Source organism: Myotis daubentonii, chromosome 18, assembly GCF_963259705.1.
Source record: "Myotis daubentonii chromosome 18, mMyoDau2.1, whole genome shotgun sequence".
Lineage (NCBI taxonomy): Eukaryota > Metazoa > Chordata > Mammalia > Chiroptera > Vespertilionidae > Myotis > Myotis daubentonii.
In genome coordinates, this window is record NC_081857.1 from 9,642,824 (window position 1) to 9,704,928 (window position 62,105).

Below are 62,105 nucleotides of genomic sequence, written 5' to 3' on the forward strand. Positions count from 1 at the left end.
TTTTTTAGGGAGAGTAGAAGGGAGCAAACACTTCTAGTGTGTGGTGGGAGGGGGAGAGAAACATCCATCTGAGAGGGACACATCGATTGGTAGCCTCCTGTACACACCCCAACCGAGGCCGGGGATCAACCCTGCAACCAAGGTACGTGTGCCCTAGACCAGGAATGGAACCTGCATCCCTTTGGCTGATGCTCTAACCACTGAGCAACGCGGGCCAGGGCCAAGGTTATGTCTTCCTAATTGAATGGTAACCACAGGGTGCCCAGCTAGGGCTAGAGATTTGAATACAAGGCACAAAGGAAATATAGGGCAGCCTCTGCCCTTGGAAACTTGCTTTCATTGGCAAATAAGATATGTCAATAAAGCACTAAGAACAATTGTAAAGATGTTGTGCAAATAGTTCACTTCCCCAGCTGTTTATCCAGCACTCTATGTGCAGGTATTTTGTGAGACACCTGGGCAGGGTCGGGGAAGTGTTGGGAATACAGGTAAACATAGTCCCAGCTCTTCAGGACTTACTGGCGTCAGGGGAGGCAGGGTAGTGGGAAGAGGCAGCTAACAGTTGGTGGAATACTGGGTGAGGCAAAGTATGTTTACACTTGTGAGCACACAAAACACAGTTTATTCTTGTATTATTATTTATTAATCACTGGAGGCCCGGTGTGTGGATTCTCACACATTGAAAGCAAATTAATTAGAAGGTAGCCAGTGGGGTGGGACTGGGCGAGATGGGCCAGACACGCCCTGGAGCCAACTCCCGCGGTCCCTCCCTGGCCGGCCACACCTGGGGCAGCGCCAGGGTTCGAAGGGCGTAGTGAGCGGGGTCCCTCCAGCAGGTGGGGACCCTCTGCCTGGCCTGCGGGCATCGGGCTGAAACCCGCAGCCTGACATCCCCTGAGGGATCCCGGAGTGCGAGAGGGCACTCTGCAAAGTTGCTGTCGCTCAGCAGCTCCTGCGTTGAGCATCTGCCCCCTGTTGATCAGTGTGCGTCATAGCTACCGGCCGGTCGGCCATTGGCCGGTGGCTTAGCCTTTTATATAGAGAGATTGTATTATTTTCCATATGAACCACTGTAAGCCTGCTTCTGCCCCGCCCTGTATGATAGCTGACACTGTGAAGACAGTAGGGGGGCAAGAGGTAAGTCTGGAGCGCCTTGGAATTTGGGGTTTGGGAAGAATTTTTCTGGGAAAAGTTCCTGGAGGAGGTGGACAATGGGATGATGCTGGAAAATAGTGACACAGGGAAGGAGAAGGAAAGAGAAGAAGCAAGACTTTTTACGTACTTATCCTTCAGATCCAGTTCAGCAATCACCTCCTCCATGAAGCCTTCCCAGGCAAAATGGGACCCTTCTCCAGGAACTCAGAGCACCCCTAGTGTAGAATGTATCTCATTGCTGTCCTTGCTTCCTTATGGCTTGTCTCAACTCAAAGCCCCCCCCCCCCCCCAAAGAAAGAAAAAGAACAAAGGAAAGAAAAAAGGAAGGCCTTTGATTGCAGTGGGGCTGGGTATTGCACCCACCATAGTCTGTTTACAATTTCATTGAAATATAATTCACCTACAGGAAAGGGCACCAATCATAAGCTTACAGCCCAGCGAGCAATGCAATATGCTTACCTGTGTGAAACCACCACCCAGATCAAGTCACAGGATGTTTTTAGTGGCCCAGACCCCGCAGGCTGCCCTTCCGTTCACAGGTCGCTGCCGCTGTGGCCCGAGGAGCTGAGCCAGTAGACAGCCGTAGGAAATTAGGAAAGGATTTCAGGAGTTTGGGCTGCAGGAGCCAAGAGCTGGGGGAGGTCATTACTCGTGAGAAGGACTAACAGGGCAAGAGCCACTAGACGTCCTGTAGGTGGCAGTGGGGAGCCACAGGGAGGCGCGTTTCAGTTAAGCATGAAACCCTTCCTACCACAGTGCCCACCCCCAGGAAACGATAAGGTTCCCATTAATAAAAGGTACCGGTCTGGAATAGGGCTGACAAACCTTTATCAGTGATGATGGGGAGGGGCGGGGGGAGAAAGGGGGTGGGTGGGAGACTTCACTGGAGATGGCTCCCTCCAACTCTGCGCTGCTGAGTCCGGAATTCTGCGACAGTAGCTCAGAGGACTCAATCAAACGCTGTGGTTATGAATTGTTCGTTGTTGTTTTTTCCAGAGACGTTTTTAAGCACAAGTACTTCGAGGCCCTCCATTATCAGGGCTGATAAGTAACTACCATCACCTACAAGCCAGCTGAGCCAGAGACCTCAGGGCTCCCCTCCCTGGTGCTCACAGTCTGGGGGTGAGGGTGGGGAGTGGTGGGGGGGAGCAGATGCTGGGGGCGGGGGGCAAACTGGGGCATGGGGGCAGCACCTGCAAGAGAAGCAGGTTGTCCCTATTTCATTCCAAGTTGTCACGGGGGCACCACAACCTCCTCAGTCCTTTTAGCCCTGGTCCCCCCGGGGCGGGGGGGGGCGGGGGGAGGGCGAGTGGGCATGAATAATGGCTCCCACAACCACCAGAACTCCAGGGCAGGGGTGGCCGTGCAGGGCCTCACTGCTCGGCCTCCTGGGAACAATGCAGGGCCAGTGTCCGGGCTCAGGGGCAGGACCACACCAGCACCACCAGCCCTGGGACCACCTGGGGTGAGGGACCGCCTGTGTCCCAGGACTCCCACCTGGAGGCTAACATTCCTTCCGGCTTTTCCCAGCAAAACGGGAATTTCCCCCAGAACCCTCTTCTCCCCTAGAGGGTTGTTTCCAGATTTCTCCTGGGATTCCCCAGGTCCCCACCCTCCCCTTTCTGACCCCCTGCTCCCCCAGATAGGAAGGAGACAGTCCGGACCAGCATCCACCTCTTCCCCTCCCGCACCTGCCCAAGGAGCAAGGGGCGCCGGCAGGTGAGGTGGCTGCAGGCCCCTGCTCTGAGCTCGGGGCGAGGATGGATACTTCTAGGGCTTTCTGTCTGAAGGGTTCCACTGACAACCGTGAATACCCGCCCAAGAAAAAAACATAGGTAGGAGCCTGTGCCTCCTGCTCAGAAGATGGGGGGCGCTGGCGGACTCTGAATCCCGTCGGTGAGGCCTCTAGGAGGGAGGCTGGAGGCTGGGGGCTGCTCCACCGCCGAAGCCCAGGCCCTGGTGGATGCGGGGCGCGCTCTCCCAGCCGCTCGGCAGCACAGGACCCCTCGGGCCTCGGTGTGCCCGGCTCTCAAATGGGCGCTCGGGCCCCTCCAGCCCTGGGGGCTGCGGAGCGGGTGGGAGGAGGGCGGGGTGGAGAGCGGCTCCTGGTTGGTCCCCGACGCGGGGGAGGGAGACTGCGGGTGCGGGAAGGCTCGGGAGGCTGCACCGGACACGGAGCCCGCGGCCGCAGACCCGCCCCCGCCCCCCCACCCCCGGCCCAGGGGCGGGGCCCTCCCGGCCGGCCCTCCCGGCCCCTCCCCGGCGCTAGCCTCCCGGCCGGCCGGCCCTCCGCGGGCGGCACTCGGCACCGCGCTCCGCGCCGCAGCCGCCAGCCGGGGCCATGGGCTGCGACGGCCGCTTGTCGGGGCTGCTGCGCCGCCACCTGCTGCCCACGCTCACCTACTGGAGCGTCTTCTTCAGCTTCGGCCTGTGCATCGCCTTCCTGGGGCCCACGCTGCTGGACCTGCGCTGCCAGACGCACAGCTCGCTCGCCCAGATCTCCTGGGTCTTCTTCTCACAGCAGCTCTGCCTCCTGCTGGGCAGCGTCCTCGGGGGCGTCTTCAAGCGGACGTGAGTGCGACCCGGCCCGGCCCGGCCCTGCCCACCGCCTGGCGCTGCGACCACCCCTCCCACCCTGCCCGCTGCGTGCCCCCCGCGCCTCCCACCCCCCGCCAGCTCTCCCGGAAAACTCTCCCCCGAGACTGGATTGTTTATCGGCCTCCACTCACCCCCGGAGGGGTGCACCCAGCTCTCCCCGCTGCCCCCACCCACACCCCGGGGGGAGAGGGGTGATGGAGTTTGCAGGGAGGGCCCTCCCGCGCGGGCCCGAGGTTTGTCAGGGGGTTGGAAGTGAGGTGGAAGGAGAATGGGAGTGTCCCCTCCGGCGGCGAGGGGCCAGAGCGGGGCTGAGGCTCACCAAACCCCTGGGGCGCGCTCCCGCCCACCATCAGCTCAGACCGGCTGCCACAGGCTCCAGGGTCCCGTGTGTTCCTGCTCCTGAGGGGCCGGGGGCCTGCATGGAGGAGGAGGGCACCTGGAGGCAGAGCCCTTTCACCTGCGGGACCTCCCTCCAGGGCCTGTAGGGCAGGCGCAGGTGTCTTACCTAGAGCGGCGTAAGGTGACCCTGTCCCTGTGCCAGGTCCCTTCCACTCCCTCTCCTTCCTGGCCTCTGCCCAGGGCTGGCCCTGGAGTGCCTGGCGTGGCCCCAGAGACTTCTTTTTGGATTTCATAGCAGAGCGTCCATCTCCTGCTGGAATTGGACGGGCCGCCTCCAGGGCGCCCTGTGGGGAGATAGCAGAATCACGCTCCCGGTGCACCTGGGAGAGCAGAGCCAAAGCTGGGGGTGGATGACTTGCAAGCCAGAAGCTGCTGGGAGATTTTTCTAGTCTCCGCGAGGGGCCGGCGGTTTCCTGGGTTGCATGGGCTGGAGCAGGCCCACAGCCTGGGAGCAAAACCACAGGAGGGGTCTCCCAGAGAAAGCTCTGGGGGGGCCGCTCTGGGCCAAGGGCTACCCCTTTGGGCTCATTCCCAGAGGTATCCATGAGGGTAGGTTTTCCTGTCCACCTCACTTCCAGAGCCGATGGAGAGGGGCACAGGTGTCGTACTTTAAGCCACTCAAGTGACAAAACAGGATCAGTTAGGGAGCAATTATCCCCACTATGAAATTCTCTTGTAAACGGAAGAATTCTCCTCTTAATAAGCACCTCTCCTTGTGTATACTAATGTTTCTGTGGGTTTTGGACAGGATTGGGTGTATATGAGATTCAGAAAGTCTTTAAAAGCATAAGATCCATTCCGATTCTGCCTAGGGGTGTTTTTTAATTTATTTTTAAAATTACATTGGACATCCAATATTATATTCGTGTGAGGTGTACAACATAGTGGTTAGGCATTTATATACCTTGTCAACTGACCACCCTGATAGGTCTCGTACCCATCTGGCACCATACACAGTCGTTAAAATATTCTTGACTATATTCCCTAGGCTGTATTTTACAGCCTGGGCCCATTTTTATAACTGCAAATTTGGACTTCTTAGTCCTTTCACCCTTTTCACCCATCCTCCTCAGCCTCCTTCCCATGTGGCAACCATCAGTTTGTTCTCTGTCTCTGTGAGTTTATTTCTGTTTCGTTTGCTTGTGGGTTTTTTTTTAGATTTCACATATAAGTGAAATCACCTGGTATTTGTCTTTTTCTGTCTGACTTATTTTACCTAGCAACACACCCTCTCGGTCCATCCATGTTGTCACAAAAGGCAAGATTTCATTCATTGTTTGTGGCCGACTGATGTTCCATTGTATATATGTACCACCGCTATTTCATCCACTTGTCTATTGGTGGGCACTTGGCTTGTTTCCATTTCTTGGCTGTTGTGAATACTGCTGCGGTCCATGTAGAGGCGCACCTATCTTTTCAAATTAGCGTTTTAGATTTCTTCCAGGAGTGGCATTGCTGGTCATGGGGAAGTTCTATTTTTAATTTTTTGAGGAACCTCCATGCTGTTTTTCATCCTGGCGGCACCAATTTGCAATCCCACCAATCATGCACGAGGGTTCCCTTTTCTCCACGTCCTTGGCAACACTTGTTTGTTGGTTTATTGATGATAGCTCTTCTGACAGGTGTGAGGTGATCTGCCTAAGTGGTTGGCAAACTGCGGCTCGAGAGCCACATGCGGCTCTTTGGCCCCTTGAGTGTGGCTCTTCCTAAGCCTTTGGAGTACCCTAATTAAGTTAATAACAATGTACCTACCTATATAGTTTAAGTTTAAAAAATTTGGCTCTCAAAAGAAATTTCAATCGTTGTACTGTTGATATTTGGCTCTGTTGACTAATGAGTTTGCCGACCACTGGCTGCCCTAGAGTTTAATTAGAGACCTAGCAAGATGTTTTTCTGGCTTTGTTCTCCTTTGCTAAGTATTTTGATTTGCAAACACTCCCTTACTTGCAACCTTTCCGTGCACTGAACCAAAAGGGGAATGAGTATCACTCTAAATGGCGGGTTGTTTGCCGGTCTTTGTGAGAGGGGCAGATACACGCCCCGGTGAGCCATCTCTTCCTTGCTGGCTCTGCACCTCCCTCAGGTTCCTTACTCAACAGGGGGCTCTGAACAGGCAGTGGAAAGGGTCTTGCAGCAGGAAACCTACTCGTAGAAAAGAAAAGTGATCATGGCAACAATAATCCCTAACTTTACTGAGGACTTACCCAGTGCCAGGCACTGCCCCTAGTACCTCGCTTGTATCAGCTCATGTAATCTTCACAACAACCCCGAAGAGAAGTACTATTATTTCCATGTTTTGCAGAAGGAAGCTGAGGCACAAGAGGTTAAGAGACCTGCCCCGGGCCCCACAGCTGTAAGAGGCCTCGTCTGGGTGTGGACCCAGGCGTTTGTCTCTAGAACCAGAGACCTTAGAATGCCTCTTGCTCTATGAGTAGGTCATTTTCAACTCTGCAGGGTACAAGGTATACCCTGTACTCCTGGGCACAGGCATGGCTGACTCCCCCGGGAAGGAAACTGTGGGCCTCTGGGGCTTCCTGCTATAACCAGAGGGGTGGGGGTAGGGCAGGGCCGGCGGGTGGGATGGGAGGGAATGGGGGAGGGGGAGCAGGTCCTGGCAGTGTTTCGGGTTTAAATTCTGAACCTTAGTCCTTCCATCCCCAAGACAAAATGTTGCAAAGAGCCCTCTCCTTTGGCTCAGAGCAAACGGTGGAAATGGAGGGATATCACAGGCTGGCCTGTATGTAAATGGCAGTCACCACCTCGCCAGGGCTGGGTAGCTCATCATGACTCCCCATCCTCCCCAGCCCCCCTCAGCAAACACAACCTCCACCAGCCCTGAAACCAGCCTCTAAAGCTTGATTCCTCGGGGCCTCCCCACCTCTCAGTTAAAGTGCTAACACCCTGCAAGTGCTTTTCAGCTTAAGTGATTACTGGCTTCTGCACAGGCTCCTGCTTGTCAGTGGGGGATTGGCTGAACCTTGCCGAGGGCCAGCTGTTGCAGAGGAGTGGGGCGAGCGCAGAGCCTTGGAGAGGAGAGTCCTGGCAGCTTCTTTCTCTAGGATTCCTGCTCAGTTCTGCCTGCTGTTTGCCCCAGACCCAGGGCCAGGGCTGAATAGTTTCCAGATGCCTCCGTAGGGACATGCATGGGAGGGACTGGGGTGTGGAAAGCCTTGGGTGTTAGAATGGGTGCAGGGGAGGAACCAGTGTGCACGCTGTTTGTTATCTATCTATCTATCTATCTATCTATCTATCTATCTATCTATCTATCATCTATCTATCTCTATTTCTCTTCTAGCAGAGAGAGATGTTGAAGGAGGCCACCACATGCAGGCCAAGAGGGAGAAGGGTGCACATTAGGGCCAGAAGAGCAGGAAATAGTTCATATAAAACGCACGGCCACCTGGTAGGCAGGGTGTGCAGGTATGTGCTTTGTCAGACAGGAAAGAGGAGGGGTATTTAGACAACAGTTGAGAGTTCCTTTCCTGGTTTCCTGGGGACCTGTCTAACTACCCTGGGCAGTTTAGGGGACCCCTTTATCTGAAAGGCATCAGGTAGGTGAGTGGCTTTCCGAGCTTCCCCGTCTCCTCCCAGCCTCACCTTGGCCTCTCCCCTGGATACACCCTGCTAACTGAAGCCTCACTGAGTCCTTCCCCCCTTTGCCCTATTCACTATCTCCTTCTCTACCTTTCTTTTTCTCTCACATTCCTGCAAGTCCTGCCCTGCCCATGACCCAGCTCCAACTCCCTCCTGCCCCTTGCACAAGACCCAGTCTTCTTTGCAAGATTCCCCAGGATACTCTCAGACCTGCTTCCCCACGAAGCTGGCCCCTGCGGGGACACAGGACAAGAGCCGGTTCCTTCCTCTAGTCTGGGCCCTCGGTTGGTCTCCCATCGAGAGAGCCTGCGCCTCTCTCGCCAGCAGCTTGTTCGCCTTGCAACATGCTGCAACCCTACCAGCGTCAGCCAGGTGTGCTTCTCGCTTTAAAAGTCCATCTCACCACGGAGTTGCCGTGACCCAGCAGGTCCACTCCTAGGTGTGCGCCTCAAAGAAAAGAACTGGAAACATACACGCCCCCCCCCCCAAAACCTGTCTACTCAGAGCATGTGCGTATTCAGAGCAGCATTAGTCAGCATCGCCAAAAAGTGGAAACAAACCAAATGTCCATCCACAAAAGAGGCCAGCTAGAGGGGGGCCTCTTCTCCCCCGGCCCCTTCCTCCGTCATTGCCAGCCTGCCCTAGCTCCCAGGGGGGGCCCTGTCTCCTGGTTTCTTGTTGGGTCCATCTACACAGCCTACTACTCAGCCATAACAAGAATGAAGTGCTGGCATGCGCTTCAGCGTGGAGGAACCTTGAAACACTGTGCTGAGTGCACGAAGCCAGGCACAGGACATACTGTATGATTTCATTTCCACGAAAATGCAGAGCAGGACAATCCATCGCTCCAAAAAGTAGATTCCTCACCCAGGGCGGGGCCGGGCTGTGGAGAGGGAGGGGAGTGCCTGCACATGGGCACGGCTTTCCTTTGGGGCCGATGGAAACCCTCGAAACTTAGATTGTGGTCGTGGGCTTACAGCTCTGAACATATTAACAGCCAGTGAACTGTACACGTTGAATAGCTGAGTGGGATGGTATGTAAAGTATAGATCAGTTTTAAATGTAAAAACAATCTTCAGACTCATCCCTCATTCAACAAAGACCTCTTGAGCCACACCCCGTTTTGGGGGGTGAGCACGACAGACAAGGTCCCTGCTCTCCTGAGCCTGCGTTCTGGAGGGTCATTCCAGTGGAACGAAGGAAATAAACAGAGTAAGGATGGAGAGGAGCAGAACTGGGGGAGAGTAACAGGGGTGGTCAGGGAAGGCCTCTCTGAGGAGGTGACGTTGGCGCTGACACCTGAATGAGATAGTCACGTGCTGGGGGAGAGGCGTTCTAGGCCAACAGAACTTCAGGTCCAGCCAGTGTGTAAGAACACCCGTGGGAGCCCAGTGCCCACTGGGCCGGGGCACATCATCGGGCACAGAGTGTAGCCCGGCCTCAGGTTGGGGTTTCCCCCAGGTACCCTCAGCCATCACACAGAGCCCTGAACAAGCTGGGGTGTCCGTGCTGGGCTGACCCAGCTAGCGGGGGGCCTCTTCTCCCCCGGCCCCTTCCTCAGCCATCACCCTGGCTGGAGCTGCAGTCTCCAGCCTGCCCTAGCTCCCAGGGGGAGCCCTTGTCCCAGGCCCCCACTCTTGTCGCGGGGGCTGCCCGTCTTTTCGGGGTGGATGGGTGCTGAGGATGCCTCTGACCCTCCTCGGTTCTGCATCCCGCCCCTCTGCCCTGGTCTTCAAGGCCGGAGATCATCCAGGGTAGGGGATCCCCGAGGCAAAATGTGAGGAGGATGTCAGTGCCCCTCCTGGGGTCACTCATTGGAACCGGGGTTGCTCAGTCTGTGGTGACAAGGGGCAGTCATTCCCCCAACCCTGGGGAGTGGAAGGCAGGACAGGCTGCGGACACCTTGCTGCTTCAGTCCTCCTTGTTTTGATGCCAAGCAGCCCCTTGACCACACAAAGCCACGTCAAGGTGATGGGTCACGTGTGCCCTCTGGGTAAGGCAGAGCACCTGGCCGACAGGGTCAGCAATATGCTCAAGGTCACCCAGCAAACTGGCAGGGTTGGCACCCCCAGGCGGGGCGGGGGGGGAGGACCTGGCTCCTTGCCCTCCCTCCCGTTCTCTTTAACCTTCCATGGGGAGCTGGTAATGAGTAACCTGGGCATTTCCCTGGCTCCCTAAGGACCGGCTCCCTGGACTGTCCACGCTGTTCCTGGGCCTGGGGCTCTTCCCATAACCGGCCTGACTTACCCTCTGAACCCAGGACCGGGGGAGGGCAGACCGACGACACTGTGCTGGCCTTGGCCAGGATTGGGAGTTAAGAAACTGGATCCTGGCTCGGCGTTACTCTGCCCTCCTTCCGTGTCCGGGCCCGGTTCCTGATCTGTAATATGAGGGGAGGCCGCCGAGGCCCTTGTCACTCTAGCTGTCCCTGGACCAGCCTCCGAGTCACCCAGAGGGTGCTGCAGCAGGCACAGCACCAGCCTGTGCCCCTCCTGTGGGGCATGCTTCTCTGGGCCTGGCAGTGCTCTCTGGAGGAGTCCGCAGGGAGGGGGCAGCAGGGCGGGGGGTGGCGGGGGGGCCGGGGAAGATCCCGGTGAGTGAGCCAGGAGGACGGGCTGGAACAGCACTGACTGCCCAGCAGCTTCGTGAGGCAGCGCCTACCATCCCCATGTGATACGGAGGAAACTGAGGCGCAGGGGCTGCCTGTACGTGGCCCGCCCCAGGCCACCCCCTGGGACTGGCAAAGGTGGGCCAGACCAGTCTTCCAATTGCTAGTCTAAATCCCGCCGCATCCGCACTGCCAGAGCTGTTTTGACATTTTTATTTTATAATTTTCCGTTTATCCATAGTCCTGGGAGGGGCCGCTGACCAAACTATTAGGTGGCCAAGCCAGTTCGTATATTTCCTTCTGGCTCTGAGACTCCTTTTTCGTGGCTGGAGGGGGTGGCCAGCAGGGAGCACGAGGGAGATTGTGCAGAGCCTGGTCTCAGGAAGCAGTGGTGCACAGCTCTGGCCCAGAACATGAGCCCCAGGGGTCCCGCTCTGTTCTGAAGGAATTGGTTCAGGCTGGTCTGGGAATGGCCCTGCCGACCAGCGGGGAGGACGGCAGCCCGGGATCTGCACGCAGTGCCCCCGTTCACTGGGAGCAGTCTCCATCCCCTCACGCCCAGGAACCCAGGCCCACGGGGGCTCAGCCCGCCTCAGCCTCAGCCGGTGGGTGGCAGCTCCCACCACTGCCCAGAAGGGGCAGGAGAGGCAGGGAGGGCACTTCCGGGCAGGCTCCCCCCCTCTCCTTTCTGCCCGGCCTCTCTGCCTCCCTCCTTCCTGTGGGCATCAAGTGTCCTTCTCAAGAATGACAGGGTGAGAGGGTCCAGATGGGAGAGAGGAGAGGCCTGGACAGGGCAGCCCGCTGGCCACCAGCCCTTCCCCAGCCCCTTTCCTGAGCCCCTGCTGTCCTACTCAGCACCTTCCTGGCATCTCTCTGCCGCCCCCCTCAGGCCCACATCAGCCTCCTAGTCTCCGTGCTTTCTCCGCGCTGTCCTGTGCGCTGGGACGAGACAGGCCTTCCCCCCGCCTCCCGTTTCACCAGCCGCATCCAGCACCTTCTCCGGGCCGAGCACAGTGCCGGGCACGGGGTCCCACAGATGCCTGGGCGGTGGGAGAGGCGGGCCATGAGGCCAGCAGTGCCTCTGGAGCTCCCATCACACCAGCAGAGGGACCCTGGGGCTCATGTTCCAGCAACTGTAGCTGCAGGCTCCCTCATGCTCCCTGCTGGCCACCCCCTCCACCTGGCTGGGACTGTGGCCCAACACCAGCCTTCCAGCCTTACACACACACACACATGCACACACACATGCGCACACACATGTGCACACACACATGAACACACACATACATGCATGCACACACACATGCACATGTGCCCTCCTCCAAGGGCATGGAGCATGGCATGGAAGACCTGGGGTTAAGTCCAGGCTCTGTCAGCTACTTTCTCAGCCTCAGTTTACTTTGGGTCAACAATTGCAAAGTCTACCTCCCAGCATGGTCATGTGCAGGTGCCTTGGACCCTGAAGTGTTGGTCTTTGTTGTGTAAACTCCTGCGCCCCAGCTCCTTCCCAGCCTGCCCCTCGACCTGCCCCAGGACTGAGTACTGAGGCTCACTCAGGGGTCTGGGGCAGGTGCCACGTGCCAGCTCTTCCGGAGCGCTCCTGTGCCCGGGCACCTGTGCTTCCCCCGAGTGGTGAGTGAGTGGTGGGGCTGTCGCCGCTGTGTCCTGGGTCAGCGCAGGGGGCGTTTGAAGGAGGGAGGGGCCCTCTTGGGGTCCCTGAAGTCGGGCCAGCCAGGAGGGTGCAACATCTGGGCTCCTTAAACATCTGTGTAGGGGAGAGAGGGGGAGGGAGAGCTGGTACGAAAGTCCTGCGTTTTTAGTGCCCCGAGGAGGCGTGGGCACCACCTGTGTTGGCGTCAGAGGTGGGGAGCCGCAGCCACCGGGGAGCCGGAAGCAGAAGCTCCGTGAGCGCCCAGGCTGCCAGCGCTGGGGGCCCACAGAGCAGGGCTGGCGGGGCGGGGGGGCGGGGGCGGGGTGTCCCTGTTTTCCTCACAGTGGCCAGGGTGAGCGAGCTTTCCCACGCCCCTCACACAGCTCGGAGTGGGAACAGGCAGGGGTCATGGTCAGTAATCTGTTGGGCAGATCAGCCTGGAAACAAGAAAGAGAAAATAACAGACTGCTACGGTCAGCCGAGCCCTCTGATAACGGATTAATCAAAGATGAGAGCTGAGCGCCAGGGCGCAGAGGCCGGACCCTCCGTGGAGGGCAGGGTCGGGGTGAGGAGGGGCGCGTTTCGCTTTTCTTCACGGTGCCGCCGATTCAGACACATCTCGCCATGTGCCCTGTCCGTCCCACGCTCAGCAGCCACAGAGGCTGGCTGGGGCTCCCCAACTCTTCCTAAGTCAGAAGTTTCTGCACAACTTCTTCCTTCCAGAACCTCTTGCTGCCCAGTCTCCTTCCTCCCACATTGGCCTGGCAGGCTGGTCCCAGGAAATACCAGGCTCCCTTCCTGCCTCTGAGAGTGCTATCAGGCAGGGTGTACGGAAAGGACCTGGACAGAGCCTTAGGCGCCCCATTCATTCCCTCTCGGGGGACAGGCCCTCCACCCACCTGTGGTGGGCTCCTCTGGGGGATGCCTCTCAATGGGGGTGCCCACAGAGCCCCCCATCCAGATACTGGCCAGATACAGGGCCCAACAGCTCTGCCCATCGAGGGGGTTACCAAGTCACCCCGACACCTCGCTGTGGGCCTTGGGCTCAGGGAACTGTGCTTCATGCATGTGGCCCAGTTCCCTTGAAATCCTCAAACCAGACTCCCCTCTAGTCACTTACAGGTAAACAATACAAACTTGTTGTAAGCAAAATAATAGCAGCTACACTCTGTTAAGGCCCACGTATCCCCGCACATGCTCTCCGGAGTCCTCACAACACGGCCCCTGAGGGGGCTGTTCTCTGAGACTTGGGCTCCTTAAACATCTTGCCCACGGCCCAGAGCCAGTAAGTGACAGAGCCTCTTCCCAGCGTCCTTCCCCTTCTGCCAGCGCATGGGGGGCCGGCCCCGCGGGCTCCGGGCCCCTCCACTGACCGCGCCCCTCCCTGACCGCAGCCTGGCCCAGTCGCTGTGGGCCCTCTTCACCTCCTCTCTGACCATCTCCCTGGTGTTCGCCGTCATCCCCTTCTGCCGCAACGTGAAGGTGCTGGCCTCCGTCATGGCGCTGGCGGGCCTGGCCATGGGCTGCATTGACACCGTGGCCAACATGCAGCTGGTGAGGATCTACCAGAAGGACTCGGCCATCTTCCTCCAGGTGAGCCCACATGGGCACGAGCTGGGGGCGGGGAGGGGCCTGTCCCTCTGTCCGTCTCTCCCAGCCCCTCTGCCCGGGCTCAGGGTGCTGATGCAGGAACAGCTCCAGGGGCACAGTCCGGTGTGACTGGCGGGGCCATGTCTCTGGGCGTAGCACTGGCCCTGCCTGCAGGGCGCTCACAGGAGTCTGGGCACTAAGCAGAGAGTTGGTTGTCACTGGGAAGTGGCGTGACAGGCGGGCTGTTTTCCTCCTGTCTCCTCCCCCCTCTCTGCATTTCTTCCTGTTTCCTCATCCTCCAGTTACCGGGACTCCAGCCCAGCCCTTCCCTTCGCTAGCCCTCCTCCCTTTGGTGGGTGCTAACATGGGAACAGTCCGCCCTGGGGGTTAAGATTTGGGGAAGGAGGGAGAGCAGCCACTGTCATCATCGTCCCAGGACACGCGGGTGGCTGGGAGCTCACTCCCTCTCCTGCCTCCCACTCCCTCGTTCCCACCTGGGCCAGGCAGGGGCTCCCAGATGGGACACAGACGCGGGTGGGGTATGAAGCCTGAGCCATCACCCCCCACGCTCCCTCTCCTCCTTCCCCAGGTTCTCCATTTCTTTGTGGGCTTTGGGGCTCTGCTGAGCCCCCTGATCGCCGACCCCTTCCTATCGGAGAACAGCTGCTTGCCGGCCAATAGCACGGTCAACATCACCTCCGGCAGTCGCCTCTTCCACGCCTCCAGGGTCCTGGGCCAGCACCATGCAGGGGCCTGGCCTTGGGCCAACCAGACGCTCCCCGGGCTGTCCCCGCCAGACGGAGCAGGAACCCGCGTGTCCTACGCCTTCTGGATCATGGCCCTGATCAACGTGAGTGCCACTGGGATGGGCGGGGTGAGGGGACGGGGGAGGGAGGGGTCAGTCACAGCCACGAGTACCAGTCCATCCCGGCTCCTGCTGAAGATGTTTCTGATTCTGGGAAACGGGTTGAGGCTGAGTGTGCCCTCGGGAAAGCAAGCGGGTGGGAGAGCTGACCCCCAGGATTTATCTGAGCACAAGGAGGGCTGCGGAAGCTCACCTCCAGGTCCTTCGGGGTGGCACCCTGTGACTGCAGTTCTCCGGGGAGATAGAGCAGGGCACAGGGTTGGCCCAGTGAAATCGGGGCCCGCCTTCAAGTCGTCAGGTAAAGGTGACCCTGGGCCCGAGGCTGCGGGCCAGGCCGGGCCCTTCTCCGGGCTCCTGAACGGAGACTGACTACCTCACTGTGACTGGGTCAGGCACTGAGGCCCCCTGAGCCCCCAGCTCACACCCTCCCCATCAGCACAGACTCTGGTCTCTGGCTGGACACCTCCTCGGCTGCTCTGTGACCCACGCCGGGTTCCCCCATGGTAGCCTGGGCTGGGGCAGAAGGAGAGGTGGGGGGACTCCCCCACCCCAACCTCTGGCCCTGCTTGGGAGGGACTGTCAGGAGCGGCCCTGGCCCCCTGGCTTGGGCCCAGCAGGGGCTGGGAGTGCGGAGTGTTCCGGTGGCCCCTGGCCTGCTGACTGGGATGGAGTCACCGTGCGGCTGGTCACTCTGACTTAGAGCTTCTCCTGCGCTGAGCAGACTTGTCACCCCCAGAGGCGGGCCGGCTGGGTTCAGGCAAGACCGGCAGCTGCCCGGCTGCTGCGGGGACTGAGAGCTGCTGTGCAGGTAGCACTGAAAGGGGCTCTTGAGACCACCTGGCCAGTCCCCCTGAGCCTCGGTGTCACACCATCACAGCTCAATGCCCTGATGGGGGCCAGCAAGAGGCCAGGCCGGGCTGGAAGCCCGACTCCTAGCACAAACCTCCTGCCTGCGGCCACTGCTCATTGTCCTTGCTTCTCCTTCGTAACTTTCTGTCCCCAGAACAGAATCTCCCCCTCTTCCCCTCTCACTCCACCCCCTGCCTTTCCTGCCGGCCCATCATTGCTTGGGAACAGGCCGTGTTGGGCCGCGATGTCCAAGGAGACCCTGCACAGGGAGGAGCAGTGTCAGCGCCATGTCAGCTGGGACTCTGGGGCCAGGAGGCTGGAGGGTCCACAAAAGCCCCAGGCTTCCTCCTGCCCCCCAAGGTGCAGGCTGGGGGCACTTCCTCCTGCCCCCCAAGGTGCAGGCTGGGGGCGCTTCCTCCTGCCCCCCAAGGTGCAGGCTGGGGGCGCTTCCTCCTGCCCCCCAAGGTGCAGGCTGGGGGCGCTTCCTCCTGCCCCCCAAGGTGCAGGCTGGGGGCGCTTCCTCCTGCCCCCCAAGGTGCAGGCTGGGGGCGCTTCCTCCTGCCCCCCAAGGTGCAGGCTGGGGGCGCTTCCTCCTGCCCCCCAAGGTGCAGGCTGGGGGCGCTTCCTCCTGCCCCCCAAGGTGCAGGCTGGGGGCGCTTTCTCCTGCCCCCCAAGGTGCAGGCTGGGGGCGCTTTGTTGGCTGCAGGGTTTCCGTATTTTTTCCATCGCTTTGTGTCTGAAGGTAAACAGCCCACACAGAAGAGAATGAGCCATGCAAGCGAGCATGTGGGTGACGGTGGGTGTGCACACATACACACACTTATACACACACTTATACACATGCACACACACACACAGCCCACCTGGCACTCTCTGACTTTCAAGGTGGCTTCTTCTGGAGATGGAGTGTGTGCCTGTGGCAATGCCAGGTGTGCCGTCTCCCCACCACCCGCCTCCCTGGAAGCCCCGCCTGAGTGGCCCCTTCGCAGCCGTGTGCCTTGGCCCTCACTCGGCATTGGCCTTCTGCACCAGCGGCCTTGCGTGGGTTTCCTGTTCCCCCATAGGACCGGAGGGAGAGCTTCGTCACCCAGACCCGGCCTCCTCAGGGCGGGAACTGTCTCCCTCCATTCGGGCCCAATCGGTGGCTCTCACTCTCCAGGCAGAGTCTGACCTTGGACTTATTTTTGAGGGTGGAGGGAGGCTCCCAAGGTGCCCACAGGGCGTGCCAGCACAGGCTGGCGTGCAGGTGGCTTGGGAAATGCTGGAGCGAGCCAGCCTGGCTGCAGGCTGGGGAGGCTCCCTCACAGCTGCCCAGGCGCACTTAGCTCCCGAGCCTCCTCTTTCCTAAGAGGAGGAACTGGGTGGGAGGCGGCAGCAAGGGCAGAGGCCGGACTGGATGAGGCCCTCCTGGCAGCAGGTGGTTGGACTCATGCAGGGCACCCAAGGGAGGTGGCAGAGGCTTCTCCGGACTCCTCAGACAGGAGACCCTCCTCCCTGCTCTGGGAGTTCGTGACGCCTAAGCGGCTCCCGTAACACTGGGCTTGGGTGTGTTGCTCGTAGCAGGCATTTTTAAATCAAAAGGAGTCCGAGTCTCTCCCATTCAGACACCAAGCCCCCAAGGACAGCCTCTGCCTCCTGGGGTTTAACATCACCCACACAACTCCCGAGGTGGCGAGGGCACTGGGCAGAGGCAGGGTGCCCGGGTGCCAGCCCTGCTCTGCCTGAAGTCAGCTGTGTGACCCGCGCTAATGCTCGCTGGGCCTCTAGCTCACCGCTCCGGTCTCTTCCAGTTCTAACGGGTTCTGACTAAGTGATAACTCTGAGCCTCACTGGCCCCATCTGGAAAATGGGGATGACAATCCCCCCAGCAGGGTTCATAGAGCCGAGATGAGCCAAAGCAGAGCTTCTTTGGAAACGCGTTTCGCTCTGGCACCTCTCCTGCCAGCAGAGGCCCGGTGCGAGTCTGTGCTTTGCGGGTGGCACGTACCTGCCTCTTCAGGGAAACAGAGGCAGTCCGGTTGGGCAGCAATTCCACCAAGCCTGCGCAGGGGCGAGGCTGCGTTCGCTGGGGGCGCCTCTTAGGTGGGCGGCCTTGGAAAGGAGCTGTCTTCTCCCAGGACCGCGCAGACCTGCGCCCCACGACCGTGCGGGCGAACGCAGTGGGCCCGGCGTGGGAAGGGGGGAGCCTGGCGGGAACGGGGCCCTCCTGACCCTCTGCCCACCCGCAGCTCCCGGTGCCCATGGCTGTGCTGTATCTGCTGTCCAAAGAGCGGCTGCTGACCTGCTGCCCGCAGCGGAGGCCGCTGCTCCTGTCTGCGGATGAGCTCGCCCTGGAGACCCAGCCTCCCGAGAAGGAAGCCGCTTCCTCGCTGCCCCCAAAGGTTCCGTCACACCCAGGTGGGGGCCCTCACGGACCTTCATGTCACAGCCCCACACCGAGGCTCCTCCGGTAACCCCTCCCCCAGAGGGTGACCGTAGGCCACAGGCGATAGAGGTTGGAAAAGAACCTTGGCGCCAGTGGTCTCATGAGGCAGGAGATGGAGCAGCCTGGCCAAGGGAACCAGGGAGGCAGGCTTCCGGCTCCAACCTTGCTGTGTGACCTTGGGCAAGTTACTTGACCTCTCTGAGCCTTGCTTCCACCAGGCCTGTGAGGTGGCCAGGGGCTGATTCTAGCAGATGGTTGGTTGAAGCTAGAGAAGGTAGGAGGCCGTAGGTGGTCCTCCATGCCGCCAGCCGCTTCCCCTGGGCACGCGGAGGCACGGGCGGGAGCGAGGCTCAGCCCTGCTCTTCTCGTCTCATCCAGCGCACGAGGACCTGTTCAGCTGCTGCCGGAGGAGGAACTTCAGGGGAGCCCCTTACTCCTTCTTCGCCATCCACGTCACAGCTGCCCTGGTCCTGTTCATGACCGACGGGATGACGGTGAGCCTGCCCCCGGGGCGCCCCTTCCTGGGGACCCTCCGCCGAGACTCCAGTCTGGGGGTGGCAAGAGAAGGAGAGAGGCATCAAGGTTTCCTAGAGCCCTCACCTGTGGTTCAGTCAACCCCAAACTTCAAACTAAAAGTCCAGGGGTGACTGTTTCCAGAATCACTCACAGCCCCTTGGTACTGCGGTCTTCTGTCCCAGCCAGTGGTTTACATGTTCGTTAACTCTGGAGAGAGGGGCCTATGGGTTTGTCACTAAGTGCAGGCCACCCTGAGTTTTTTTGTTTTTAAATATATATTTTATTGATTTTTTACAGAGAGGAAGGGAGAGAGATAGAGAGTTAGAAACATCGATCAGCTGCCTCTTGCACACTCCCTACTGGGGATGTGCCCATAACCAAGGTACATGCCCTTGACCGGCATCGAACCTGGGACCCTTAAGTCCGCAGGCCGATGCTCTATCCACTGAGCCAAACAGGCCAGGGCCCACCCCGAGTTTTTTTTTTTTTTTTTTTTATATTTTATTGATCTTTTACAGAGAAGAAGGGAGAGAGATAGAGAGTCAGAAACATCGATGAGAGAGAAACATCGACCAGCTGCCTCCTGCACATCTCCTACTGGGGATGTGCCCGCAACCTAGGTACATGCCCTTGACCGGAATCGAACCTGGGACCCTTCAGTCCATAGGCCGACGCTCTATCCACTGAGCCAAACCGGTTTTGGCCCACCCCGAGTTTTTTAAAGGGGCAGAGCCCTGTTCCGCCAAGCAGAGGTCATGCCAGGTGAACTCGGGGGCACTCTGCTCCCTGGAACACATCCCGCACCTGGGCTCCTTTGCCAGGTCGCACAAACCAGCCACAGATATCGGGGCCCAGCGGTTCGGTCTGCTGGTGACCTCTGTCACACTGCGTAATGCCTTCTTCTAGAACTCTCTAAGGGTTAGATTAGGACGGTGTGAATGGCCGACTCACTGATGGCCACGTGAGGGGCTCTCCAGAGAGAAAGCCCGCACCCTCGGCGACCTGGCGGGAGGTGCTCGTGTCGGCCGGTGCTGGTTGACTTCCAACTCCCAGGGTGACCTCGGGCAAGTCGCTCCTCCACCCTCTCACCTGTAAAATGAGATGCTGGTACACACTCTTCAGCAAACGTCCTTCAACAAAAAGCTTTCTGTGGAATCAGGACAAATAAGACACGTAGTGGGACCCGGATCTGGTGAGGGGCCACGGAGCTCCCGCACCTCCCGGGACCCAGAGGCCAGCGCAGGTGCAGTCGGGAGCCGTGGCGCCCGGGGTCTGTCCTCGGCCCCGGCCTGTGTGCCCGGTGTGATCTTGGCCCCACGCCCACCCTTCGTGGAGCAGGAGGGTCCTCCCACACCTGCCGGCCAGGGCTTCCTCTCCCAGGGGTCTGGCCCGGCCGCGCCGCGGGTGTGCTCAGCGGGCCCGTCTCCACAGGGCGCGTATTCCACCTTCGTGTACAGCTATGCCGTGGAGAAGCCCATGTCGATGGGACACAGGACGGCTGGCTACCTCCCCAGCCTCTTCTGGGGCTTCATCACCCTGGGTCAGCTCGTCTCCATCCCCGTCTCCTCCCGCGTGAGGCCGGCCACCATGGTTTTCATCAATGTGGTGAGTGGCCTCCTCTCACTTCCTGGAGCCTCAGGAGAAGCATTCGCTCCTAGCCCTACCACCGCCCCAGGCCTTTGCTCAGAACTGACCTCTGCCAAGGGGTGCGATGTCGGGTAGAGGGAGGGGGAGATGCTGGTGAAGGAGACTGCAGATCCAGGAGGTGGAGCCTACCCTTGCGCCCTCTGCCCTCCCCCATCTGTACTGTTGTGTGTGGGTAGGTCCCAGCTGACAACCTGCCTGCAAGGGAAGCAGGTTCTGGTGTTGGTCCTCCGTGTCCACCTTGGTGCCCAGCTGGCAGAGCCTTGTGGCCAGTGGAAGCCAGGGGACCCCGGGCCTTCTCTGGGCTGGAACCTGGCATTTGCATTTGAAACTCTCCCAGGTGGTTTTCAAGCAGCCAGGCTGGCATGTGGGCTGCCTTCCAGGAACTGGTCTGCCCAGGAGGCGGGAGGTCGGGACTTGAGTGATGGGTCTTAGCTTTCACCCTGAAATGTATCTCTGGCACCACCTATGACCAAGGGTCCAGATTCCAGATTCCAGAAAGGTCTCCACCGAACCTCCTGGAAGGGCTGGACTAACCTCCATAACACCCCTGTGCAGAGGAGGGGCACACGGTCTGTTCAAACCCCCAGGGACTGGGAACTCACTCCCTGCCCACGTAGCCCCATCTGCTGTCAGAAAGTCCTTCCCTGGGTTGAGTTTCTAGCAGAGAGAGGGTTGGGAAACACTGTTGGGGCTACACAGACCAAACACGATGAGTCCCAAGAAAGGTTTTGGATTTGCCTTGTCCTGGTTTATGACCTTCCAGAAAGAAATTTCCCATCATCCAGCTCCACAAATACCTCTGTGCCTGGACTCACACCCATCCCTCCAGCCTGACCCAGAACCCAGCCGGTGACCCCCTGGTGCCTGGGCTGATGCTCAACCACTGAGCCACACCAGCTGGGCCCGGATGCACTTTGTATAGAAATTAGTCAATATTGACAAACACATTTTTAATTTTTTTAAAAAATATATTTTTATTGATTTCAGAGAGGAAGGGAGGGGAGAGAGATAGAAACATCAATGAAGAGAGAATCATTGATCGGCTGCCTCCTGCATGGCCCACACTGGGGATCGAGCTTGCAACCCAGGCATGTGCCCTTGACCAGAATGGAACCTGGGACCCTTCAGTCCACAGGCCCGCGCTCTATCCACTGAGCCAAACCAGCCAGGGCGACAAACACGTTTTTAAAAGAAATTTTAAAGGGTTGTTATACCAAAAACATTCCCATGGGGCAGTGCCCTGACTGAACTAGGAAGATTGCTGGTCCCCTGGCACATCGCAGGGGCTACCATCTGCCGGTGGAGTCCGAGCTGAATCTGGGGGGAGCCACGCTGGCCTGCCACAGCTGCTGGCCCTCTGGGAGTCCTGTCGGGATTCCTGGACGCTGGGGGACCCTGCAGCCACCACCACTCTCCTGCGACCAGGACTTCCTCCGTGAGCTCCCGGCCTTTAAGGAAGAAGCGGTTCCTCTTCGTGGTGGAGTGGAGGACCCCTGCCTCTAGCAGCAGGCACGGAGCTAATGACTTGGATGGAGTTCTCTGTGCTTACAGGCAGGGCCTTGGGGGCAGTCAGGACCCCTCACCAAGCACTTGTTGAGCGTGTGTGGTGGGCCAGTTGTTGGCGATGGCTGGGGGGGAGGGGGGGCGGGGGGGCGCACCTTCCCGGGCCTGACATTCCCTGGGCTGGGTTGGCAGCCAGGACTGCGGAAGGTGCAGTCCCCACCTCTTCCACAGGGTGGCACACTGGTCACAGCGCTGTTCCTCACGCCTGAGTGTCCAGGTCAGGAGACCGGCTCCTGCGGGTTTTTCTCTCTGACGGACACCAAGCGTTTCCCAGTTTCTAACCACCTCCGTCACCGCCCTGACAGGTCGGCGCGGTGGTGACACACCTGGTGCTTCTCGCTTTCTCCTACAACGTCATCTTCCTGTTCGCGGGCACCGCCTGCCTGGGCCTGTTCCTCAGCAGCACCTTCCCCAGCATGCTGGCCCACACCGAGGACATCCTGCAGTACAGGGGTGAGTGTGCGCCGCGCAGGGCGGGCGCAGGGCGGCCGCTCCCTCTGGCCGGCGCCACTCCCCGCCTCCTGCGAGGCTCCTGGCCGGAGGGAACAGGTTCTGATCCAGGTCCTGCGAGGCTCCTGGCCGGAGGGAACAGGTTCTGATCCAGGTGGCTCCCACTTCAACAGGATGCCTCAGTGTGTGATTTCAGGCCTCAGAGCAGCAGGACGTTCCTCTCGCCCACTTCCTTCTCCCGGAGTGATCTCCGCTGACCCACGGCTGGGTGCTGTGTGACAGGCGTGGCCGTTCCAAGTAGCGCCGAAGTCACAGCCTAGGAGGGGGTTTTACACCCCGGCGGTCATAGGGGCCCCACACACAGAGGCTTGGAGCCAGCGCCCACAGCTGCTGTGGGTTGTGACGCTGCTGCTTTGATGTCAGAAACCTCAAATTCTCTTCACGAGTTTCCTACTCTTTCTGCAGCCTCTCCAATGCAGGTGGCAAAAATCTTTTGTAAAACGAGTTCATTGAAGATAGTTGTGTTTCGAACAGTTAACGTTACCTTTAGAACAGCGGTTGCCAACTGGTGGTCTGCGAGGTCCAAAAGGTTGGCGACCGCTGCTTTAAAAGTACCTGGAGATGCCCTAGATCAGTGGTTTTCAACCTTGGCTGCACATTAGAATCCCCTGGGAATCTTTTTAAAATCCTGATTTCTGGGCCTCACCCTCCGGAAATTCTGTTTCTTTGTGATGGGGCGGGGCCACAACATTAGTAACAAAGAAACAGAATTTCCGGAGGATGGGGCCCAGAAATCAGGATTTTAAAATGATTCCCAGGTGATTCTAATGTGTAGCCAAGGTTGAAAACCACTGCTTTAGGCCTAGAGTGTCAGAAAACCAGCATTAAAGATGGGTGGTTTCTTTAGAGGAGAAAGGGGGCAAATTGGTTATTGGGGAGGTGTGTGTGTGTGTGTGGGGGGGGGGTCAGAGCAATTAGAGCTGCATCCAGCTCCGTCCCATAGCAATGAGACAGGAGACCTGCGTCCTTGAAATCTAAGGCTAACCCCCAAACCTCAGGCGAGTAGATGAAGTCGGGAGATAACGGTGATGTAAGTCACACTATATCCCAGTTTTAAGTGACCAACAACCGTTAGCGTTTAACAGGAGTAACCGCAAGTGATAGTGGGGGGTTCTGCCTGCAAATGCTCACTCAGACCCATCTTCTCGTCATTTCCCCCACCCTGCCTTCGCTCGGGCTCCATCACTTACCTGCTAGGACTCTAACAGCACCCAGCTTTCCCCGGTGTCTGATCACCTCCTTCGCTGCCTTGGCAGGTCTTGGCTTGCCTCCTTGCCCTCACCGTTGCCCCCATCAGGGGTTCAGTGCTGGCTCCCCATGAGAATCACCTGGAGCGCTCGTTACAAAACCCAGCGCCTGGGCTTGTGCTCCACCACCAAGTCTGATGTCGTGGGTCGGGAGCTGCCGGGCGATTCTAACGGGGAGCCAGGGCGGGGGCCACTCACTCACGCAGCTGTCCCCGGCACTGCCACAGGGGGCTGCCTCCACCGCTGGCCCTGGCCTTCCTGTCTTCCCATGGGGCGTGGGGCTCTCTCCTTTCCCCGGCCTCCTCCCACCCTGCTCCCCCTCAGCGCTGGCATTCTGGCTGGCTCCCTGCCGGCACATGAATCCTCAGCATGGAAAGCCTTCGGCGCCGTCCCTCCCGGAAGCTTCCCTGATCCCCACTGAAAAGGTACCCCCTCCTCTGTCCCTGTTTCTCATGTTTGATCCCCTTAAGGCTTTTGTACCTAGTTATCTGCATCTTCTCCTTGACAACACACTCCCCGTGGGCACCAGCAAGGGCCAAGGGCCGGGGCGAGGGCTGTGAGGTCATCAGCAGACCCGAGTATCCGTCCGGCCTGCCTCTCTCTGGCTTTGTGGCCTGGTGTGATTCCATTTCTTTCCCCTCTCCGAGCCTCAGTTTTCTCATCTGAAAAGTGGGGATACCAGTACTTCCCTGTGAGGATTGTTTTGCGCGTTAGAGGAAATGTAAAGCTCTTGACTCAGCCGCTTAACTGGCTCCCAGGTACTAAATATATATGTATATATGTTAACGCTAATTACTCATCAGTGTTTATCACAGTACTTGATGCTCAGAAGGTACTGGAAGGTTTTTGAATGAGTGGAACAGACAGTGGGTGCCACTGGGATTCAGAGAAGCGAGTGACCAGTGTTAGATCTCGAGGTAGCTTCATGGAAGAGATGGGACGTGAGCTGGCCCGGAATTCGGGAAGGCGGAAGGAAAAAGGAAAGGCATCCGGGGCAGTGGCCAGTGTGAGAGCAGAGGTGCAGAGACAGGGAGGAAATGATCTGCTCGATTCAAAAAACACTGTGTCTACCGTCCGTCCGTCCGTGGGCCACTGTGTGATGATAAGCAGTGATGTATCCACTGCACTAACAGCCAAGGCCCGTCCTCTCTCAGGGGCTTAACCCCGGTGGGTGAGGCTGCCCAGCAGACAGACTGGGGGGGTGGGGGGTGGAGGAGGCGGAACATGAGACGGATGAGGGGGCTGAGGGCTCACAGAGGAGCAGCAAACCCAGGTTGAGGGATGGGATGAGAGAACAGAAGGAAATCCAAGCAGGACTGGAAGCTGAGGAGGAGGAGGAGGAGGGAATGCACGTGTGGGACCAGGGGGTGAGTGTGGGTGCGCAGGTGCGGGGCTGCCGGTTCTCCTGGCTGCAGGGCAGCCTGCCAGCAGGGAGTGTGAGCTGAGTCTGCGCGCTCAACAGGCACAGGCTAGAAAGGGCCCTGGCAACCCCGGCCGGGCGTTCAGACTTGATCCTGAGGCAGTGCGGGAGGGTTTCAGCAGGGAGCTGGCCTGGCTTCAGGGGTTTGCGTGTCCAGGGCTGTGCTAAGCACTCCATGCCTCGCACCAGCGTGACCCACGCACCAGCCCTGTGACGCCCATTTCACAGAAGGAAACCGAGGCCCAGAAAAGGGAGAGAACTTGCCTCAGGTCACAGAGCTGCAGGGGACAGGGCGGGGCGTGGGGCTCTCAAAGTCGGTGCCAGGCTGGTGAGCAGGGCGCTGGTTGGGGCAGTGCCAGGGCGTCAGGACACCGTCCTGCCCAGAGTGGAGGCGGTCTGGGGTCAGGAGGTCTGTCGGGAAAGGTGGGGGCGGGCACGTTGGGAAGGGCCCTGAATGCCAGGCTAAGCACCTTGGAATTCACCAAGGAGACAAGGGTGAACCTTGAAGGTCTCAGAACAGGAAAGGTCGTAATGACGGCAGGACCTGAGCATCCTCAAAGCCCGGTGAAGAGCTCAAGTCTGGCCCTAGCTGGTTTGGCTCAGTGGATAGAGCATCAGCCTGCGGACTGAAGGGTTCCAGGTTCGATTCTGGTCAAGGGCACATGCCTGGGTTGTGAGCTTGATCCCCAGTAGGGGCCGTGCAGGAGGCAATCGATCAATGATTCTCTCTCATCATTGATGTTTCTCCCTCTCCCTTCCTCTCTGAGATCAATAACATTAAAAAAAAAAAAAAAAAAGAGCTAAAGTCTGAGAAGCCTTAGGAATGGCAAGAAGTCCTCCTAGGCAGCCATGCTGCTTCCCGGACACCGCCCAGAATAACCCGGAACACGCCGGCTGCCTGTCTCCTAACTTGTTCTCACTAAACCGAACCCTTCTCTTTTGGGTAGGCTGTGCGACCACGGTGCTGGTGACAGGGGCAGGACTTGGCGAGATGTCCCTCCAGATGCTGGTTGGCTGGGTAAGTCGGGGGAGGGGGAAGGAGCACTTGGGGTGGGCTCCTTCAAGCAGGTGGGAAGGCAAGCGGGCCCACTCGGTGTTACCTGCCTCCACTGTGGAGCCAGCCCTGGAAGCTGAGCCTCCCGATGGGGAACCTGGAGCTGGGAAGGGATGCGAGAGGCCAAGGCAAACACAGGTCATGTCTGGGAGCAGGGCCAGGGGGCCCCGTGGGAATGTTTAGCTCCCCAGCCTGGGATGGATTGCGCTGCAGAGCTCTTTGTCCATCGCTTCTCAACCGGCCACTCCCTCAGCCTGCCTCTCGGAGCCTCTGGCCACCTACAAAGGGCCCGGCTTTCCTGCCCGGACCCTGCCCTGGCCCTGGGCCGGCTCTCAGTTCTTGTCCCACACCCACCGGGCATGTGTTCACCAGGGGAAGTCAGTCTGCTTTTTACCGAAGACTGGAGTGTAGACAGTCACCCCCTTTCTGCAGCGGAGGATACTGTAGCCCAGATCAACTAAGCAGCTCGCCTCAGTCTCACACTTCTAGTGTCTGTCGGGATGACTTCCAACCCAGGTCTTTCCGTCTCCAAAGTCCCTCCTCACTGCTCCCCTGCTGGGCAGGGAAGAGCCGCATCGTACAGGGCCCTCTGCGTGCAGACGAGGGGGCAGACGAGGGGGCTTGGATGGGCTTCAGTGTGGTCTCGGGGAGGCTACGGAGGAAACTGGTGCTGATTGCTGAAGTTGGTGGTGGGTCCATGGGCGTTCCATATGCAGCTTTGACGTGTGTGTGTGTGTCTGTGTCTCTGCAAAGCTCTGGCCAGGCCTCGTGGGGAGGGAACACCTAGTGTGACTGGAGTTTTAAGGAAGACAGGGACGTTTTTCGGAAGGTTCCAGGCAGAGAGCTGAAAGGGACTGCCGTGGACCAGGATTTCTGTCGCCTCCAGAAACACGACCTTGAAACGAGGCCAACACGTTCCTGCTGCCCACGTTCCTGTCCGGCGGTGTGACCGTCCTCGGCTTGGCTAGAAAACCCGCCGGGCGAGCAGCCGCTTCCGCCCACACAGCTTCGTGTGAGGTTTCACGGCCCCCGTCTGTTTCCCCTCTGGCAGGTATTCCAGGCTCGGGGCAGCTACAGCTTCCTGGTCTGCGGCGTGATCTTTGCCTGCTTGGCTTTCACCTTCTACATCTTGCTCCTGTTTTTCCACAGGATGCACCCTGGACTCTCATCAGGTAGGGAGAGGAGCCGTTTCTGCACCCGGGGAGGAAAGCGGAGCGGGGGAGGACGTGGGAGATGCTCTGGACCTCAGCACGCCACCAGGGCTGTTCTGGTCCAAGAAAAATGCAAGGAAATGTTTACTTTTCCACAGCTTCCTCTCCCCTCTTCCTGCTTTGCCAGGCGATTGTCTGCGCTGCGAGCCACGAGGGGCTGGCTCATGGTTTCTCTACTAGGAGAGGGGCACGGACGTGAACTTGGCTTCCTGCGTCCCGCGGGCCAGGACTCTCCCGGCCTGCGCGGGGCCCTGAGCGGCAGAGCCTGCCTCCTTGGCTGGAACTCAGCCCAGCAGCCCAATTGGCCCTCTCTCTGCAGTTTAGGATTTTGACTCGAGTCCAGGTCTTTTTGTCAAAAAGAAGTCCTCGGGCCAAGTGGCAAAGAAAAGCTCCTCCAGGACAGAGGCACACCTCCGTCTCCCTGCTGCAGAACCCAGGCTGGGGGAGTCCCACAGCTATTTTCATTGCCTGTGCCCTCCCCGGCCTTTCCGCCCAGAGCTCGCATCGTCCCCACAACTGCTTCAGCCGTGCATGTGGCCAGGCCCTAAGGCAGCGGTTCTCAACCTGTGGGTCGCAACCCCTTTGGTGGTCGAACGACCCTTTCACAGGGGTCGCCTAAGACCATCCTGCATATCAGATATTTACATGACGATTCATCACAGTAGTAACATTAACAGTGATGAAGTAGCCACGAAAATAATTTTATGGTTGGGTCACAACATGAGGAACTGTATTTAATTAAAGGGCCAGAAGGTTGAGAACCACTGCCCTAAGGGAAGGTGCCCAGGCAGAGCCCTCGTCCTCCCCGTGAAAAGCAAAGTCTGGAGGGACAGGCAGCCACAGTCCTCTCTCGGCAGTGGACACATGCCCACTTTGAGCAATCAGTGCAGAAGCCCAGAAGAGCAATGGGGGGGGGTCCCCCAATCAGCCCTAACCACAGTCGTGCCGTGAGGTGGCCGGTACCAACAGCCGTCTAGTCCAGCACTCAGCACAGAGCCTCCCTTTAGGCCACACGTTCAAGAAGTGTTTGCTGAATGTCAAATGAGTGACATTGAACAAATTCCCTAATCAAGGGAGACAAAAAGAAATACATATTCCCTAAGCCCCAGACACTAGTCTCAACAAACTGCCTCCACCAACATTGCCAGAACCAGTAGGTCTAACCTGTCACCTGGCTCTCTAAGGAGCCATGGGCGGCAGAGAAGCAAGGCGGGGAAGCTCTCAGAACCAGCGCTGGCTGCAGCTGAGACGTGCTGCCTGGTTTTTATTGTTGTTGTTGCAGCTCCTCCCCAGGACAGACCATGCGGGACGGAAGGCTCCGAATGCTACCAGAGGTAGAAGTGGGGGAAAGAGGCAGGCGAATACATCGGCCTCTCGAGCACCAGTGGAGACCAAAGCGTGGAAGAAAGCTGGCCGAAAGCGGAGGCCATCGGTCCCGGCCTTCTCCACTAAATACTGGCATAGAAGGAATGAAATCGCGTTCTGGTACCTGGGTCCTCCCCGGGCAAATCATTAGGATTTTACTCAGCTAGTCCAGCGGCTTCCCTCCTCCTGGGGGGACTTGGTCAGAGCTGCCCAGGATGCTGCTGGGGAGGAGGAGGAGACTCACACTTCACTCTACTGGCCGCCTCCTGCATGGACCACACCCCAGGTTTGAAGATCACTCTCAGATGATTTTGAAAATACAGGTTGAAATCATAAAGCTTGATGATCATTGTTCTATGTAGATCTACTTTAAGTTAATCAGAACAAACCCCGTAACTCCACGGCATGCTCACACGATTTATGTGCGTTTTCCTTATTCATAGTCCAGAGTCCCTCAAATTCCTGCTGCTGGTATCAGTAGCTCATCCATGATCTAAAACAGCAAAAGGAAACGTTGAATCTTGCTTTCTTCGGGACACTAATTCAGCGGTATGCTGGGCTAGCTCCTACCAGTGTATAAGAAAAAAAAAAAAGGCTGATCGTTAAAATTTCATTTTGAGAGCCGTTTGTTAAATGCGGCCGTTATTAAAATTTAAATGATAGAAACTTACAATTAAATTACATTAAAGACAAAGGTAATGCCTACTTAATAACTCATCACTTCCTGATTTTGCTATGTCTGTGCTCTTGGAGGAATTGATGACTGTCGTGTCTGTATTGTAGAAATACTACCACTTTCAGTGATAAGGTGTTGCTGACTCGAGGTCAGCCAGAGTGGGAGTATTTACACCACAGAAATCGGCAAAAGCTACAAAGCCTGGCTTTTCTCCCCTGGAGGTGCAGGTGTTAAACATCTGCCAGCGCACCAGGGCTAGTAATCAGTGCGAACTGGTCCAGAAGTTGCCCGAGAGAATGAGATGGATGTTCTGTTTTTCTTTACTGACACTGACTAGCTTATAAAAGGTGTAGAAACGGCTCTAAGAATTTCTCAAAAACATCTAATTTAAACTTTACTTCTATAGAGAAAACAACTCTTTACAGGCATACCTCAGGGATATGGAGGGTTCAGTTCCAGACCTTCGTAATAAAGCGAGTGTCACAGTAAAGTGAGTTGCAATCTTTTTGCTGGTGGAGGCTCTCGCCTTCAATTTGTTAAAAAAAAAAAAAAAAAAAGGCAACACAATAAAGCAAATCACAATTACATGAGGTATGCCTGTGTACCAATGTCAAGTTCTTGGACAAAAATGGGACTTCTGAGCCATTCAAGCTGCGCAGTATCCTGAAAGCCGTGCCTGCCGCCCAGAGCAAGTCCCATAGCTCTACACACTCGGCAACCTGGAAAGGGGTGAGCCCTGAGACTGTAGGTCGTGAGGTGGCTGTCACAGTGACTGTGTTTAGTTCACCTGCTCTTTCTGTCTGTATACACGTGTACACGTATAAAAAGTAAGTGGATCCTGGTTCTCAGTAACCTGTCCAGGAACGCGGTTCGCATCTCCGACGTGAAAAGGTGCGCCTGGGCCTGTAGGCTGGCTGTGCGCAGCCAGCAGCGTGGAGTGGCGCTCACATCCGCCTGCGGAGACCCCCACGGCGCTGGCCTCCGCTCCTCGCTGGGGCCCTGGGCAGGGACGCCACGGAGGCTCTTCTGGCTTCGCTGTTTTCATCTGTACAGTGACGTTTCTAGAAGGAATTACCCTACCTCAAAGGAATTCTGAAAAAATTTGGTGAATGTAATTATTCATATGCCTGACAGAAACTGCTTATAAAACCTCCTCATAAGCAGCTTAGAAATTGTTCATATGTTTGTTATACGTTTATGGTAAGTCAAACAGATCCAAATTCTTTTGGAAGCTGGTGGGCTAGGGGTATAGTTTTAACTATGTCTGTAAACACTTAAAAGTATTCCATGCCAGCCAAACTTAAATGTGTAACCTAACGGTAGGGAATGACTAACCGGGGCAAAAAGAAAACAGCTGTATTTTTCTTGTGGCTTTTTTCAAGAAAACATCCTTTTTATACAGAGTTAGAAAGAAGAATCCGTGGCTATATCTACGATGACCAAGATTAATTTGTGACTATAGAAAACAAGATTGAAACAAATCTAACGGTAGGGAATGACTAACCGGGGCAAAAAGAAAACAGCTGTATTTTTCTTGTGGCTTTTTTCAAGAAAACATCCTTTTTATACAGAGTTAGAAAGAAGAATCCGTGGCTATATCTACGATGACCAAGATTAATTTGTGACTATAGAAAACAAGATTGAAACAAATTTAAGACTGCCTTTTCTAAAATAAAACATTTTAAATGGAATAAGTGTGTTATCTATTATCAAGGGCAATTGATCCTTTTATATAACCCCAGAAACAGGTCTTTATCGTAGTGTGAGTTCGCATGGCTAATGTTTTAGAAGAAACAAGATCTTACCACACAGGCCAGAGAACCACGACTCCCTCTTACACACAATCCGGATGAGAGGCGGGTGGGTGTTGATACGAGGCTGCACATTCAGTTTTCTGATCTTCTTTTTAAGAGTTCGGAGGTTCCAGGCTGCTGTGGACTTGCCGTTTCCGGATTTCCCTCTGCTACTGGACGCGGGGACGGGACCCAGCATCAGTGCGCCAGGTTCACTAACGGGAGGTATCGTGACAGGTGCTGGAGAGAATTCACTTATTCATTCAGAAGGATTTGTTGAGCCCCTACTATGCTCAAGGCACTGATCTATGTGCAAAGATAGAGCAGAAAATGAGATGCCAGTCCCTGCCTCCCAGAGGTTACGCTGCAGCTGAAGACATAGAGATGGTGAACAGAGATAAGGTGCCACAGGATGCGTGATAACGGAGGGCCACAGAGAAGAGCAAAGTAGGGAAAGGGGTGGGAGAAGGAATGTCACGCGATGGTCTGGAAGGCCTTTCTAAGGAGGTGCTGTTTGTGCAGAAACCTGAGTGATGGACAGGAGCAAGACATCCAAGTAGCCGGGAGAGACTGCACCAGGCAGGGGACACACAAGTGCCAGGGCCTGAGGCTGCAAGTGCTTGTACGGTGAGGGCTGGCGAGAGGCCGTGTGCTCCATGCACGAGGGAGGAGACGAGGGGCAGGAAGTGAGAGTGGAAGCGAGGGCCAGATCATAGAAGCCGTGTTAGGAGTATAGGTGTTTTTTTTGTTTTTTAGTTATGTGAGTTATTAGGAGAGTTGTGAGCAGGTGAGGGGCAAGAATAAACTCGTGGACACAGGCAAGGTTACAATTGCAATAAACGGCATAGGAGATGGTGTCTAGGACATAGATGTGAGAGGAGGGAAATGAATAATCAATTCAGAAAGCCATTTTGTTAAAAATATTTACTTAAAAAAATACAGTTGTCCATATCTAGTTGCACATGTATCTATTAACATATCTATATAATTTTGGACTTTAGTAAATTTGATACAGTGCTTAAAGCCAGTTAGCCATTTCATTATACAAAGCAAATGCCTGTCCCTATATAAAAGTTTTTTAATGTCATCTTTCTAATAAAATGCTTATCATCATTACAGAATTTAACAACATTTTTGCATAGAACTTGAAGTGATAGAAAAAAATAATCTGACTAGTTATTCAGAGCAATGTCTGAAGACCCACTGGGTATAACCACACCTTTTTTCTTTGAAAAGCAGTGGATTCAAAGTGCTGGCGCATCCTCCCCCTCACCCACCTGAACTTGGGGTCCTGTTTCTCCGTTGTAAACAAATACAACTCAAGACTTAAAACAACATCCTTTGTTTCCCACAGGTTGGCTGGGGAGAGGGCAGTTTCTCTCACTCACATCAAAACTAATGATTTTAGTAAATGTTAGCAGTTGCCATCATTTTAATTGCCCTTTTTTTTTTTTAAGGAAAAAGAAGATTTAATACTTTGAAAGTCTCCCTAATATAAATTACACCGAAATTAAAACAAGTTCCTAATGACACTTGCACTTTATAGATAAGTATTCTATTTATACAAGAGCGGTGGATGCTGGGTATTATGAGGGACAGATTTCAAGAAAATGAACGAGGGGGTAAGTAACGAATGAAGTAACGGCTGTTCAGTTGAGTTGATCCAGGTTTAAGGAAAGCACCCTGACAGGATATTACCACGCGCCCTAAAACTAAGACACTGACATAGAAAAACACACCTCTTCTGTGTTAATGCCATAACAGGTTTTTCTTCTGAATTACGGATTGGGTGAATGGAAGTTAAAAGTTTATTATTTAACACCATTTAATTCTCAAGTGATGGCAACACTGAAGATCCAGTAGAGCTCATTTAAAAATTGTTCTTCAAAATACAAAGTTAAACACTTTATTTTTAGCCAACTTGATTACTGGGTGACTAAAGGGCATAATTTTAAAAAACTAATTTTAGTAACATTTTATTGCCTCAAACCAAAGCTAACCGGTAGCAAAATGACTGGATTGAGTTTCATATATAACCTTCCCTACCCACAAAGATAAACGAAACTGCCAGAAGACAAAAGTGAAGAAACAGATATGACTATAATTAGAGACAACTGAATGGCCAAACGGAATAAACAGGCCTTAAGCAATAAAACATTAATTGTATTGATTTCTATCTGCATCTTAGTTTCACTGATACGGAGCAGGGACGTTCATCAAATATGCTACTTCACCACATAAGCAATGAATATAATATACATACAAAGGCCACTGGTACTACAGCCCTCAAAAACAAAAAATATGAAATGTCTTAAACGGAACTGCATCCCCTACATAACAGACAGTAAACAACCATGATTAAACAGAAAAGAAACTTAAAACCGAATAGTTTACAAAGTTGAGTATAATCTACCAATTGCAAATCATCAAAAGCCATACATTTCTACCAAGCAGAATATTAAAAGCTTGTAAGTTATTTAAAACGTCCTAGGCCAGAGAGCACGCCTACAGAGCCTAGAAGAATGGTAATCCATTCACCCCCTCTCCAAACAGTCTTAAGTTCCAGAAAACATAAATGAGAAATAAACTTTAATTCCCTGACTCTTAACATCCATAACTTGGAATTAGACTAACAAAATAATCATTAAGTGCTTCCAGTTATTAAAAACAAAACAGTGCTAATAATGGTGCCCCAAAAAAGTGCCACATGAACCGATACCAATATTTGGCAATCCCACCCCTGAACTCCAGCACACTGTAATGATGGCATTGGCTAGAACTCTGGTGCAGCCACAGGACACCCCCACCCCCGTCCAGAAGACCCCAGGCCTGTCCTAGCCCAGCTCATAATCCTCAGAGGGGACAAGAACCAGCATGGGCCCATATGAGATGGAAAACAAGGCAAAGCTGAGAACATTCAGCCCTAGTTACTCTGAGGTTTCTAATACTTATGACGTACAGTTTAAGAGGTTAAATGAAGCTAAATACAATGTCAGAATTCCTCCACTACTATATCAATCCATGGGCGAATCGGTACTTCAGAAATATAGCATAATCCTCTCCTCTGAGAAACTTAGAACCCAATGTAATAAGGGTTTTACACAAAAGCAAAAGTAAATGTAGAAATTTTAAGAAAGGACATCCTTATTTGCTCAATAATACATGAAATTAAGAGAACAGATTAAGATGACTTTAACATATGTCACATACGGCGCTGTAGCTCTAAAATATTGGCAAGCAATTAGTCTTTAAGGCCTATGAGCCTACGCATTTTAAAAAACTGAAATGTGCAAAGCATTGATTTTTAAAAAGTGGCAACTGCAAAGTGCACCAATTTTTAGTATAAAATAGCCCAGGAGCCATCCTAGAGGATGAATAATAAATGGTTCCTCTGAAAAACAGATTCTCACACACACAGTCAATATATCTCACACTCACTCACACACACACACACACACACACACACACACACATACACACACTCAGCCAATAAATCAGAATGCTTGGGAAGAAATACTCTAGTATCTTAATTAAATATTTAAAAATAAAATTTTAAACCTCATAAAACTTCCTGATCTATATTATACTCAAAAGACTAACGTTCAAGCGATTTACTATGTTTGATTGTATCCCTCATGAATTTTCTTGTTAAAGGTTTCATTTTAAATGATGTTAACGACAACTTGAGTTTTCTGGTTTCTAAAGAAAGCTTAAAGCCAACATTTCCCTGTCCACAGACCACTCTGGATTCCAGCTTTCATAATGGCGAAGCATGAACGGCTGCACCGAGAAACTGCTCTATTCTGACAGGCTGCCAATCTATGGCAATCGATTTCCGCCCCCCCCCCCCCCCCCCCGAAAAATAGCTTGAAGAACCTGGCAGCTTCAAGTGGAATATTTATACTACATAAACAACTCACCTTTCAGATCTGCTCTGCTGACAGGTCAAAACTTGATTTTTATATATCACAGGTTCCGCCAAGTATGAGAAATGAAATCAAACCGCCTTCTTTTCTTGCTTAATACACTACCACCCACAAGATTTCCAGATCCTAAGATTAAAACATTGACTTCGGAAAGCAGAATTCTGACCTAAGAGGAATAACAGAGCACCTTGTTGCAGGCTATGCCTGCAGCATTAAAAACAGTAACAAAGCATTTATTTGCTCCAAATCGAGAAGGTAACTAACCAAATACTTTCCATAGAACCCATTTTCTGGTCAGAGTACCTGCTTTGTCTCCACACCTGTTTACACACCTAAGAACGGTGCCTCAGCACAGGCCTAGCTTTCTGGCATGGATAAGTAAAATAAATGAAGTGACACACAGAACAGACCCATCAAGAAAAGTATTTCTTCAGATGCTGAAATGTTACAAAGAAAAAGAAAAGAAAAACATACTAATGCAGCAGTAAAATGGAGGTTACTATGTATTTTAACATAAAGCAACTTAATTCTGAATTTATTGGTAAAATATAATACTAATAAGGCCAGAGAAGTTTGTGAGCAGAATAGTAAAATAAAAGCACATTACAGAGTTACACCTACTATGAAGGAAAAAGAGGCAACAGCCTGCCCAAAACAATTCTCATGAAGCTCTGGGAACCATTTGGTAATGGGTTACTTGGTGACTTACGAAAAAGGATGAATATGAAATTTCAGAAAGTTGATGACAAGCTCTCCTGAAAAATTCCAAATCTCCACGAGAGATTTTACATGAAAATCAGATCAGACATGTAAAGGATTTCTCTATACATCCAACAAAAGCATCCATGGTTGGTTGGTTTTTTCAAGATTACACTGAGAAGCAATATCCTGAGTCAGTGGTCTTTAGAGTGCGTGTGGCCAGACAAGCCACCGGTGCAGCAAGAAACAGAACTTCTACTCAAGACTTACTTTTTTTTCCTTTAGAGAGAGGAAGGGGGAGAGAAAGAGAAACATCGATGTGAGAGAAACATCAATTGGTTGCCTCTGTACTCAGCCCAACCAGAGATCGAACCCACAACCTAAGTATGGGCCCTGACAGGGAATGGAACCTGCCATCTTTTGGTGTGCGGAACGAAGTTCCAACCAACTGAGCCACCCAGCCAGGGCCTCAAGACTTTCTTTTTATGCCACCCTATTTCTATTTTTGTGTATGTCTTATGTACATATTACTTCAGTATAGCGGTATATAACTTAACAGGTACGAATCTGCAAGAGGGAATTTGTGTTCAAAAACTTTTCCTGATCAAGGTGTCTGGTCAAAAAAGTTGGAGACGGCTTTGCTGAAATGCCAATGAGTGTCTCTAAGGTGCTTAAAATTCACTACAAACACAGAGAACTGCCTTTTAGAACTTTAGAAACATAACACAAATTCTGAGGTCAGGATGGAACAACGTCACTAGATGACATGACACACTGACAGATGTGAAGGGAGCTGAAGTAATCCTAGCAACAGACAGCTTAAGTGACACATAATATGGAGAAGCTAGAAACTGTATCAGATAAATAGTTCTGCCTTTTTTTAAAATCTCTAACATAGTACATAAATCTTTAAGAAATTCTTCCAGTTAAAAAAAAAATCCAGCCCTAGCTGGTTTGGCTCGGTGGATAGAGTTTCGGCCTGCAGAGTGAAGGGTCCAGGGTTCAATTCCAGTCAAGGGCACATGCCTGGGTTGCAGGCTCGATCCCCAGTGGGAGGCGTGCAGGAGGCAGCCGATCAATCATTCTCTCTCATCACTGATGTTTCTATCTCTCTCTCCCTCTCCCTCCCTCTCAGAAATCAATTAAAATATGTGTGTGTGTGTGTGTGTGTGTGTATATATATTCAGACCCTTTTACTATGTAGTATAGGCTCATGAGCTTACTTTTCCCATCAAAATTTAAAGAAAAAGAATTAAACTTATTTTTTAACCATAAAAATAAGAAGAAAAATTCAGCCTATATTTTAACTCTAAGAAGCTGAAGGTTGACCTTTAGAGGGTTTCTGGATTCTCATTATGTATAAATTTTTTTAAAAAATCAATGGCAGTTTCCACCTTTGTTTGAACACACAAAATATTCCATGAGGAATCTAACATCACAAAAGCAGTGACAAACCATAAAAAAGATTACTGAAGTCAGACATGTGGTTTTAATTTTGTATTTTTAAAAATCAGCATATGAAAAAAAGAATGTTTTAGAAACTATGTGAAAATCCACCACCCCAGGGCGGAATGAAGGCAGCGGGCTGCAGGCTGAGGGTGCGGCTCTGCGCGTCCCCTCTCAGCTCCAAGGTGGTAGCTAAAATCAGCCCTGTGGGGAGGAAGTCTCACATGGCAATCAGCAAATGCTACACGTCAGGGCTTCTTTTCCCCTCCAGAGAGCCTGGCAGTTAAACAGTTTCCAGCAAACAACTGAGTAGATATGGACCAGAGCAGACGGAGAGCTAAGGTAATCGCAGCAGATGTCTCAAAGACTCCTGCAACCTGCTCCCCGGTCCCAACTTAGGCTGCCTTCGCCCACCAACATTCACCCTGGCTGAGTGGCTGGCGATGGATCCAGCGACGGCTACCAAACGGAAGTCTCTCCAGCGTACTGGTCCGAAGTGGTATGTCACCCGTGGATGCTAAGGACTCCGTGGATGTCCAAAAAAATATGGATCTGAGACTTCTCCAGGGAGGAGGTAGTTTACAAACAGAACGGTCCGTCTCAGACACTTGAGCTAAGGCTGTAAACTTTCATTTAAAAAAGGACACACACACACAAAAGCTTCCCCAGATTAACTGATCTCAGAGAGGAAGCGGGTCACCATCAGCCTCCCAGAGGCCCACACCGGCCAGAGGCCTCGGGGCAGGTGTACGGACCGAGGCTCCACCAACACTCGTTCCTAGGAAGTTGCTCTGACTCAGTTCCAATCCTCGCTTCCCAGGCACCCCTGTGCCGAAACAGTTAATTATGAATGAGAGCATCTGGGAAAACAAACCAATGGCTTTTCTCCTTTAATTCCAAAAGGTATTTTTTGTGCTTTCACAATTTTAAATATCTAATTCAGTCAACCCATCAATATTTACTTATTTAGTGTACAAAATCTTAAGCAACCTAATGAAACTATTCCAAAGTGCTGCTGAGAGGGCCACTTTCAACCAGGCATGCGGACTAAACCATTCAACATGGGGGGGAGTCCGGGAAGTCTGTCTGCATCGCTACTGAACAGCACGACCTCTCCACGCTGCTATTGCACGTCTCAGGAACAGGCCTTTCGGCTGAGACCACCGAGGAAGCCGGCACGGGTCTCCAACGCTCCGATTGCAAAGGCAGCTCCCTGAACACTCCCTCCGCTACCACTGCACTAGCTCAGCCGTCTTACACGAGCGCTGCTCCTCCCTGGGTGGAAACGCACTTACAGACTGCACACCTGGAAGGTGCTGCTTTGGATCAGGGTCCCTTTGAGCCCTCAATTCCTTATTCCCTCATTCCATTTAGTTCCTGCGATTGAACTATAGGAACTGTTTCTAGGGTTAAAAGAATAGTTTAATGGACAGAGTGGGTGGGTGGGGGGGGGACGGAGGGGGTGGCCGCCTATACCATCTAATCCTGGACTTTAAAGCCAAGATTTTCAAAAGATTCCACTGAGACGTTGGTATCGATTCAGTTTGGGGGATCAACAAAGCTGGTATTGATTACCATAAAGTAGTATTTTATAAATTTGGTACTGCAGAGACTGGTGGGTACTGTAGGGCCCACATTTCCACTACTAATAGGAACCATCTAATTCCTATGCAGGAGAATTCCCAAAGGAATTCTGCTCCTCCCTAACTTAAAAAGAAACATTCAAAGACATCAGCACACCTTTACCTCCCTACAGATCTGGAGGCTTTTCATCTTCCTAATTGCATCCTCAAAACTATCACGGCCTCTCCCAACCTTACATTTGAAAGTAGAGCAACACACAGTGGAAAATGAGGTACAATGAACAGGAAAGAGAAAGGGTCCCTCATGCCGGGATGCATCCTCTAACTGGGAAAAGCCACTCGTTGTCTCAAGTTCTTCAACTGGATCTTTTACTCAGGGATGCCTCTCAATTTCAAAGCCCGGGCTTATTCTCCTAGAAGCGGTCATTCACCACGCTGTCACCCGCGGATGTGGAACTGTAACACCCAGCGAGCAGCCCGCTTTTCTGTGCGAGAGATGGGGTCCCCTATTCTCACCCCAGGTTTAAAAATCTCCCTCCGTTAAAATGGACTAGCTCCATGCTCGGTAGGCAGGACAAGATCACACATATGTATGGCTGAGAGACCCTCCTAAACAAATGTAAGTAGGATGCGTCTTTGCAGAGCTGCTTTTCATAGGTTAGACTGCACAGCAACATAGATAGAACCACCCCCAGAGCACTGCTCCAGTCTTCCTCCGAGCGAACAGAAATCACTCTTATTCCTCTCCTGCTTGTGCACAGCTCACTTCTCGTTATCCAACAAAGCACACTTAGTCTTAGAGATATGGCCTATTTCACTTAACTCGTATTTCTTTAAATAATATGCTCAAAGCGTAGTTTTTTTTTTCTGACCAAAGGATCCCAATAAGGCAGAAGGAATAACTTTGTTCTTAGCTGCTCTTGCAAAACACAGCTAGCTGCTAAACCCCACCAAAAATTTCCTTAACACAAAGCTCAAGTATTTGTTAGAAATATAAGAGAAAGAAAAAGAGGGAGGTGGAGTTCAGACTCCAATTAAGGCATTTTCAAGCACAGTCCAACGTGAGTCTTCCTGGAAGGGAATCCTAACAAGGCATTTCGATGGGAACAGCAAAAGTCACGACAGTCTGTTACCAGCACGTGGAACCATCCGTCACTCACTTCAAAGGCGGTCATGCGGAGTGTCCCTCTGTTCCTTGGTTCTCTTTCTGCAAGTGCATCAGTTATGTCTTCTGCAGATCTGGGGAAAAGGGGCCGGGGGTGGAAGGTCCATCCAGGCCAGACAGAGTGAACGGCCCATGACTGTTCAGAACAGAAGGAAACTGAGAAAGAAAAGAAAACACATCACATCCTTGGACTCAACCGAACGTTCACTTTCTGTCCCTTCTATGTTTCCTGAGCCAGAACATGACAGCCACCAGCGGTGGCTCGCAGGACAAAGGCAGTCACTGTTTATCATGAGAGAATATGATGCCATGACAAAACTTTAAAGAATGTTGCCCAGCTGGCATGGCTCAGTGGTTGAGCGTCGACCTTTGAACCAGGAGGTGGCGGTTCGGTTCCGGTCAGGGCACAGGCCCGGGTTGTGGCGCGTGCAGGAGGCAGCTGATCAATGATTCTCTCTCATCACTGATGTTTCTCTCTCTCTCTCCCTCTCCCTTCCTCTCTGAAATAAAAATTAAAAATAAATAAAAAGAATGTTCAATATTGATACTCTCCACCTTGCCCTGATGGAATGCAAAGCACAAACCTACACCTTTCCTCCTATCCTAAGGTGCACAGGATTGCATTTAACTACAGATGAAGGTTTTAGAAAGGTCAGTAAGTAACAGTGTGCCCTCAGAGTGTATTCAAGTGCAAAGCAAATCGCAGACTGTCAAAAAGAAGTCCAGAAAGAGACACCCACCGGTTAACTCTATTTATAACTGGTGCAAGTAGCTATAGGGTGCTCATCGCAGAAAAGGGTTCCCCATCATTCGTTCTGAGGCCAATTCTAGAGGGAGATTCTAGGCCGAAGCTACCCGAGCATGACTTTGCTTAAGGTCTCAGATCCCTCTATTACGCAATCACCGGTTTGCGAGAGGCAAAGAAAAATGAAACAAGGAAGATTCTCAACATTTTCTACTCAATAATTTAGAACTTTTTGTCAAAAAATCCAGAAGTAGGAGTGTTTTTTAACTTATTTTCTTCTTTAACATTTCATTTGCAAAAAGAACTAGTGAAGAGTTGGATCACAGAAACATAAGACAATCCTCCAGGGAGTGCCCCCAATAGTAAATGAATCAGCCGTAAGAAAGCCTACCAGTTGTAAGGTCTAGACGTTCTGGGCAAAATAACCATTAAAAGCTGTGAGACGTTTCCTAAGGTCCTGCTTAAGAGATAATACAACTGTCATTTGAAAACATGTATTTAAAATGTTGATGAATATATATTCTGAGGGGGAAATGGAGTATTTAATATACTATTCTCAAGAGTTTCCTCGATTTCTTTCATCCTCAGTTAAAAGGGGAAACATATGTCCAGAAACCCCCTCCACATATGTATATGTGTGTTTGTATGAATATATATGTGCATACATATTTTTCCTAATAAAGGAGGATTTCTACAGTTTAAAAATGACAAAAAAAACTGGGTGGTCTCAAAATCTACTCCAGCATTGAACAGTTCTTGGTCTAACTCCAGTGCATGTAAATGGTCAACGACGAAAAGGAGACTTTCCTGTGAATATTTATCTGAACTGTTTGCTGGCTAGGAAATTAACACTTAGAAATTCAAAACCAAAACTAAAGAGGACTTCTTAAACAGAAGTTTTATAACGCTTCACCCGGAGAGGGGGGTCCTGTGTGTCCACCTCTCTCTTCCTTTCCCACGGCCCCTGATGAGAGACGGGCTTCCCGCCATTTACCTGGAAAAGCGTGTTAGCACCTTGCAGTCTGGCCGGGCTGAGGGGAGCGACGGGGCTCAGGGTGCTCCAGAAGTGGATGCTGGAGAGCAGGGGGCTGGGGGTCAGTAGGATGGGCGTCTGCAACACACAAAGCACAGCGTTCGCTGAGGGGCACGTCGGGGTTCTGCTCCATCCTGGTACTAATACCGCAATAGCCCTGGACCCAAATACTGTCTTATTCGCCATAAATCTCTCCGAGTCTGAAATTCCATCACGAGGAAACACTCCGAAATTACTTTTTACAACTTAAGAAAGATAAAGGTCAAAATATTTTCTAACCTATCTTCTGTAGGGTCTTTCTCAAACAGGAAAACCGATCTGAATTCAGGGATGGAAAAAGAACAGGTCACTGAGTCACACACCGAGTTTTTCCTCAATAATGAGGAGGTCTGTGAGTGAGCCATCCATTTAAATGTTACACTTAAGCAAGTTGAGATTATCCCTGTTTGTTTGTTTTTAATAAGATTTATATACGAGAGAGAGGGGAGGGGGGAGAGAATGCTTATTTTCTATAGAAGGAAGTGGAAAACCAAAATATTTCTTTACTTGTAGAACCATGAATTATTTAACACAGTGCTCCAAACCTTCTGTGTTGGCAATCCTAACTGAGCTAAGGGACTGGGGGTTACTTTCATGGGGTCATTTAAAAACCTAAGCAGCAGAATGAACACTCGAGGTTATAAATCTGGATTTGTTCGGGAAGGCGAGTACATGCAAACAACGGTGAGAGAAAGAAAGCGCTAGCTACCTGTGAGAACAGTGCTGGCGTGAGAGACGCTGTGGGGAGCGAGGGGCTCAGGATCCCCAGGGGGCTGGGGTCGCTGCCCGTGATGAGGAGGATGGGGGCCAGCTCCAACCCCTTGGGCTTCTTGGATCTGGACGAGCCGCTGGCTTTGTCCTTCCCCGGCAAGGCCGAGTCCTGGTCCTTGGGCTCCAGCGCCAAGCTCTCTGGCAGCCCCACGGAGTCGATGTCCGTGTCGATGTCCGGGTTGGGGCTGAGCGGCGGGGAGGGTGTCCTGGGAGGCTCCTGGAAGGAAGGGGACGGGACCGGGGTGCTGGGAAACGCGGCGGCGACACTGCAGGCCGAGGCCGGGGCTTCCAGGGAAGGCAGCTTGGGGGAAGCCAGCGTCCCCAGCGCTTGGAGAGTGTCTTCCGAAGACGGGGAAATACTGGCGCCGGTTGGAACGGCGGCAGCCCCGGGTTCCACCGGAGGCTTTCTGGAAGGCGTGGTTACAAACTTAATGACGGATGGTGCCGGCTCCTGCGGTTTCTTCTCTGCCAGTCTCTCCGCCGGATTCTCAATCTTTATGGACTTGGGGAGCTTCCCCTTGGAGGAGTTCAGGGAGTTGAGGGTGAACGAAGAGTACAAGCCGGAGTGTATGTAGTCGTTGCGGCTCGAGGCCTTGGCACCGGGCTGCGGGGGCCGCTCCTTCCCTCCGCTCTCCACGTCCCGGGAGCCGCCGCCGCCCTCACCGCCGCTCAGGGCCTCACAGTCTCCCTCAACCCTGCCCACCTTCATCGGATCCATGCTCAGAATCTCCGGGTAAGAGACGAACTTGTACACAAACTTCTGACCGTTCACTTTTTTTATGATGTTCTGTAGGCAAATAAAACAAGCGTTCTTATGTTTTCTCATGGTCTCACCTCGCGGAGCTCCTGAAAAATCTGGCCTCACGGTGTCCCGTGTGACAGCAGCTTACTTCAGGCTTCCAACTCATCTAACACCGTGGTCGGCAAACTGCGGCTCGCGAGCCACAGGCGGCTCTTTGGCCCCTTGAGTGTGGCTCTTCCTAAGCCTGAGGAGTACCCTAATTAAGTTAATAACAATGTACCTACCTATATAGTTTAAGTTTAAAAAATCTGGCTCTCAAAAGAAATTTCAATCGTTGCACTGTTGATACTTGGCTCTGTGGACTAATGAGTTTGCCGACCACTGATCTAACATCACCTTAAGTCATCCAGTCATACTCAGAACAGTGCCTGCTGTTGTGGGGCATAAGTTAAGAGCATTTACATGTCGTATTAACAACTGAACTGATACGTTACGTAAAAGCTGAAAGATTCTGCTTGCTTAACACTCTCAACCAATTATCTGTATCGTCAAAAATCGCTGACCTACGCACAATCTAAAATAAGTCCAAAGGTACAAGCCATCCACATGCTGAGTAAGCAAAAAGGAATTGAAAACATCACTTCTACTAAGGTTCCCACTTCCTTCAAAAATCCCAGTTGTTGCTTTTACGCGTGTCTCAGACAGCAACGCTGATTAAGACCAACCACTTGAAGGTGAAAGAAATTAAGATCTCAGCTTCTCATTCCAGTTCTATCCATTTGAGCCATTTATGTTACTGCAGGGCCCAAAGTGTATTCAAAATGAGAAATCTAAAAATTTTAACTAAGAAATCAATTCTGTGGGTAAACAGGCATGCGTTAATTGTGTTCTCTGGATTAAATTGAAAAGTAAAAACTAAGCAGAGCTAAGAAACAAGTATCTATGGCAATTTTAAAAGTAAATCATGATATACACAATAATATTTGTCCTCAAGAATCTGAGACTTCCTTTTCCTTGTTTCAACCCTATCCTTACTCTTCCTTTAAAGACAATTGTTTGGAAGAAGACAGGTGCCGTGGGGGTGGGGCACTGAGTAACAGTTTGCAGAAAGCAACTGGAACATTTCCAGCCTCCGTCCTAATTCCAAACTGCTCAAGCTATAAAATAAATGGGATTAAAATAAACCAGGACAGTGATCATTTCGCAATGGAAACAAGTATCAAACCATTATGTTGTAAACCTGAAACTAACATATTTCAATTATATCTCAGCTAGAGGCCCGGTGGATGAAATTCATGCACTGGTGGGGTCCCTAGGCCTGGCCGGCCATCAGGGCCCATCAGGTTCCCTGCCTCCCCGCCCCCTCCTTCCCTCGCCACCCACACACCGCCACTGCATGGTTCCCCCTCCCCCCACCCCATCCTTCCCTTGCCACCCACATCTGCCGCCACCCACCCCCGGTTCCCCGTCCCAGCCCGAGGGCCCAGCTGACTGGGGGCAGCTCCTGCACTGAGCATCTGCCCCCTGGTGGTCAATGTGTGTCATAGCAACCGGTCACCCCGTCGTAACAGTCGCTTAGGCTTTTATATATAGAGATTTTTAAAATTAAATAAATAAATCAGCATCTTAGTGCCTATAACCTGAACAGAAGAGAAGGAACGCTTCTTGTTCTCGGGCGGACGGGTATTACCTTTACATAATAGTATCTGAGGGCCCGGCTGAGCTTGTCGTAGTTCATGTTAGGCTTGTTCTTGCGAATCCCCCAGAGCCGGGCCACCTCTTCCGCCTGCAGAAGCTTGAACTCCCCGTTGTCCGAGGTCCAGCAGATCATGTGCTTGTTCTGCGGCTCCTGCAGGAGCTGGAGGAGGAACTGCCACAGGGTGATAGCACTGTCCATAGCCATGAGCTGGAGGAGGCAGAAGGGGGAGACACAGGCACATTAACGGCTGACGCTCCCACAGCACCGTGTGCCAGGCACCGTTTCACGTGCCCCCGATATATTACTTCTTTCCATCCCCACAACGGACACGATTGCAGCCTTATTTTATTTATGAAAAAACTGGTTCATAAATAGCTGCAGCGATCCTGAGAAAAAAGAACAAAGTACGAGGGATCTCAATACCAGGTCTCAAGCTGTATTACAAAGCCACCGCTCTCAAAACTGCCTGCTACTGGCACAAGAACAGACATACAGACCAATGGAATAGAACAGAGAACCCAGCCCTAACCGGTTTGGCTCAGTGGATAGAGCGTCGGCCTGCAGACTGAAAGGTCCCAGGTTCGATTCCGGCCAAGGGCATGTACCTTGGTTGCGGGCACATCCCAGGTGGAGGGTGTGTAGGAGGCAGCTGATGGATGTTTCTCTCTCGTTAATGTTTCTAACTCTCTATCCCTCTCCCTTCCTCTCTGTGAAAAATGAATAAAATACATAAATAAATAAAAAGAATAGAGAACCCAGAAATCGACCCAAACCACTATGCTCAATTAATATTTGACAAAGGAGGCAAGAGTTTACAATGGAGTTAAGACAGTCTCTTTAATAAATGGTGTTGGGAAAATTGGTCAGGTACATGCAAAAAAGTGAAACAAGACCACCAACTTACACCATACACAAAAATAAACTCAAAATGGATAAAGGACTTAAAAGTAAGATGGGAAACTATAAAAGTCTTAGAGAAATCCACAGGCAGCAAAATCCCCGACATATGCCAAAGCAGTATCTTCACCGGTATAGCTCCTAGGGTGATGGGAACTGAAGAGAAAATAAACCAATGGGACTACATCAAAATGAAAAGCTTCTGCACAGCAAAAGAAACCATCAACCAAACAACAAGAAAGCCCACTGCATGGGAGAACATATTTGCCAATGTTATCTCTGATAAGGGTTTAATCTCCAACATTTACAGGGAACTCATACAACTTAACAAAAGGAAGATAAACAACCCAATCAAAAAATGGGCAATGGACCTAAATAGATAGTTTTCAAAAGAGGACATTCAGAAAGCCAAGAGACATATGAAAACATGCTCAAAGTCACTAATCATCCGAGAGATGCAAATCAAAACGACAATGAGGTACCATCTCACACCTGTCAGACTGGCTATCATCAACAAATCAACAAACGACAAGTGCTGGCGAGGATGCGGAGAAAAAGGAACACTCTGCACTGCTGGTGGGAATGCAGACTGGTGCAGCCACTATGGAAGACAGTATGGAGTTTCCTCACAAAACTAAAAATGGAACTCCCATTTGACCCAGTGATCCCACTTCTAGGAATATATCCCAAGAAACTAGAAACACCAGTCAGAAAGGATATATGCACCCCTATGTTCATAGCAGCACATTTTACCATAGCTAAGATTTAGAAACAGCCTAAGTGCCCATCAGCAGACGAGTGGATTAAAAAACTGTGGTACAGCCCTAACTGGTTTGGCTCAGTGGATAGAGCGTCGGCCTGCGGACTGAAAGGTCCCAGGTTCGATTCCGGTCAAAGGCATGTACCTTGGTTGCGGGCACATCTCCAGTAGAAGGTGTGTAGGAGGCAGCTGATCGATGTTTCTCTCTCATGGATGTTTCTAACTCTCTATCCCTCTCCCTTCCTCTCTGTAAAAAATCAGTAAAATATATTTTTTTTAAAAACTGTGGTACATCTACACAATGGAATACAGTGGGGCCTTGACTTATGAGTGTCCCAACTAACAAGTTTTTTGAGATGCCAGCTGTCTCCCGGCAGATTTTTTGCACTGAGTTGATAGAGTAATCTGAGTTAACGAGCCCCTTAACGAGCTCGGTCTCAGAACGAATTAAACTCGTAAGTCAAGGCCCCACTGTACTATGCTGTGGTAAAAAGGAAGGAACTCCTACCATTTGCAACAGCATGGATGGACCTGGAGAGCATTGTGTTAAACGAAATAAGCCAGTCTGAGAAAGATAACTATCACATGATCTCACTCATTTATGGAATATACTGAACAACATAAACTGATGAACAAAAACAGATCCAGAGACAGAGAAGCATCGATCAGATGGTCAATCTCAGAGGGAAAGTAGGGGAGGGTGGGGTTAAGGGGGAGAGATCAACCAAAGGACTTGTATGCATGCATATAGGCCTAACCAATGGATGCAGACACCAGGGGTTGAGGGCATGAGTGGGGGGTTGGGGGGGAAAAGGACACATATGTAATACCTTAATCAATAAAGGTCACATAAGCGAATGATGGGAGCGGACACTTAAACCTCGGCAGTCGCATCCAGTCTAAACGCTGTCATGCCACGCTGCTGAAGGGAAGTCTTGCTTGGGAGACAAAGCCAGTTCCATGAATTATAGGAGCAGCCTGATGCCTGCCAATCAGAGAATCACCGTTATTAAATTTCTCTTACAAGCGCGTGGCTGCATTCTCTGAGGAGACCACCATTTCGGCATCTATCTTAATCAGCCCAGTTGATTTATTTGCCAGGATGTGTATGTGTGTGTCTCAGTGTGGCCCGGGGGTATAGAATAATCTACTTCTGTTCCACTGGTATTTCTCCTCCAAATCGTTTCCGTTATCGTAACTATAATTTACATATAAACTGGCAGCACTGAAAATTGGGCAAAATGCTCCCTGATTTAACCTGCAAATTCTGTCACCATCTATCTGTCCACAGGGATTTCCTCCGCACAGGTCTGCCATTTATTTATTTATTTATTTATTTAAGAATCGTTTGTTGATTTCTAGAGAGAGAGGAAGGGAGAGGGAGAGACAAAAACATCCACGTGAGAGAGAAACATCAATTGGCTGCCTCTGGACGCCCCCTACTGGGGATCGAACCCACAACCCCCAGGCACGTGCCCTGATCGGGAATCAAACAGCAACCTTTCCCTGCAAGGGTACCACGCCCAACCAACCCAGCCACACTGGCCGGGGCAATCCGATTATCAAGACATGAGCTGAAAAATCCTTCAAAATCCCAAATTTTGGGACCTCCCTCGTTAAGCCAGAGTTTCCCAACTACTGACATTTGGGCCAGATAATTCTTTGTTCCTGGAAGCTGTTCTGTGCACTGTTTAACAGCATCCCTGTCCTCTGCCCACCAGGTGCCTTGCAGCACCTCCCGCCCAACTGGGACAATCAAAGATGCCCGCAGACACTGCCAAATGCTCTCCTGGAGTACAGTCATCCAGGCGAGAACCACTGGTTTAGGCAATGGAGCAGCAAGGAAACGCTTGCACCAAGTCATTTTTCTCATAAAACTTCAAAACACCTTGTTGAACAGGAAGAATTCTTTAGGGCGAAAACTCTGGCCAAATACATATAAGCACATCTAAGAAGCCTATGACTGAACTATACCAAGACAAAAACAAAACTTCCTTTTTTTAAATCTAGAAATGAGATCTCAATGAATCAGGATAGGACTTGAAAACAATTCAATCAAGCCAATAAAATACTACAGAAAACTCAAAACCTAAAACTTCTGTGCTGCACAGTAAAGACTCTCTTACCCTTGGAGACAGCATGGAGGGACCTGAAGCGTATCATGCTAAGTGAACTGAGTCAGTGACAGAAAGACAAGTATCACATGATCGCACTCATATGTGGGATCTAAATAACAAAATAAACTGATGAACGGAGTGGATGCAGGGACAAGGAAGCATGGAACAGAGCGCGGAATCTCAGAGGGAAGGTGGGGGAGGGTGGTAAGTGGGAGGTAATCAACCATGGCCCATGGACACAGATGAGGCCATGCAGGTATGGGGCGGTGAGGGCCTGGGGTGGGCTGGAGGGGGGTCAATGGGAGAAAAAAGGAGACATATGTAATACTTTCAACAATAAAGAATTATTTAAAGTTATAATAATAAAAATGAAACTTCTGTGCTACAAACAATATCATCAAGAAGACAATCTGTAGAATGGGAAAAATACTTTCAAATCATAGGGACCTATATAAAAAAATTATAAAGAACTCTTACAATTAAAGAAAAAAAAAACAGAAAAATAGTCAAAGGATTTGAAAAGACATTTCCGCAAAGATATACAAATGACCAATATGCACATGAAAAGATGCTCAACATCATTAGTTATTAGGGGAATAAAAATGAAAACCATCTTAGATACCACTTCACACTTAGTAGGAAAGCTGTAATTAAACAGACAGTAACAAGTGTTAGCGAGGATGTGGAGAAAGCGAAACCCTCATACATTACAGGCAGGAATGTAAAATGGTATAGTCACAGGGAAGACAGTTTTGATGGTTTCTTAAAATGCTACATACAGAGTTACCTCAGGACCGAGCAATTCTACCCTTAGCTCCAGACCCAAGAAAAACGGAAATTTATGTCTACACAGACACTTGCACAGGAATGTTGACAACAGCATTACTCATAATATCCAAAAAGCAGAAACAGCCCAGATGTCCATCAACTGATAATTGTATAAACCAGTGGTTCTCAGCCTTCTGGCCCTTTAAATACAGTTCCTCATGTTGTGACCCAACCATAAAATTATTTTCGTGGCTACTTCATAACTGTAATGTTGCTACTGTTATGAATCGTCATGTAAATATCTGATAGGCAGGATGGTCTTAGGCGACCCCTGTGAAAGGATCGTTCGACCGCCAAAGGGGTCACGACCCACAGGTTGAGAACCGCTGGTGTAAACAAAATGTAATACAATCACACAATAGGATATTATCCTGCCAGAACACAGAATGAAGTACTGATACATGCTACAACATGGATGAACCTTGAAAACATTATGCTAAATGAAAGAAGCCAGACACAAAAGGACAGGTATTGTGTAATTCCGTTTATATAAAATGTCCAGAATAGGCAAATCTATTAGACATAGAAAGTAGATCAATTGCTGAGGGATAGAGGATGGTCGGGAAGAAGAGTGGAGAGTGACTACTAATGGAGTGATTTAAATTTCCTAACTTAGATTGTAGTGGTGGTTACACAACTCTGTGAATAAACTAAAAGCATTTAATTTTATATTTTAAGTAGGTGAATTTTATGGTATGTGAATTATATCTCAACAAAGATGTTAAAAATAAACTAATACTATAAACATTACAAAAGTTAGGCCTGAGAAGCTCAATCTAATCCTATATAATAAAAGCCTAATATGCTAAGTGTCCAGTCGTCTGTTCAACCAATCAAAGCATAATATGCTAATGATATGCTAAAGCTGCTCAACCACTCGCCATGACGTGCACTGACCACCAGGGGGCAGAGAGTCGACCAGCCGAACAGTCACTATGACATGCACTAACCACCAGGAGGCAGTCAACCAGTTGCTATGATGTGCACTGACCACCAGGGGGCAGACGCTTCGACTGGTAGGTTAGCTTGCTGCCGAGGTCCGGCTGATTGGGACTGAGGGAGACGGGCCAGACAGGCCCTGGAGCCCTCCCATGGTCCCTCCCTGGCTGGCCAACCTCCTGTGTCCCTCTCCAGCCCCGAATGTGCAACAGTGGGGTCCCTTGGCCTGGCCTGCACCCTCTCGCAATCTGGGCTCAGGGGACACCGCGCCCTCCACCCCCACCCCCCGCCACACAGTGCATGAATTTGGTGCACCTGGTCTCTAGTAATAACTCACAGAGGCCGGGATCCTTAGGAGTGACCCATGCATGCTTCCAAAAAGGACAGAGGGATAAGGACCTTAAGTAGAAAATATTTGGGTTTCTATAACTTTTCTGAGACACTCAAAATGTTCTCCAACTACGATCAGAGTTACCACGTTGAAAGCCGGTTATACAGAGGTACTGTCATCCAAAAGCAGAGATGTGCAAACAGCAAAGAACAGAAAGGGGGAGATGCCTCCCCCAGTTCCAGAGTTCACGGAGAAGCTCAGGCCACGAATCCAACTCGCTTTCACCCCAGGTCACCTGCTGTTCATCAGGGAAACCACCTCCCTTCGTGGACAGAAGCATTCACACCTGGCCAGTCGGTTGTAAAGAAATACTGCATATTAGATACTAAATAACCCACAACTGCGAAGTGCTACTTTAATGCTAAGTAACCAAGCCCACTGGAAACCACAGTTTCCCAAAGCCTCGCTTAAGCTGGGTTCAAAGAGTGGCTTGTATTATATCCATCAAGCACTGGGTGGCAGGGGCGAGTCCCTGTGATTCCTCCAAGTTTACCAGAGAGGCCAGGCCTCCTCCTGATGCCCGTTCATGGCAAGTTACTTTTTAACTTACATGTGTTTCCCATTTAAACAATTGCTTGTTACTCTAAACCTGTTAAAACTACCCCCTAGTAAATTTTAGACAAACCAAAGAACTCAAGTCTCTCCAATTCCAGATTAGCATCTTCATTATCCAGAATAGTAGGGGTGTGAATGTGGGAATTCGAAGATCATGGCGATGGAAGGGGGGGGGGGGGGGGGAGGGAAGAGGGGAGGGGAAGAAGAAAGTAAAGACTACTACACATCCGGTGCCTAGAATTCCATGTTTTTGGGAAAAGTCCCAAAACCAAATCCTGGAGTCTTGCTACCTCTCATGTAGATCATGTTTGAGCCCCACAGATTTATGACGGCCAAGCTATCCATGCAAAAAGTCAGAATCACATCAGCAGCGCCCCTGAGAGCTCGCAGGTGCCGTCTGAGCGAAGGGGAGCTTCCCACAGGTACAGGTGTGTCCAAGGTGCCTGCGCTTTCACGGGGCTGGTTACCAGGGGAGCGAGTGTATTGAGCTGTTGGATATTTTAAGGCAGAACCTAACTGCTGTGGAAAACGCTGGTGCTACCCCCTTAACGGCCTCCGGGATAGAGGGCTGTTGAGAATAAGAGAAATGGCATTGTGGTTTTGCACTGAAGTGCTGGAAGAGAATTTTCTTTTTGGGAGGAAAAAAAAGAGACATACAATGGACAGCTTCAGAGGGCACTTTAAAGCGACATTTTATTCATTCAATTTTGATACCACGTTATTTCTTGTCTGAAAACTTATACTCTGGGTATAAGGTTAAGTTGAATCTCTTCATTTTCGTTCCTAAAGGTGTGCTATTCGTATGAAATTCAATGATTTCCTCAGCCATAAAAGAGTACTAGAGGAAAAAGGTTTCAGAAGACAGTTTTTAAATGACAAAGGTGAAATGAAGAGGCAAAAAATATACTTTTACTCGTGCCACCTATCAAAAAATAAAAACAACCCTTTATTTTCCTTTCACGAAAATAACAAGTTTCCTACAATTAGTTTTAAAAGGTTTTTTTTTTTTATAAGTATAATGAGGGAGGGAAACACCTGATCCAAATGAAGGAATCTGATTTTTGAGGGGCTGAATGGTGAAAACTCAATTGATTCCACCTTAACCCTTCCAAGATAGCAGACAAATCCCTGTGCTAAAATGAAAGAGGGAGCATGCTGAAATAACCTATTAGGGAAAGGAAGTCTCTATTAAATGAAAACTTTTCCACCCTAAATATGTTTATAACACACAGTCCAGTTGCTGTGGTGACCCGCAGCCCAACTTTTTTTTTCTTTCTTTTTTTCCCCCAGAAACAGTAGCTAAGACCCAGAAAAAGAAATGTCTCCAAATTCAGCGGGCCGCTCAAATGAAACACCGACTTACAAAATGCATCAAGACTTGTCTGGAATCAAAACATCGTCGTTGTCAAAAAGTAACCAGCTGTCTAACTGTACAGTAGCCTTCACTAAGAGAATATCATTGAAAATATACGGCTGTTACAATACAACGGGAAGGCAATAGCTCCCTAGGAGTGTAATGAAGTCCACTCATGCGACTTTGATGCTTAAATAAAATCAAAGAGGGGAGAGTTGGAGGGAGGGGTTGAATCATAACTACGTTTCACACCAACACCTCCGCCGGTCTTCCACGTTGAAGCTCCAGGTTTTGCAAGCAGCGGGGAGGGAAGGGCTGACCCCACCACCCGAGAGATGGGCTGGACCGCTGTGGTGAATCCAACTCCGAGCCATTATTTCAATGCCCTAAAACTTCAAGCAGCAACGAGCTGGGGAAGCGCCAACGGTGCGCGCATCCTCCCTCCCCAACACCTCTCCCTTCCCAGCCAAGCCAGTTAACATCCCGCCCCTGCAAGACGACTCAGCGGATCCTCCTAGGAATTAAGAAGCTACCGGCCCAGCTCCACGTGAAGCGGACAGTGAAGGGGCCGGCGATTTGCAGGCGCGAGAGGTAGGAAAAAAGCAATGAAACTCGACACCGGATGAGCGCGAGCGCGCGGAGCGCAGGAAGCGGGTGGCCGTGCGCCGCGGAGAAGATCAAAGTGCGGAGGCAGCGCGCGCCGCCCGGCCCGGGGAGCGCCAAGCGACTGTACTTTCATTTTCCGACTTCCTGTCCCCGCGGTCGGACGCCCCGCTCGGCGCCCCCTCCCCCAGCAACACACACAAACAAGCCGCCTCCGCTCGCGCCCGCCGGACCTGCGGCACCAAATCCGGGGCGACGGGAGCGGCGGGCGCTGCGGTCCACCTGTGCGCGCCGCAGAACAGGGCGGGACCCCGAGGGACGGCGCCGGGGAGGGTCCCGGGGGAGCCCGCCGCCCCCCGACCCCACTCCGTGCGCCAAGGGCGGCGTCTGCGAGACCCCGACGGGGCGCGCCGCTCACCGAGGCCGCGCGCGGGGCTCCCTCTGGGTCTCCGTCTCCAACTGGACGCTGCTCTCCGCCCGCCTCCTCCTCACGCCGGGACCTCGGGGACGGCGCGGCAGCCACGGCGACCCCCGCGGCGGAGCCGGAGAAGGCGGCGGCGGCCGAGCCCAGCCCGCCGGGTGCCCGCAGCCGCCCGCATCTCCCGCCGCCTCCGCCCCGCCGCGGCCCTGCGCCCCGCCCTGTCGCCCCCGCACGCGGTCGTCGGGCCGCTAAACGCGGGCGCGCGCTCCGCGTTCCTGGCCGCCGCTCCGCCAATCGGCCCGGCCGCCGCCCGTCTTGAACCCCCCGGCGGCTCGGGGCCCCTCCCGGACGCCGTAGCCGCCGCGTCACTTCTGGGGGCGGGGCCGCGGGAGCCGCTCCCCGGGGTCCGAGCCGCGGCCGCCCCGCCGGGTGCGCGGGGCCGGGGTTGCGGGCTGTCGGTCGTGTGCTCCGGGAGGGCTCCCCTGGCCCCCTCGCCGCTCTCCGCCCGGCGGTGTGCGAGGGGCGGACCCGAACCTTCCGCCCCCACGCCGCCGCCGGGACCCCGGGCCGCCTGCCCGCGCTTCTCCCGCCCGGGGAGGGGGTGGCGCGCCCGCCGCCGCCCGGGGACCCCGTCTGTCGCCGCCGAGCCGAGCGCTGCCCGCGCAGCCTTCTCCCCGCGGCGAGGACCGAGAAGCTGGGCCACCGCCGCTTTCTCGTCCACGTGCCCGATCCCGGGCACCGCAGACTCTTGATGAATCTTAAAGCCGCTCCGAGGCTCTCGAGCGGGGGAGCTGACAAGTGGGGCCCGGGCGTCGGGGGGCAGCTCGTTCTGGCCTTGGGGTCAGACCTGAGTCCAATCCTGGCTCTGCCCCCCACGAACTCGGTGATCTTAGCAACTTTCTTAACCTCCCCAGACAGCTCATCATCCGTAAGATGGAGAAAACGCCACCTCTTACACCTGCAATAATGAAAGGAGATGAGGTGCATACATCACCCCGCAGAGTCTCCAGCCCATACGGTTCTCATTAACCATCCTCCTTAAGGAACCAGGTCACACGTGGTACAGGAGGCTCCTTAAATAATTTAGCCGCAGAAGGGACGCGCAGTCAATTAGCTGAGCTGCTGAACACAACCTCCACGAAAAAGATTGCGTGTTCTACTTAACAGGAAACCACAGACGGGCCGGTGTGAGCTACTTGTGCCTACCTACTTACGGGCTGTGGGACCTGCAGTGAGTTGCCTAACCTCTCTGAACCTCAGCCCCTCAGGTGCAATGCAGGCGATGATAATAAGCATTGCTGAGAACACGAAAAGAGATAAAGGCTACATGAATGTGCTGAGGGTATTACCCGGCACATAGTAGGCACCGGGTAAATGGTGATGGCCCCTTATTCCTCCCCCCCCCCCAACAGTTGGATTCAGGGTAAAATGAATTGATCTCACTGAGTGAAACAACCCTAGCATTACTTTATAGGCTTTTGAAAGAGAATCATCTCTCCCTTGGATTTCCAACCTTCTCCACCGTGATACAGAGTAATTCTAATACACGGAGGGATTCCTGTAAAAGCAACACGATCAAAGGATGCCAGATTGTCTAATTTTACCAAAGGATGTAAGAAATAGAGTGTTGCCCTAACCGGTTTGGCTCAGTGGATAGAGCCTCGGCCTACGGACAGAAGGGTCCCAAGTTCGATTCCGGTCAAGGGCATGTACCTTGGTTGCGGGCACATCCCCAGTGGGGGTGTGTGCAGGAGGCAGCTGATCGATGTTTCTCTCTCATCAATGTTTCTAACCCTCTATCCCTCTCCCTTCCTCTCTGTTAAAAAAAAATCAATAAAATATTTTTTTTTTTTTAAAAAAGAGAGTGTTTTTAAAGGAACATGGAATAAATGAAACAGCCTCCACTCTCGGCACCTAACATAAAAATTTTCCTTGCAATAACTTCCATTTTAAAAACCAAAAGGAAAAATAAGAATTTCTCAGGTCGGCTGATTAAGGTACATGCCCTGGAAACATTTGCTTATAGAAAGGTTACTTTGTAAAGGCCCATGCTAAGAGCAGTTGATGGCTGTGGAATTCTACCCTGCTCTGCCCTGGTGAGCAATGAACATCTGAGTCAGCCTCAGGGTCCACAGTTGTATGATAACCCCCTTAGACTGAGCTGACGGTATTGTCAATTGCAATGTATTTTAGGAAAATATCCTACTTTGGGAGTTCTTCATAGCCAGTCTGTCTGCTATTAAATTGACTTAAAACAACAACAACAACAGTATATGTTGACAGAAACTAGAAGAAAAATAGATTTCAGATGAGTGGACTCAGGAGGAAAAAGTTTATTCGTGTGCCTGGTTTTCCCACTCAGGATTCTATAAATACAGAATCTCTCTCCATGGCTCCTCACACAGCAGATGGTCCTGTTTTTGCAAACTCCTTCATGGTTACATTGGTCAACCAAAACAGTGGTGCTTTTTTGTTATCTTGTTGGGTCATTTTCCCTCCAGATAGATGGATTCCTAATCTTAGCCTTAGCTGTTGAGGACTATCTCAAATCAAATTTGCTTTGAGCTCTTGTTACATGTCCCTGTAATTATTGTATATGTGGGAATTGAATCTTAGAGGAAAATCTACCTTTAAAAATAAAATGCAGGCCCTAGCTGGTTTGGCTCAGTGGACGAACTTCAGCCTGCAGACTGAAGGGTCCCGGGTTCAATTCTTGTCAAAGGCACGTACCTCGGTTGCAGGCTCCTCCCCGGCCCAGGCCCTGGTCAGGGCTCATGCAGGAGGCAAGCAATTTGATGTGTTTCTTTCACACCAATATTTTTCTCTGTCTTTCCCTCTCTCTTCCACTCTCCCTAAAAGCCAATGGAAAAATATCCTCCAGTGAGGATTTTAAAAATCTTACCTAATAATAGACAAACATGTAAATTGACCGTCCTTCCACTACGCTCATCAGCTAATCAGGAGACTATGCAAATTAACCCAACAAAGATGGCGATTAATTTGCATACATAGGCTCGAAGCAGCGGAGCGAAGACTGAAGGCTCCAGCCGGAGCGAAGGCCTGGGTCCCAGGTGCTGGAGGAAAACCGGTGCCGGCAGCCAGGGGGAGGGAAGGCCTATTGCATGAATCTCTTCGTGCAACAGGCCTCTAGTAAATAAATAAACCTTAAAAATTTTAAAAATAAAATAAAATGCAAGCTCTCTGTACATTGAATTTGGCAGCATTTGCTAACCCCACTCAAGCTACTACGGGTTGCAACCACACTCCCGGTTGAGACCCTAAAATTCACCAAAGATGACCAAGGCTCTTATCTGGGCAAAGACATTTAATGCCCAAAATAAGACTTAAATCAGAAGGTATTCAAGGTCCAGAGAAAGACCCCTGACCAGGTCTGTGAACAAGGTACTTACGGCCTCTAGATGATGAGGAGAGTTTGTGGCAGCATCCTCCAGCCCTGGCTGTAATTCCACAGCACATTGTTCCCTGGAGAGGACATGACAAGACATGAGTTATTTATTGCCGTTACGTGCCCGGGCACAGCAACTAATACAGTTAATGACCTATCCCAAACATTCCTCAGGAATCACTTCATCTAATTTTAATCTTTGGAATCTATACCCAGTCTACTTCTTCCCTCCTCCGCTAATATTTTTATTGGTCTTTCACGAGTACACTTTTTCTGGGCTTATGAAATTGATATGGAGTATGTACTCGAGAAAGGAGGGCGCTGGGCACTTGATTCCCAAAGGCCCTTTGGAAAATATGTACCTGGTAAAAGCTCATGAAGCCCACCTCCTGCATAAACTGTATGAGGCTCTGGGTAGTCTGACCAGCTCCTTGTAGGATACATACTGCTTGGCACGTTAAGCCAGAAGTTTCGTCCCCTCTCTTGTATATCTCATGATAACCAGCTGGAAAATGTTTCTTTTTCAACTGTTCCTCCCGACCCTGCTCCCAGCACCTACTTTTCACCCTTATTCAACTGTACCCCTCCCTGCACCCTAGTCACCTTTTACCCCCTCACCTACTAGAAACGTCTAAAGCGAAGAGGCTGGCCTCAGTCATCCCTGCATCCCCTAAAGCAGCGGTAGCCAATCGGCGGTCCATGGACCACTGGCGGTCCGTGAGGTCCGAAGGTTGGTCACCGCGGCCCTAAGCATCTTGTGCAGCACCCAGAACATGGTGGTGCATGAAAACACTGTGTGATGTGAGATCCTCTCGGGCCCACGGACCAGTATCACGGCTCAGACATTTCCAAGGGGCCACTGGCAGGGTTAAGGCCTGGAGGTAAAGAGGGAAAGGAATGTGTGATACTGTTCTGTTCACTGTATACTATGCTGTTACTATAGAGTACACTCCAGAAGGGTTTCTTCTTTTTTCTAGGAATTTTCCGTCTTGGACCAGTAAACCTCAGAGACCATCCTCACTACCATGACTTCCATCAGTGTCCAAGTTCTCTCACATCATCTCTTTTGATCCTATTGACATAGACCAGTGGTCGGCAAACCGCGGCTCAGCAAACCGCAGCTCATGAGCCACATGCGGCTCTTTGGCCCCTTGAGTGTGGCTCTTCCACAAAATACCGACTTCTGCGCCTGGGCCACAAAGTTTCAATCGCACTGTATGTGCATGCCTGCACGTGGTATTTTGTGGAAGAGCCATTCTCAAGGGGCCAAAGAGCCGCATGTGGCTCACGAGCCGCGGTTTGCCGACCACGGACATAGACAAAGAATCCAGCTACGGATCCAGCGAGGACAGGGAGGGCAAAGGCGAGCTGACAAGTGCAGGGAGAAGCGCAGCTCTCACCGGGTTTTGGGGGGGCGAGGAGGGAGGGGAGAGGGAGCGAGATTCCTCCTCCGTTGCAATGAGACATTTCCTGAGAGGGGTGGAGGCCGAGAGAGACGTGGTGCTAATTCCGACGTGCAATGCCAGCTCCTCTCTTCCCTCCTTTATTTATCCAGCTGCAAAGCAGAATGAGGTTTGCTCGCTCGAGAACTTGGCTTGGGAGTTGTGCAGACAGTTCCGAAGTGTGACAGCCACCGGCTTCCCTCCTGAAGACTCCGGGAATGGGGCGGGGGCGAGGGGAGGGGGGTGGTACGGACACTGGCAGTCTGTCTAGGCTCACCCTGTAAAGGGGGGAGCTGTTGGGTCTGTGGGGCTTTTTTTCTCCCTTCTTTCTCGCAGCTTCTCCCCGCTGCTCAGAAAATGCCGTCGAAATCAGATCCCAGCGAGAGGCCTGGGGTTCTCCCACGAGGGACAGGGAACCCCAGCCAAGGCCTCGTGGGCATGGAGCCCTCTGGTGAGGTTCTGCTCGGCACTGTACGCTCGCCAGCGTGCGCACCTTTCACCTTCCTTTGCCTCTCCTCGCCCCTCGCCCCAGCCCGCTCTCTCAGCCTTATTTCTCTTCGGTGTCCACCTTTCCTTTCCCCTTGTACCTCCAGGCCTTAACCCTGCCAGAGGCCCCTTGGACATGTCTGAGCCATGATCCTGGTCCGTGGGCCCGAGAGGATCTCACATCACACAGTGTTTTCATGCATCACCATGTTCTGGGGGCTGCGCACGCTGCTGTAGGGGATGCAGAGATGACTGAGACCAGCCTCTTCGCTTCAGGCGTTTCTAGCAGGTGAGGGGTGAAGACCACTCGGGGACAGGAAGGGGTGTCAGTTAAATAAGGGTGAAGACTAGGTGCGGGGAGCAGGGGGGAGGAACATCATGTTCTCACCAGGACATCACTGCACTCCAGGGCATCTGGGATGTAGAGAAAGTTGCGGGGGGCGGGGGGGGGGGGGCGGTTGTAGGCATGCAGTTTGCTTGAATGCCATCTCCCCTGCTCTGCCGCCCCCGGCCATCTCTCGTGTTAGGTCTCAGCTCAGATGGCCTTTGCCGGAGGGAGTCCCCCCCCACCCCTACACTGGGAGTGTGACCTCCAGTGTCTTCCCTTGTGTACAGTACCAGCCCTGTTTGTGGCACCCCCACATTGGCCTGAAGTGTCTTATTCGTCTCCCCAACCCGTGGGCCTGGGTCCCCTAGAGACCAGTGCCCAGCACAGCCCCCGCCCCAGGAGCTGCTCCGTATATGTGGGTGGAACCGGTGCGGTCACATCCTGCTGTAAGGGTGCTTCCTGGGACACAGCTGAGCCTCTTTCTGGGGCCTCACAGGGTGTAGGGGTCTCTTCTAAGAGCACCGATACCTTCACCCTCACGGCCCAGGCACCTCCCATCGCCTAAGACCAGCATCTTGGAGCATTAGGATTCCAACATACAAATTTGGGGGGGACACCAACATTCATTCCATAGCATGTGATAATGAGATGTACCGGCTACACAACAGGGCTACAGGCAAGAGAGAGGCGCCCCCTATTTACCTCCCCCCCTCCCCGCCACCCGCCCAACAACAACGTGGGGCCAATCACTCCGCACCTTCCTCACCGAGTCTTTCCGTTTCTCCTGCCCATCTCCCTTCTGCCAGCAGGTCCTTCTTAGCTGCCTTAAAACAGTCTCCTAGGTGCCAGCCAACTCTGCCACATTGTCCTAACCAAACCGGGCGCATCTAACAGAAACAGAAGAAAAGCGTTGAGCCTCTGTATAGCCTGTGTGACAGTCTCCTTTGTATTGTAGCCATTTGTGTCTTTGGGATGGGGACTATCTCTAGCCAAACAGAGTGCTTGTTCGCCACAGACCAACACCTCTAGTTGAGTGAGGGGTCGTACTCCAGCCTCTGCACACATCCGCGCTTGTGGCCACTGGCCACTGTCTACAGCAGTGGTTCTCCACCTTCCTGATGCCGCGACCCTTTCATACAGTTCCTCAGGTTGTGGTGACCCCCAATTTCATTGTTACAAATTGAACATAATTAAAGCATAGTGATTAATCACAAAACCAATATGTAATTATAGATGTGTTTTCCGATGGGCTTAGGTGACCCCTGTGAAAGGGTCGTCCGACCCCCAAAGGGGTCGCGACCCACAGGTTGAGAACTGCTGGCCTACAGCCTTCTCTCAGAGAACCTCGGGGTTGGAAGGTGCTTATGACACACGCGCCATCTCTTAACGCTTGAATCTCCTCCATGACCCTGCACCAAGCACTGGTCCAGCCCACGTCCCAAGAGAACGGCCAACCTCGATTTACCCTTTGACTCCATCACTATCTGGATTCCCGTGCCTCTCTCCGGCCCCCTGCTCCCTGGAAAACACAGAGCCACCCATTCCTTCCTCCACAGAACAGCCCTTTACATAGCTGGAGGCTGTCCTCCCGTCTCCTGAGGATGCCAAGCCAAACACATCTCCATTCCATCCCCCCTTCCCCAGGGGATGGGATTCCAAGTGTCTTCACCATTTTGCCCGTTGCCCTCGCTCTAAGTCGGATGGACAATCCTGTACCACACTGGGCAGAACATGGCTTGCTTTTTCAAGATACTGACCTAAGGAGAAAATTCAAGCATAAGCTTCATACAGGCAAAAAGCAAAAAAAAAAGTTACACATAAGGTTTGAAAATAGGCTACGGGTTGCCTCCCTGCTCCAAACACCCTGCCGCCCACGCAACCCACAACTCTTCCCAATGTAGCCAGGAAGGCAGGCGGCAGGCGCTAAAAATGTCCTGTTTAAAAACATGCAAGCAGCAGCGAAAAGTCTGTATTTTCAGAAATGTTCTGGGAGCTCACTGAAGTGAGGGATTGGGCCAGCTCCAGCCATTTACCCACTCTCCCCGGCCCAGATGTGTACAGTCTCAGCTTCCCAGTGTAACAGAGACCACAGGGGCCAGGCCTGTGGGCCCGCCCTGCCCCTCCCGTACCACCTCCCATTGTTCTGAATGCCGCCTTTCACCTTCAAGAACCAAACTATGGCCCGGCCAGTGTGGCTCAGTTGGTTGAGCGTTGTCCCATGCACAGAGGTCGCCGGTTCGATTCGGGGTCTGGACATGTATGTACCTGGGTGGCAGGCTCGATCCCCAGGAGGGGGCATGCAGGAGGCAGCCGATCGATGGCTCTCTCTCATCAATGTTTCTCTGTCTCTCCATCTCCCTTCCTGTCCCTGAAATGGATAAAAACATTTTTTAAAAAGAACCAAACTGTGTGTCATTTCCTTCTGGACATCTCTGAAGTTCTCGGTGAGCAAGGACCTCCGAGAGGGGAGGAACTGTGTCTCTCTTCACCCTGTCCCCCTGCCGTCCCCCACCAAAACCTGCTCTTTCAAAAGGCATTTTATCAGGTCATCTGCATGCTCTCAGGAATCCGAATCCGGGTCGGGACATCGTTTTCCCAGGCTGGTGGGATGTGCCGTGGAAAGCGCCTTCCTTTCTGGGCCGCATTTCATCGCCTGTAAACTGAGGGGGATGTTTGTGCTCCAGCTCCGGTGTCTGTGTGTCTGCGAGCCGATGATTTATGTGGTGTTAATAAGACCTCATTGTATTAGTCATGACTAATTAGTCATCAGTCAATAAGTAGTTTCCTATTGGTTTCTCTAGATAGAACGGTTTATTATAAGGAACTGGCTCACGCAGTTATGGAGACAAGGCCTGGAAGCCGTGGACTGGCTCCCGGCTGGGGGCCAACAGGCTCCCGGCCCGGCTGACGTTTCAGTTCGAGTCTGAAGGCAGGAAGATGGTGATGTCGGGATTCAAAGGCAGTCAGGAAGGAGGAGTTCTGTCTTATCAGAGG

At 52.3% G+C, this 62,105-nt stretch overlaps 2 protein-coding genes across 3 annotated transcripts; one reads left to right on the forward strand and one right to left on the reverse strand.

Annotated features, from left to right (window-relative positions):
- Positions 1-3,410: 3,410 nt before the first annotated feature.
- MFSD4A (major facilitator superfamily domain containing 4A) lies at positions 3,411-30,423 on the forward strand. Its single transcript, XM_059673583.1, has 10 exons — positions 3,411-3,726; positions 13,400-13,598; positions 14,185-14,445; positions 17,538-17,706; positions 18,113-18,228; positions 19,682-19,855; positions 21,766-21,913; positions 25,585-25,655; positions 26,743-26,863; positions 28,185-30,423. The coding sequence occupies exons 1-10, from the start codon at positions 3,497-3,499 to the stop codon at positions 28,238-28,240; spliced, it is 1,545 nt and encodes a 514-aa protein (XP_059529566.1). The 5' UTR covers positions 3,411-3,496; the 3' UTR covers positions 28,241-30,423.
- Positions 30,424-34,068: 3,645 nt separating this feature from the next.
- On the reverse strand, positions 34,069-53,588 carry ELK4 (ETS transcription factor ELK4). 2 transcript variants are annotated; one of them, XM_059673584.1, is made up of 5 exons: positions 53,447-53,588; positions 44,576-44,791; positions 42,082-42,930; positions 41,295-41,411; positions 34,069-39,711 (listed from the first exon to the last, which is right to left on the reverse strand). In XM_059673584.1, exons 2-5 carry the CDS (start codon positions 44,786-44,788, stop codon positions 39,613-39,615), a joined length of 1,278 nt encoding a protein of 425 aa, XP_059529567.1. In that variant the 5' UTR covers positions 44,789-44,791; positions 53,447-53,588; the 3' UTR covers positions 34,069-39,612. The 2 variants fall into 2 exon arrangements, with proteins under 2 accessions (XP_059529567.1, XP_059529568.1); XM_059673585.1 differs by lacking the exons at positions 34,069-39,711; positions 41,295-41,411 and adding an exon at positions 41,459-41,533.
- Positions 53,589-62,105: the final 8,517 nt, after the last annotated feature.

Bases quoted from the DNA above. Each gene is read 5' to 3' on its own strand.
- MFSD4A (XM_059673583.1), top strand. From the start codon at position 3,497: ATGGGCTGCGACGGCCGCTTGTCGGGGCTGCTGCGCCGCCACCTGCTG. The intron at 14,446-17,537 runs GTGAGTGCCACT...GCCCACCCGCAG, and splicing joins GGATCATGGCCCTGATCAAC to CTCCCGGTGCCCATGGCTGT. The intron at 18,229-19,681 runs GTGAGCCTGCCC...CCGTCTCCACAG, and splicing joins TCATGACCGACGGGATGACG to GGCGCGTATTCCACCTTCGT.
- ELK4 (XM_059673584.1), bottom strand. From the start codon at position 44,788: ATGGCTATGGACAGTGCTATCACCCTGTGGCAGTTCCTCCTCCAGCTC. The intron at 41,412-42,081 runs GTAGCTAGCGCT...TGTGTGTTGCAG, and splicing joins CGCCAGCACTGTTCTCACAG to ACGCCCATCCTACTGACCCC. The intron at 39,712-41,294 runs GTAAATGGCGGG...TTTCTTTCTCAG, and splicing joins GTGCTAACACGCTTTTCCAG to TTTCCTTCTGTTCTGAACAG.